The 72,089-nt window shown below is 42.9% G+C and overlaps 2 protein-coding genes across 2 annotated transcripts; one reads left to right on the top strand and one right to left on the bottom strand.

Moving 5' to 3' along the window:
* The first annotated feature begins 22,628 nt into the window (after positions 1–22,628).
* LOC115545700 (hyaluronan and proteoglycan link protein 1) lies at positions 22,629–32,279 on the top strand. Its single transcript, XM_030359103.1, has 4 exons — positions 22,629–22,939; positions 27,388–27,732; positions 29,729–30,031; positions 30,815–32,279. The coding sequence occupies exons 1-4, from the start codon at positions 22,858–22,860 to the stop codon at positions 31,105–31,107; spliced, it is 1,023 nt and encodes a 340-aa protein (XP_030214963.1). The 5' UTR covers positions 22,629–22,857; the 3' UTR covers positions 31,108–32,279.
* Positions 32,280–34,685: 2,406 nt separating this feature from the next.
* Positions 34,686–58,301, bottom strand: LOC115545724 (mucin-3A). Its single transcript, XM_030359140.1, has 8 exons — positions 43,948–58,301; positions 43,730–43,843; positions 43,506–43,619; positions 40,061–40,219; positions 39,594–39,676; positions 36,817–36,961; positions 36,486–36,668; positions 34,686–36,346 (listed from the first exon to the last, which is right to left on the bottom strand). Exons 1-8 carry the CDS (start codon positions 58,298–58,300, stop codon positions 36,183–36,185), a joined length of 15,315 nt encoding a protein of 5,104 aa, XP_030215000.1. The 5' UTR covers position 58,301; the 3' UTR covers positions 34,686–36,182.
* Positions 58,302–72,089: the final 13,788 nt, after the last annotated feature.

Raw genomic sequence — 72,089 nt, 5'->3', positions numbered from 1 at the left:
AGCGGTTTCATTCCAATGCTCAACATCAAACCTCGACGTTGGTTCCTGCTTGTAGCCTATGCTCCAAAAACCCAATTCACAAGACTCAAGCCTTTCAACCTCTTACCTTTCATAATCATTTGACCTGCGGGCCAGTTTGCCTGGTGGTTTTAAAGCACATACAAGCCCAAATACATAAATATTTGACATAAAAATTGTGTAACAAATCATCTTGGTATTATGATCTGTACATCTAATTCATCCAGGACCTTGGATCCAGTTACAAATGTCTGTCATTTTCTCAAGGATTGAATATTATTTATATCTGCAATGTCTAGCATCCTAGTACCAACACAGTGAATAGATGTCATATTGTGTTCTATGGATCATTTCCCCAGCGGTTAAACTGCACATTTATTGATATCATCTGTTCACCTCAGCACTGTGAATTTGATGTACAAAACAAAATGGTTGTGCTGTGTAAAATGAAATGCACTCTATCTCCAATCATTGTTGTGGATACCTTTATGATGTGGATGCATGGTATTGTCCGTGTCAATGTCGTGAAATGAAAAATAAAAAAGGCCATTGAGTCAAGGGTGAGGAGGCAAGCTCTTGTATACTAGCACATAGAGAACATAAAGCGCGGAGAAGGAATAGCCTGCTCAAATCCTCTTCCCTCCAAACTGTTCTCCTGCTGATGAAAATGTCTGTATAGATTTTTTTTCTTGCAGCGCATTAAAACAGTATACACATGGGGAGTGCAATGGCGCCATCTGCTGTTTAAAACCTTAAAGAGCTCCAGGAATTAACCAACTAACTTTGATTAATTCTAATAGCTGTTTTTGATTTAAAATGTAAAAAGCCTTTTTTCATTGTCCTTGCTAAATCATAACAAATACTTGTGCAGTGTACAATGAACAATCTCAGTTACATGTGAATTTAAGGGAGGTATTTTAAGGATTTTTATATGGAGATCTAGAGAAGGGCTCCAAAGAACATTTATTCTCATAGTTGATTGATTAATAAATTAATCATGTTGTCTATAAAATGTAATGCATAATAAAATAAAAGCCAGTAGCCACAGTCCAAAGGGACGTCTTGTTCTTGTTTTATCTGACAAGCCACCAAGGGAACTAAATCTGAAAGCATTACGCAAGAAATGCATCTTTTTCCGCCGATCAATAATGGATCCATGTAAAATAATCCAAAGCAGACAACGCATATGTTCCTTTGAGAAATGGAGGCTGACACTCAATCGAAAGGCGTCAGCCCCAATCTACTCTAACAGATAGAGTCGCACACACAGTGTGTGTTCTTTAACCTTCCCCTCCTACCGCTTCCCCTATCTATATGCTCTTTCCCACTCTTTATCGTGGTGACTTAGCGTGGGGGAGGTCCCCGGCCCATTACCATCCCCTTGTGGGATGGACAGTATCCCTTTGGTCACATCCATCAATGCACCGGGCCCGGAGACTCTAATAAGGCTAAAAAGAAATGGGCCACCTGGAGGTGGGCTGATGGATGATATGCCGAGGACGGTCTGAATGGCCAATCACAGCTCAATACTGCCCGGGCAGCGCATGGAGATATCAGGCCTAGGCACCGGGACTGGCGGTGGAGGAAAAAGTGTGTAAACGAGGAAGATCCCGCCGTTTAATTTACACAGCTGTATTTGGCCCCCATTTGACTCAGTCAGTAAACGGTGGTCATCAAAGTGCGGTATACAAAATGCCTGCCATAAAATGGAAATCTGCGTCGTTATCCTGCAAACACGTTGTGTATTTATTCAGTTTCAGAGGCCTTCGCAGGAATACCCTCATTCAAATAACGACACAATTAACGACACACACCTCTTAGATCTCGAGCAGACAAAGAATCACTCTCCAGATCCCCCAACCAGCCCATGCCCCATATTGGTGATTGTGGCTCCCTAAAACGTTTCAGGTTTGCGCAGCTGGATGGAGCGGATTTGACCCCTTCCTGAATTGTTTGTTCAGAAGTCGTCCCTGTAACCCATGTTCTATTAACCCCTCTTCTGTCATGTTGGGTGGTATACATTCAAACAAAGAAGATCAACGTGCCCCATTGGTTTGTCATACCACAAAGTTAACCCCTGACTCAATTCTTCACCCTATACTTCCCAACTGCAACAAAGCCAGAGGAATGCAGCTTCTCCAAGTGGAAGAAAAAACACTCCTTAACGGTCAATATTGACCATGTGTCCTACATTGTTCCCACTCCTGAATGATGATGACCTTTGACGTTGACCTCCGACTAGTCTCAGTTTTTGTGGCACCAGAACACGTTAACAAGGAGTGTCCACTTCGCAGTGGCTCTCCCACTGTAGACACCCATTTGAGTTTTTTGCTCACTAAAGCACAGCTGAAATTAACAAAGGAAAATTTAGTCTTGCAAACAGTGCCACACTCTAACAATTTTTGAGATGGGCCATCATCGTTAAGATCACTTATTGCCGTCATGCAGATAATTATGAATAATACAAGCTTCTTGCTCTGATGCTCGGAAGGAAGCTCGTACGTTTTTGTATTTGACCTTTGACCCTCAGCCAGCACTAGCAGAATGGGTGTATTCATTGAGCAGTTTTGAACCATATCCCTGGTGTTTCTCATCGACCCTGTTACCCAGCCTGATGGACAGATGCTAATGAAGCCCACATGTTAAAATACTTGAAATACATAAATTGTTATGATAGTTTCTGAAGCGTCAAGCATTTCCCTTTAGATTAGTTTGAGCTCTCTCTGAATATTTCCTACTGTTCAGGATAAGAAAACAGAAGTGGAAGTGTGGTCCACCTTAAGTAGAAATGTGTCTCTGGTGTAATGCAGGCTAACAAAGGATAATTACAATGTTTTTCTGATGTTACACTATGGCCAAGTCATCTGTAAATCCAATAATTAGCAGTAAATGCAAAATCAATTTGTTCATATTTAACCATAGTGTTACATTACAATTGTTTACATGCTCCCAGTCATTCTGATACAATGTTGTAGACAATGACAAAAAAAAATGTCTGATTGTTACTAATTAGGCTAATTAATTTAATTAATTAGTAATAAACAAAAGGATTCACACAGAACTTTTTTTTGGAGGCAAACCGCATGGTACTATTCTCTGAGATAATCTCCATATCACTACCCAGCTTCGGATGTGGTCTGCGTCGCAATTGCCTTAGAGACAACTACTTCCGCCACTTTCTCCACTGCGCACTGAGGAGAAGATATTTCCTTTGTTGTGTGTTTGACGTGTGTCCCCAGTCGTCTCACTAGTGGCTTTCCTTCACTTGCAAGTGACAACTATTAAAATGCTCAATCCAAGCACCCGCATGAGCCAACAAATGCCTCTAAAACCCAGGAATTGCCCACTGGAAATGTATGAAGGACGTCAGTCCTGGCCACTACACCACAAGGATTACCTACCTCTCCTGTTGCATGCATTTGAATTGTCAGGCTGTGGTTTGCATCCGTATTTATACTGTCAGTCACATTTCATAATATTTTGTCCCCTGTATAGAAGGATACCTACCTGTTTAACGCACGCACTGTGTGTACTGCTGACACTGTATTTATGATGTTTGACTGACTCCGACATAAAGCGAGATTCAAAGGTGATAAGAACTTAACATCCCAGGTGTGTTGACTTCTTGTCGAGGAGAGGCCCAGATGTGGAGGAAAGATGCAAACATTATACTCCAGATGTGGACGAAGATGTTCTATTTGTCCTGAGACCGAATATTCTCTCTGGGTCCCTTTGTGGTTGTTCTATTTATTAAATCAATCACATTCACCGTGGCCTCGTATCATGCTGTATATTTCTGCATTTCTTGCTGTCAGTCTTCACTGATAGAAATAGAGAAACATGAGAAACCAAATCTGGTGGCGCTTTTCAACACTGCACAATGTCCGGAATGGATTTAGCTTGTTATCTGCACAATGGCACTGGTTTCATGTAGTGGTGAAGATCTATGCACTGAATGAGCCCAGATGATGGCCTCTGTGGACCAGCCAACATGGGTCTGGCTTCCTGATGGCAACAGACCAGCGGATCTGGGATTGAAGCAGCACTGTCACAGAACAATTAAGTGCTCTCAAGCATTCCTGAACACTGTGTGGTACAAGGCCTAGGGGATGGGTTTCCTGTCTCCAGTACTGGCGTAGGGTAAGACATGATTTTTCATTAGATTACTGGGTTGCCTTTATATATGTCTTGGCTACAATAAATTCTGGATGGTCCCACACTGGACCAAACTGTGACTCTAAACGTTTATTATACTAACTTAAGAAGTCTGGCTAAGAGGAAATCTGTTAAAAATCCACCCATATAAACACATTCCACTTATTAAAATTTGTTTCTTTCTGAAATCTAATCATTCTAACATCTTAGATCTGCATTTATGGGACAACTATGGAGAATTATGTGCTGCCAGCAATCCTTGGCACTTGGGCTTCAGGAATATATGGACGAGCCACTCAAAAGTGTGAAATGAGCCCCCTGGGTGGGCAGGGAGAAGGCAGCCAACCAGAGGATTTCTCCTTTGAACAATGTCTTTTTTTCTTTTTTTTCTCCATGGCTGTTAACTGTTAAGGTTCCTTGTGTCTTTCTGTGTCAGGGTGATAAACAATTTTGTCAGCCCTTGGCCGTTGTCCAAGGCCCCTGTCCATGCGTTCATGGTAACTGCTGTTTAAGCAGACTCTATAAATGACAATTTCCTTAAAGTTTAAAATTGTTCGTCCATTTGTTCAAGTGCACTCTGACCTGTTCGCTTTCAGTTTACTATAGAATTTGAATCGATCCAGGCTAATGAGTTTTTCTCGTAAGTTCAGCTCACCTACTAACACATTGACATTTTTCCTGATCTGAGCCTCAGTTGTTGGCGAGTGAGGGAGAAGTCAAAGAACACCAAGTATCCGGGGAGACAGAGTCTGGTATCATTTTCACATGTGCCGGACAGAAAGTGGCTGAATCCACAGAGGAAGCCGGGGGTTGGTTTAATTTATTTTACTTTAGTTTGTTTTGAAGTTTTTCTGCAATTATCATTACCAAATCACCTCCAGGGGGCATTTCTTTTTTATGTGAACATGTCATAAACACACTTGCAAGGCTGGTGCTCATTTGTTCTGGATTTCACTTGACTCCATGTCAGGATCAAACACTACTGCTCTCTGTAGCAGTTAGAAGCTAAATTATAGTCTCCGCGGGGGAAAAAATACCAAGGTGGTTGAAAATATTGTTCAAAAGTCACTTTAACCTAGCACAGCAATACCCATAGTGACTACGGATAGGCAGTCCATATCATCTAGGAGAACATTGCGTAAAGGGAAAGTATAGTCCAGATGTTCTTCAAGTCCCTTCCAAAGTTCTTTAAAGCAGTTGGCTGACACAACCAGCCAGACAGCTGAAACTATAGGAGGCCATCCCAGTACACCCTGCGTACGTCACTGGAATATATTTTTTCATTGTGTGGAGTATGTGTGTGTGTGTGTGTGTGTGTGTCTGCCTGTGTGTGTGTGTGTGTGTGTGTGTGTGTGTGTGTGTGTGTGTGTGTGTGTGTGTGTGTGTGTGTGTGTGTGTGTGTGTGTGTGTGTGTGTGTGTGTGTGTGTGTGTGTGGGCCTGTGTTTGAGTGTGTGTGTCTGCGTGTGTCTTCGTGTGTGTGTGTCTGCGTGTGAGTGTGCGTGTGTGTTGGGTGGAGTCATATTTCGGGTGGAGTATCAGTGAAAACAGATTGTTCAGGGGACCGAGTATTATGGTTAATCTGCCTAAGTAGGACAGCATAATAATTTATTAGTTGGAGTCAGACTTGACAGGGTGTGTCCGAGATGGTGTGATAACATGCTTGTATGAGTCTCTTTGTCTCAGCGATTCTGCTTGCATTGCTGTGCATCTGTACATCCAGCATGTTTCACGATATACAGTATTTTCCGTTGGCCATCTGCAGATGATGTGCCTCAGCCTGACTGGAAATGCGCTAAAGAGATTGTATTGTATAATTTCAAATGGAACCCTATTTTCTTTGCTGAGAAGTAACCCAACATATTAAGGATATATGCCTATATTTCCTTATTCACAAATCCACTGTTTATTCTCAAACTTTTCATAGGGTTTTGAAATTCACAGCATATGAAAAATGAATACATAGTATTTGCCACATGGACCAGTGCGTGTGTTCAGAACTTTGCACCGACCTGCATATTTAAAATTGCCAAGCAGGCAGTTGGCATTCGTTTGCAGTGACATTTTGGAAAGGGAATTGGAAAACGGCTTAACAGAAATATGGAGGAACAGGGGATTCTGTGAGGTTTAATATCTTCCCCAACACCAGAAACTACTGTCCAGTTGTTCAGCAGCCAATGGGAATTCAGTGTTGTGGGGAATCCAACCTAGGAGAAAAAAGTTATTTTGACTTTGAAAAATACTTAGCAACAACAATATTAACACCAAGTAGGAATAGTTGTTTTGGCTGTTTTCATGACGGAACATACCATATTTTCCTTGGATGTCTATAAATTTCTCTCATGAACAATTAAACAGATAAAGAGGACGGTTGAATATGCATATTGCAGGGTTTAGATGCTCCCCTACAGCCGTTGATCCGTTAAGAGGTCTGCACGCATTGATAAGAGATTAAAGCGAGCTGGGCCTGCAGGTTCGTTATTTATTTTCTCTTTGGCCACATTGGGATTTCATATTTCATGTCAGTATATTCACATTGTATGCATTGTTTCATATAAAAAACATACAATGAATGAGGCAAATGGACTGCGTATGTTATGTGTTGTCACATTATGAAGCCCATTTGACATCTACGTTATTATATCTAACATATTCATTAGGTATGTAGTCTTATCAAGCAGGGATATGTATGCCGGTTCTCTCCTCAGTCTCTTCCCAGGGTTTCTCATTCGCTTGATTACGCTCGATGGCTTTTCTTTTCTTCCAATTTGAAAATTTTAATTGTAATGAAATTGTATTGTAAAATATTCAATTGTGCTGTAAATGTGTTCCTGACAAGCTTTTGAAAATATACCTGTGATAAAAGGAATGAGCTCGATCTGTAATGCAAAAGCAATTTAGCTTCAACATTTTCAGTCATCTTCTGGCAAAATGTATCTATTCTAGTCTTGTCAGTGTCATATGCCCCATTATAGACTAGCTTCCTTGGGTGCGCTGCGCATGTGTGAGCGATAATTTGTGTTTGGATGTGTGTACACTGTTTGAAAATATTGCCACAGATTTTACCTCTGTGATTTGCATAATTAGAACACAGTGAAACCAATCATTAGCAGACCTGCTGTGTTTGTAAGCAGGTGGTCTTTCAAGCACGCAGACTTTTGTTTACAATGAAGAGTGCTGCTGTAATATTTTAACGTACCATTTGAAGAAATACCTAAAGTTATACAGTGTCACAGCACTGTCATAGTGTTTCAATGCATGTGCTTTTCATTTGATTTGGTGCTCTTACTTAATGAGCATAAGGTGTGAGTTTTTTTTGTTTTGACCACAGTCATGAGAAATCAAAGGCAACAGTGCAACCCATGTCTTGGGGATAACATCTTGACGTCATCTTCACATCCATCCACATGGGAACTGTAGTTCAGGCCACCAATAAAAGTTATCAGTGTATTTTAACAGTATCGTTCAAATGCTGTCCATATTTATTGACCAAACAACAATGTTTGGAATTGGCAGCGAAGCCTTTGAAATATTTTTTTATATGAGTCCATTAAATGAATGACAGCTGTGACATTAATAAAAAATGGATCCCTGAATAGGAAAAATGGCAGACTCCTTTGTTACTGTTCAGTGGGAAATCTCTGAGGAAAAGCCGCATGAAAGCTGTTACTATATATCAAAGTCTAGCTGTTGTCCCTCAACAGTTGAAGGTCCTTGAGGAGGATTAGATTATAAACTGGAAAGGGTAGCATCATTTATGATACACCCTTGTGATAGTGTTAAGGAGTAAAAGAGAGATTATTAAATAGACAATAGAGCAATAGTGAAAATGGAATTGGCATCTAATCTATCCAGCAAAGAATAATGTGCAATTTTTGTAATTGTATTGGGTCAGTAAATGTGTATCAACTATAGACCAATCCATTTCCACATACAATGAACCAGACAAATGCTAACCCTTTATACAACTTGATAGGAGCCTTAACAGGGCATACAGAACAAGTATTGAATGCATAGAAAGGCCATTTCACATAAGTGGAACCAAATGTTTTGAACAATGGCACAGTGTTGTCTTGTTTGCGGGAGATCAGAATGCACTGCCATGGTCTAGGAAGTCTGAATGTACAGAACGGAACTGCAACTCCCCGAGGTCTTCTACAAGAACACATATCTTCAAGAAGACATACACAGACACACATGTACAAGCGATTACATACATATAAATGGGTCCTTTTACCCAACAAGATGCACAACTATGGTTAAATATTAGATGTGCATTAGTGGTCCTGACATGCACTCTGAAATGTGCTACAAATTTCACATTGAACGTTAAACATGTAGACTTTGAGCGGTAGGTTGATTATATCAACCTACAGCGGGTTGAGCAATACACCTTACCCTATGAGGGTCTTCAAGCAATCCATTTCCAGTGATATGTAGTGTCCAGATGTTTTTGGTTTCAGTCAAACCACATACGTTTAGTTAACTTATAGCAGGAGTGGTGCGGCAGTTAAAGTTCTGACGGTAGAGTAGGCAATACAGCTACTGGGTAACAAAGATGTGAAAGACTTCAGGCCCAGAGGCCGAAAATACATCATGGAGTATCAACTCAAACTGAAAACTGACCGCCAGAGTGTTTGCAACATTAAGAGACAGAGAAGACCATGCAACATTGAAGAGAGAGAAGGGATTTAAAATGATAGTGAGGAAACAGAAACCTGAGTCAAAATTGATAGCAATTACAGGGTTTTTCCCTAGTCAGAATTGGCATTTAGGGAGTGACTACGCTAGAATTGCATCGCCAGACAAATTGCAAACTGTAATTAGTCTCGAACTTCTCTGCTCATTGTCGATGACCAAATGGCAGCAGAACAAATGCCTCTGGACGCAATTAGATAGGCCTACAACCAAACATAGCAACAAAACCAGTGACGCAGCACTGGACGACGAAAAAACATATTTTTTCTCAACAAAAGCTTTGAGTACAGTCCTTTTAGCTAAAATATACTTTGATTAGTGTAGCGGTAGCATAATCAACATATAGTTCCACTTCAGCCATCTTTGTTATACTCCATTGCCCAGTCATCGTACTTATCCCTCCTCATATTAGATAAAAGGTTGTCTTTGGTCGGCCTATCTCGTACAGGGTATAAATCTTTTTGTGTTGGAGGCAGTGGCGGTTCTAGGGGTGGGGCCACAGGGGCCCTGGCCCCTGCTGAAATCTGATTGGCCCCTGACGTGCCCCTGTTCCGTCAATCAATTGACGAAGAATTCAACGATCACAGACCGTTGAATTCCCCCCCCCCCCCTCCCCCGGTCAAACACTAGGCCGGTACGGTGGGTAGTGTCCCCCGGACCGAACCTACTCTCTTTATTTGCACCATACTGAATAAATTCTTTTTGTGCTTGGATGTACCCTGTACTTGGCCCCTGAATGTACCATGCGGCCCCTTAATGGCCCCTGTTTCAGAAAAATCCTAGAACCGCCACCTGTTGGAGGTGAGCCAGACCTTATCTGCAGAGCAAATGAGACATGTTTTTAATACCCGGGTAGCCAGCCCATAACGTCCCTACGTGATGCGTGCTCATAAACTTTCCCTGGCTGAGTCCAATCTAGAGGGGTTAGGTGCGAGGTACTCACCGCGGGTCCACAGCCGCCGTAAACGAACAGCTCTCTCTCAGTGACACGCCGCGCACCGGCACCTCGTCTCCAGATGACCAGCCCGCGCTTTGAAACCCGTCATTCAGTTTCCTCCGCGTATTCATGACCAAAAGTTCTCTCATAGCAGTGTCTTGAACAAAACCGTGCGTCCTTTGTGGTACACTTCAGAGTCTCACCTGCAGAGAGCCACCTCCAGAGACTCTCAACTCAAGGGTCTCACTTCCTGAGGTTCATCTGTAGACCCAGCTGTTGCCATTTACAGCTGATGAACTCCTCAACATCGCCCCCTCTGTGTGATGTCAGTATTGACCCTAACCATAAGCATGCTAAGCTCTATACCTAATTCTAACACATGAGCTCACATGATTCGACTGGTTCCTCCCAGGCTATGACTACACATTATCAGTCCACATACAGTAAAAGCAAAGAGAACGAATACTATTATATAACTTATATAACAGAGACTAAACTTCTTTGGAACAGATTTTGATTCACTAGCCGGACACAGCTTATGACATCCAGTTTGACCATTTCTGACCTTCTGCAATCTACCTATTTCTACTCATTGCATAAGCTACTCTGGCTCTGCTATGTAACTTTGTTAATGCCATTTGGAATGGAAGCACAAGCAAATCTTTGCAGATTGAAAGAAACAACATTGCAGGAGCAGTTTCAGAAGAGAAATAATCAAATTTAAATTTTCTTTCGCAATGAAACTATTACAATCTCATTCCAGTCTGACTGTCAAAATAACCAAACAAGAAGCCTGATCTACACACGACCGACTGACAGTAATGGGCTTAGCTCTCCAGTGTCATAAGAAAATAGAGTCACATTACCATTTTCGTTGCAAACTTTTGTTGCAACTGTAATTCCAGTAGACATCCTTTTAAAATAAAGTGGTCTGGGATGTATATAGGCTCTGAGATATATAGCTTGCTGCAGAAAAAGATCCACTTATTTTCTCTATGCCACTCACGCAGTACAGGACAGACTGGTCCAATATTAGAACCGACTGGTCCTGTCAGTATTGAGTAATTCAATTGCTCAATATTAAGTATGTTCGTCTTCAATGCTAGCAAGCCGAAGACCGTTCTTATCCATGGGACAGACTTTACTCTTTCTTTAATTGGGTACTAGTGGGTTTACAACGTACCGCCATATGTTGACCAAAAGACCACATTGCACCCAAAATTGATCAATTCAGAAATTATAGTATTTTACACATTCTCTGTTTGGCTGCCAGGATTTTACCTTGGCACACAGTGAAATACTTTTGGTGACTGCCAAAGAATTTTCAATGTTGGAAAAGCCCTGAATTATGGTGAAATTAAGTCTTTTGCATAAGTATATCTAACCTGATGACTTTATATGCCGTACCAATCATTACATTTAGAGGCGGAAATGCCTCCAGTGCCATTACGGCAGTCTCAAATAATAAGAGTAAAAGTTGAGCCGATACAAAATACCATTTCTCCTCACTACTGAACTACTGAATTTAGTATTAATTCACCGTTTACTACTACTTTATTTATACCTCAAACTCGCTAACGTGACAAAGTCTTCGCAGACATTTAGTGTATATTTTTACTTCTGCATGAAACCTTCATTTTGTTGAATGAAGAAATCAAGCTGTTGAGTTTCAGTGTGTTAGATTTTTCTGACAGATTCCCTGTGAGAAACATGGAACCTTTTGTTCGCTTTCGATTTGCAGATTTTTTTGGCATGCTCCATGCACTGGGAATGAATTGACATGCCCTCTGATGGTTTGTAAGAACATTCAGCAGTCAACTTGACTCTTTGTGACAGCAGGAACAACAAAGTGAGGGTCAACACTGTTCGTCCCCTCCCTCTTGATTTCTTTGTTTCTCCAAACAACTAGCTCCCCCTCTCCACAGCTCATCGTTGTTTCCATCCAATGAATAGCTTCTGGTTGTAATAGCATTGAGCAGTTGAGGAAGTATACTCTACGTGCACAGTAGTTAATTATTTGATCAGATATGTCTGAGTCAAGGTTGATGCATGCTCTGAACACCTTTAAGGCCCAATTGATAATGATACCACTATGTCGATGTTTTATTCATTCTCCTTTCATAGTTGTGCTTTTTGTCAATTGACTGTGACTAGGTGCAACCTCTGCAGCAGCTGTGTCTGGTTTAACTGTACAAGGTAGTGAGCATGATCTTTCCATATTGACCATCCAGATTTGCTTACAGCTGGCCTCTCCCTCTCTCTCTCTCTCTCTCTCTCTCTCTCTCTCTCTCTCTCTCTCTCTCTCTCTCTCTCTCTCTCTCTCTCTCTCTCTCTCTCAAACTACATGTGGAACCATTTCTCTTGTAGCTGCAACCCCCGTGTTTGATGGGAACAGGGACGTTGCTTGCTATAGGCAAGCAAGCTGCACATCCCCATCTGCACAAAGGAACCAGATAGTCCAAGCTTATTTAAAGCAGACAGTGCTGGCAATACAATGGAACATTCTGTACACACATCTTCAATGACAAGATAGAGACAGAAATGGTTGTACTTTGGACTCTATGTACTGTTACAAAACATGGCTTTGAGATGTAGCCTATGTTCTCCAGATAATCTTGTGCTTGTCTTATATATATATATATATGTATATATATATATATATATATATATATATATATATATATATATATATATATATATATATATATATATATATATATATCATAGGAAACAGTACTTTTCTAACAGCATATTTGAATATGGATGAATATGGGGTATCTAAATATGCTCATAGGAATCAAGGGAGGGAGGAGGTAAACATTAACATGGGAAAAAAATTGAACTGTGAATTTTTCTTTTCTGGTTCTTTGCTAACTGTTTCCTAGTGATTTGACCTTTGTTGATTTATTTATGAATACAGGTCAAAACACAATTGTTCTCATGATGTCACATAAAAAGTAGTCCTGACCTTTCGGAGCATGCTATGGTTCTTCCACAACCTCAGACAACCAAAAGATCTAAGTGTTTCCTGTAAAAACAAGCAAAGTGTTTCTCCAGTTGCCAGGAGACTTGGGGACATCTGAGGAAAATGTTAATAGCTGTGTACTGTACCACAACACTGTCCCTTAACCCATTGTAAGTGTTAAGGATGGTCTCTACTGCACCTATGCTTGTGATTTAACGTTTTAGCAGGAAGGCTATTAAACCCTCAGCCAACCCTACTGTAAGTGATCATCTGGCCTAGGATATAATGAAGGAACTACCATGGAGCTTATGTTGACAGAGCTACAGCTCACAAATAAACCAAGATAAATAGACTTTGATTTATTCTGTTATATACGTACAAGAATACATTTTTAAGAAGAAAAAAAATCGAACAACCCTTTCTTTATTTTTATGTGACTTTAACTTGCTGTAAAGCTTGCCTTGTAAAAATTGAATTGTAAGTATTTTGTTCTACTAAACGTTTTGCTTCCAAATTGTATATCTCAATTTTATGGTTTGGCTTGGCCAAGCCATGCTGTAGCTCTATCATGTGTAGAGTATTGTAAACAAGAGATACCGTGGGACATCAACCCTACACCATTATGTTTGACCTTGGAGAGTGGAGTTGAATGCTATGGACCATATGTTCCCTGGACCTACCCTGCCTTGGAAGGGGTTCCTCTTCAATTGTCGGGAATGACTCCAGTGTTTCTATAAAACAAATAATGAGTGAAAGTGTGATTCAAAAAGCGAAGAGGGGCATGATGTTTTAATATGTACTAGTTTTGTCTGTGGGCTTTCTGATACTGTCATCCACAGTATATTATACAGTTTGTATTGTAGTATGCTGGTCTCAAATCTAGCTACAATTTCCATTACCATTTTGTTCAAAGAAGTTTGTATGTGTTTGATTGTGATGTCCTTTGTTAAAGAAAATGAAAAGGAAAATAGATGAAAATGAAAAGAGGGCTGTTTTTTGCTTCATGTTTGAAACAATCTATGCCTGATCCCCGGCCCTTAGGGTGTGCTTTATATCTCCAACCGGACCCCACATAGAAAGGCTCAGGAGGAGAAAGATTGACTGAATGATTCCCCTTCTTTTATCCAGCTTTTCCCCTTTTCCTTTACAGATCAAGGACTGTGAGAAGGTAGAAAGCGGATTTGAATGGGACCCACTGATCTACACCAGCTGATTTTACTTTATAAAATACAGCCAAATTCAGTGAATGATGTAATTTGCTAAACACATGGAGTCCAGTTAGTTTTTCAATATATGAAAAAGTGTCAAAAGCGGACTCCACCTCAGTTTGTAATAAGAGAAGTAACAGCCAAGTTGAAGGGGAACTCAGAGCATCTTGGATTTCCCAGCTAAAAGCAAATGCAGATGTAAGATTTGTGGTTGTGACCATATCAAGCTGGTATTGTTGTTTGCCTATTGTTCTTAAAGCCAAGAGCTAACCTAATCCATCTTGCCCTTGACTAAAAAGTTTGTTGTAGAGGCCATAAAGTAGAAGTACATAGTATAACTTCTTTATGACAGCTTAAATCAGCTCAAAATATTCAACACCTGTGGTGATAAAAAAATCTGCTTTGCCTTGAGTCCTAGGTAGATTATTCAAACTTTTGGGGTGCAACACAGTGATACTTTATTGTCCATGTCAAAAAGTTTTTTTAGCTGACTTTAACCATATCATGTACCCTGAACGAGTCAAACGCCAGATGATGCAAAATAATTACATGGTTTGTTCCCACTTTGTAATCCAAAACCTTCAGCAAAACCAGGAAAAGTGGTTAATATTGCTTTTTCCTCCACGACTAGCTGCCTCTATCTTTCTTCAAGGACCTCCAATGTGTCAAAGCAGCAGAATGTCAAAGAGAGCTTATGTTAGATGAAGCATCGCTCTTCGCCTGAATTAAACTGATTTGACTTGTACACTAAGAGCGATAATCTAAAACAGATCCAAAAGACTACCGACTGAGTGAGCTTGACAAATGTTTGTTTGACACTGCCAATGAGCAGTGCCAATAACTTGCTAATAAAGAAAGCTCTACACAAATTGTAACACACGGACACACACAGGCACACACACAGACGTCATCTTTATAAGTCGTGAAACTAGTTAATGCCCTGTGTTTTTGATCAGACCAACAATTCAAGTGCTTGATGATTGTTTTAATGTCAAGACGGCACTGCTGGCTTTTACAGCAACTGACCCGCCCCCTCCTCCTTTCCGGAAATGTGCCTGGTGCCTGGAAATGATGTGTATGTATGTGCCTGCATCCTTTCAGTCCCCTATATGACTCAAACATGACGTACATGTTAACAAGCATCATCAGCCCACACTAAATATGTGTGCTGTTAGCCTCTGAGTCACAATTTGAGTCACTGACCCATATATTGTACATAGAAACGGTTCCATACAATCCTCCCTTCTATGGTGATCTAGCTAATTTGATTGTATAATAGTCACAGTCAGAGCAAATGTGTGTACGAGAAAATGATATAGCAGAGACAGTGAAGGTTATTACAGTGAGTTCTGAGTTCTGGTCTTTTCCATGACAGGAAAACGGTTTATCAGCAATCTGGTACCTCATAGACTGGCGGTTGTCTGATGACAATGTATAGCGCGTTTCCATGGCGAACATAACTAATGCATTTATTGTTTGTTTGTATTATTTTCTCGCCAAATTTGTAATTATGACTGTTAAAGAAAAGTTGCCTCCCTCAGCCAAAAAGCCTAGCATGCCATAGTAAACAAGGGCTGTACGTGGGCTGTTATATTTTATCTTAACCATTGCAGCTCCAAGCTGGGCTGTTATACAACAGTAATGGCGGTGGGATGGTGGGAGAGTCCCATCGTCCCCTGCCAGAACCACAGCAGTGGTCAGAGTGGAGCAATGCACACATTCTGGTCCAATATCTCTCCAGAAGATATAGGAAACAGAGATCATGAGAGACATCGAGAGAGAGGGAGAGGTAAGTTTGATGTAAGATAAATGAAGTCATATGCTACAATACATGAGCATTACAACAATTCCCCAAATTCCCAAAACGTGTTCCCAAAACGGTTGCACTTGAGGTTGCACTTGTGTTCTTTATGTTGCTTCTTTCATCATCAGATCGATCAGATTTCAATCTGACAGACGCCATTAACTTCAATCATCTGGTGTGTGCCAACCTGAAACTGGCGCGATAGTGCTCCGCTTCTGCCACCTTGGACAATGGGCAGACACCGCACGCAGATGGCACATAAACACACACACACAGTCACACACATACACACACACACACACACACACACACACACACACACACACACACACACACACACACACACACACACACACACACACACACACACACACACACACACACACACACAACACACAAATAAGTTTCTCCTGCCAAGAGAACCCCCACCGAGCCAACTCCAATCAAAGACAGCATTTCCAGAATGAGTCGGAGAAACAATAGTGTCATTTTTATTTTTTGTTCATCCCTTGTTTAACCTGAAAAGTTTTTTGACTTTGAAGCAGCAGTTGTGTGTATCTATATATATATATGTATATGTATATATATATATATATATATATATATATATATATATATTAGAGCTGTCAGTTAAACGCGTTATTAACGCCGTTAACGCAAACCAAATTTAACGGCGTTAATTTTTTTATCGCGCGATTAACGCAATTATTTTATAAAAAAAATCTTTTTTTGTATCGTCCTGTTTTGATCAGTGTATATGCCAATGTTGTTATCAATAAAAAATCATTTGCACAAGGCAAGCCGATGCACTTCACCATGTTGATAAGAGATTTAAAATGAGAAGAATTATGGGACAAAAAAATCAAGGGATATTTAGCACAGAAAAAGAATTTGCGATTAATCGCGATTAATTAGAGTTAACTATGACATTAATGCGATTAATCACGATTAAATATTTTAATCGCTTGACAGCTCTAATATATATATATATATATATATATATATATATATATTAATATATATCAGCTGTGTGTGCTGCTAGACATGTTCCACTCATGTATTCATCAGCTCTTAATATCCGGTCCCTTTACTGTCCCTTAACCACTCCAGTCATGTTATAAGAGAAGAACGACACAATGTCTTCAGGTACTGGCAGTGACTTCCCACACTCCCAAATCACAGTAAGCATCAGCTTGAACGATTAAAAACACATGTTGGCCAGGGGCTTCAGGGAGTTTAAATGTAATAAAACATCCTTGTTCAGCATTCGTTCCTTTTTTCTTTTTTTATCCCCTTTAAGGACATTCACACAAAGAATTCCATAAGGACCAATCGGGATACTGTTTGACGTTAAGGTTTTATTCACAGAACCCCTTAATGGCGCTGGGACCCAGTCCAGTGAAGAGCGGTGGGTTATCGTGGACAGTCCCACACTGCCAGAACCGGAACCGGCCTACAGAGAGACAGCTGAACATGCGCTCATGTTACTCGTGTGACTTGACTCTAAATCAGCAGACTCATAAATGCTCTCCCTGTTCTGGGTGGAACCCGAAATCCTAATCCCTTAAGACCTCCAATATACAATATAAACTCTTTGGCTTTCTGCAAACACAGTCACACATGCATACATGCATGTACACACGCATCAATGCACACACAGACACCATATTTTGGTTTGAATAGGAAGCATTGGGAATACTGGTGTTGTATAGCTTTTGGAATCCCATGCATTTTTCATGTTCATTTGAGCAGAGCCATTTCACTAATCAATCATATTATAACCTTCAGTTACTTTAACAGTCCAAAAGTTGTGATAAAGTGTAAAGACCATACAAACATTGTAAAATATGAGGTTTTTTTAACAATTGGTCTGATGCGATACATGTTGTATTAATGAAACTGTTTCATTAATTAAACGACTGATTGTGGTTGACTTTGATTGGCTCAAGGTTGATTCAAGGGAAGATGGTAAAACATGCACTATAAACGTGCTTAAGCAGGGGGGAAAGTCATTATATCAAGATGAATTGAATTCCACCGAAAACTGTAAAAGTGAAAAAACATATTGTTATGATTGCCAATAATTGGTCTAGATTTTGTGTTTGTGTGTGTGTGTTTTACCTCTCTACTTGTGCCAAACTTTCACAAGCTGTTTTAAAAACCATTTTTATTTTCCACGTAAAAAAAATACTCTTCTCAACAGACCACCATTGTCTCTGTACCAATGAAATCTTTCACCACCTGCTGAAAGGACTAGCGACCTGTATTACTGACGGCATCATCATGAGTGCGTCAAACCCACATCTGCTCCAGCCTTCACAACCTCTTGGGAGGGCCTCTTCAATTTGCATCCCAGATCTGGGAATGGTCCCCATCGCCCTGAGAGTGCGCACAGCCTGACGGGCCGTCCCTGGTTTGTGAGAATGGTTAGCCTCACCTCCTCTGTACTGACCCTGCACCAGAGCCCCTCAGGGCTGCGTACTCAGTCCCCTCCTGTATTTCCTGTCAACGCCTGACTATGTCGTCACGACCAGTTCCAACCTCTGATCTTAAGTTCCCAGACAACACCACCATCCTCGGGCTCGTGTCCAAAAACCATGGGGCCGCCTGCAGAGGGGAGATCAGCGTCATGGCAACATCGGGCGAGGAAAAGCAACCATCATTCAACATATGCAATTCAAAAGGGATGATCGTCGACTTAAGGTAGGGGCCAGGACCATTGCCTGGTCCTGGCAATGGGACGCGGCAGTTTTAGCTGTCTAAATGTGCCTATTCTTTCTTCCTTTTGCATGTACGTCAAAACCCTCAATAACTTCTATAGGGGCGCCATCGTGGGCATCCGCTATGGATGCATCGCTGCCAGGTATGCTCTGCTGCGGATCAGCGGGCTCTCCAGAGGGTGGTGAAGAAAGCGGAACACACCATTGGCTGCCACCTCCCCTCCGTGCAAAGCACCTCCCACACGTGATGCCTTAGGAAAGCCCAGGAATCCACAAAAGACTACAGCCACCCAAGCTATGAATTGTTTAAGTTGCTGCCGTCTGGTAGATATTACCGGAGCATCCAGGCATGGTCAACCATGCACACAAACATGTTTTTTCCCCCAGGCAAACAGACTTCTTAGCCAGCCAGGTTAATGTCAGCGAACACATTGGTCTCCCCAATGTATGCACTGATTACTTCCTATAGACATTCAATTTACATCACCAAAATGTAGTTCATGTTCAAATTTACAGAAATCGTTCACTTTGTATTTATAATACTCGTATTCCAATGTCTATATTCACAGGGCCCATATGGTGGCACTGTATTTACTGGTGGCACTGGTGCAACTAGGGTTTTCATTTGATGACTCCCAAACAAATTAGTTTGCACCCTTTTATTTTGCCAATTTGTCACCGTATTGGAATGTCCTTTGTCCTGCACAATCCATCTGTGTGCATTCATTTGAAAAGATAAACTTACCAAAAAATAGTTTTGTAATAAGGTAATATAGTTATGGTATGATTTGTGTGTATTTTGTTTCCCTGATCTTAAATTAAAAGCACTAGTGCTGCAGTGCAATTCATTTGAAACTTTGCACAGTTTACAAACCACCTCTTTTAGCCTTGTGTCTTAACAGGAGATTAAGTGAGTCATGCTTTCAATCAGAGCACTCACACCAGCAACTCTACAACCAAAATTACCTCATTACCACCAATCATATTAAACACATAACAAGACATTCAATCTAATCTTCTGATGGGGTTCCTTCCTTTCTACTACGCACCACTGCCCAGCTGTGGCGCTTCAGGGCTCATCCGGTCTCCACCCTGCTTTGAATTAGAGCTTTGCTGTAACCAGGCCGGACTTGGACATGATGTGGATTCGAAAAGCCACCGACTTCCTCCACACAGCATTTACTCATGACATTGTCGTTTTTGGTTTTTGAAGGGTTCTTCCAGTAACACATGCGTTCTATCCAATTGAACCATTTCAGAATTTAAAGTGGGGGAAAAACAGATGACGTTGTCAACTAATGTCAGTGTGGTGTCAGCCCTGTTTTAAGATGTTGCATAGTTCCTCTGGGATGGAGCATGGTGGCACAGGGACACTGTTACATTGTTTAAGGAGAACCCTGAGATGTATTTGTATATTTCTGTTATTCCTACCATACACTTTTTTGAGCTATTTTGAGCTATCGATGTATCTTTTTAAGGAGTTTTTTTTTTAAAAGATTTTTTGTGTTCTCAATGGCATATGGTTGATCATTACATGGATATCATTTGTTAGCCGCATCCTTTTTTTTACAAAGAACCAAGGATACAAAAGATGATTAGAGCGGTGCTTATGTTCCTTGGGAATAACCCAATGTATCTGCAGCCTTTCTATCTTATATAATTGCCCAAATATTTACAGTTCTACCATATGGCTTTGAAGGATGAAATGTGAAAGCCACATTAAGGTCTGTGTATGTTGCATGCACTCAAATCTTTCATCCCCCATGCATCCTGTCTGGCTGAGGTTGCTGCTGCAACCCATTATTTTATCAACAAGTAACTGCGCAGGACTGAGTGGTCAAAACGCACACTATCCTTATTGTTCTTTACCCGGCAGGGCTGCCAGCCGTCTTCCACTCAATTGTAGGCATCTTAGACAACCATCTTGTTTCTTTCTTATGTAGGAAGGGAAATGCTAAGACATCGCAACTAATCATTTGACTAAGGAAAACCGTGATGCAGCCAGTGTTAAATCTGATATTCTGAACGGACATGACATCTGCTCCTAGAATTGTTCATCACAGATGTTTTGAGCTTATGTTAATCATCTGTACAACAAATATGTGTGCGTACATGTTTAGTTGTATCCACCTGGGTGTTGGGCCCACAACACCCAGGGTATTGCAACCAGTGCAGACATCCAGACTAGAGCAATGTAAATAGTGGGCTGGATATAATACGGTAAGGGAAGGATTGGATTTAAGATAAAACAAAATTGGAAGGCCCTCTGGGTTATTTCATGCAGACGGTTCTCTCTTGTACATAAGGAAAAAATCCTGACAGGACAAAAGGCGGAAAAGTGTGAAACAAGGAGAGGGAGAGAGAGAGAGAGAGAGAGAGAGAGAGAGAGAGAGAGAGAGAGAGAGAGAGAGAGAGAGAGAGAGAGAGAGAGAGAACATGCCAAAATGGGTTGTGGGAATGGTTGGAGAGTGTGTGTGTGGGGGGGGAGTGGTAAACCTCCAGCTGCAACAACTCTAAGCCCAGCAGAGCTTTCACAGTGTGTCTGAATCCACTTTCTCCCAGTCATCCCATTTTTCGTGGACAGTCAGTGCATCTGAGAAAACGTTTAGTTCAAAGAACCACCTACCAACCTCCACTAGTCCTGCTCCTCTTCCTAAATAAACCAGAAAATCAACAGAGGCCCGGGCATGATTATCTTTAGAGCACATGTGCTCAAGCTAATGGTAAATGTATTGGATAGACTATAAAGGCAAGACAAAAAAGTCACAAATTATTCAAATGTGTATGTGTGAGTTTGTGTGTGACTGTGTGTATGTGTGTGTGTGTGTGTGTGTGTGTGTGTGTGTGTGTGTGTGTGTGTGTGTGTGTGTGTGTGTGTGTGTGTGTGTGTGTGTGTGTGTGTGTGTGTGTGTGTGTGTGTGTTAGGGATGAGTCGGTCGCGACCGATTCATTCACAACGAACGAATCCCGAACGTGAACGACAAGAACTGGTTCCCAAAAACAAGAAGAACTGGTTCTTTGATTCTTTTTTTTAACATAAAACAAAAATATGGTCAAGAGCTTCATCTCCCCGCGACTTATATTGATTGAGTCTACAACGTTCTCAAAGATTCAGCCAATGAGAGGTCGCAATGGTGTTGCCATGGCACCTGGGTAAACAAATGACAAGGTGGTACCGTCAAATTTGCGCGCTTTCTCTGTCCGACGTACCTTGGGTCATACCATTCGACGTGGCGCCTCTCCTATATCCCCCTACAATTCCGAAAATAGACTTGACCTCCATCTGTTTATTGGATAAACGCATTTCTCAATCCCAGGAGTCTTTGCTCCATTCTACGTCAATTCAAGAACAATCAAAGAAATTAAACTGAAGTTCGTATTATTTATTTATGACCATGAAAGTTCTGTAATGCCTGAATAATGAAGAATTAAATGTAAAGTAAAATAAAATTATAAATATAAAACAATGAATGACATATAGAGAGTAAGCAAGTGGTATAAATATTGGTGGGACGTTTGGTTATACTATATAGTATATCTTGTCGATTTTCAAGGGGGGTAGAGCCTAGAATTCGCTTAAATTATGCTCAGGGCCGTCTCGCGGGGGGGGGAGCAGACACCTGTGAGATTCCCTGTCAAATGACGTAATCTGACGTAACGAACGAATCAAAACGAACGAATCAATCAAACGAATCGTTATAGTGAACTGAACTGAAAGAACTAGTTCCAGGAAAATAATCATATTGCCCATCCCTAGTGTGTGTGTGTGTGTGTGCGTGCGTGCGTGCGTGCGTGTGTGTGTGTGTGTGTGTGTGTGTGTGTGTGTGTGTGTGTGTGTGTGTGTGTGTGTGGGTGTGTGTGTGTGTGTGTGTGTTTGTGTGTGTGTTTGTATGTACATTTGTGTTGATAGATGCACAGGGGTAACCATGACAACCAATCAGCACATCTAACACACTGCCTCCCCATTAAACGGTCGGGGCTGTCTAAACATCAGTTCTATAGAGTGGCATTGTTGTCTGTTACTTTTCTAACGGGGAGCGGGTACTAGAGTGGGGGATGCAGGGTGATGGGCCAGGGGTAGGGGGAGTGGTCTAAATCAGGCTAGGCTTCAATAAAAGCCACTTTCTGGACCTCTGATGAGCCCTAAGTTTCCAGTAGCACTTGAGCCCGGCTGCTGCTCCAGACAGAGGGAAATCAGTCAGGAGAGAAGAAAAGAAGAAGAAGAAGAAGAAAAAAAGTTTAGAAATAGCACCAGCTAAACAATTTTGAAAAAAATCTGAATATTTACGTTCAGGTTATTTTGTGCTAAATTTATAATTAAGGGCCTCTTTGAGTTGAAAAAAAAAGAAAGAAAATGCTGAGTCTGCTTTCCACCACCTTACTGTCCTTGACCCTGGTATGTGGTGTGTACAGCGATGAACAGAACGCAACGCAAGGTAAGAAAAAAATATGTTGGTTTCAGTTACGTTGCATGTCCATACGCATGCATGTAGTTTCTGCATACACAAGCATGTGCAACAGGATATCCTTTTAATAGACCCAGACATTTATTCCTGCTATTTTTAGTTCAGCTATGTGTAAATGTAGATTGTCCCTGCACTGGTACCAAAAAGGAACAGAGAAAGAACTGTGTGTGTGTGTGTGTGTGTGTGTGTGTGTGTGTGTGTGTGTGTGTGTGTGTGTGTGTGTGTGTGTGTGTGTGTGTGTGTGTGTGTGTGTGTGTGTGTGTGTTTGTGTGATTGTGTGGGGGGGAGACTAAATACGGCCTTGTGTAACAAGGGAGTTATTGTACTGCAAAGGAACCCTCTCTAGGGTAACATACACGATGTGACTCACCACTGACTCATTGACTTTCTGCATACAGAGTACCACGAGAGTCTAGCTAACGAATAAATCACCCTGTCACTCAAGAAGGCTCACAGCACATAATACTGAATGTGATCCATACTAATGGCTGCACTCCCAATATAGGTCTAGCTGAAACTGGGCAACCAAGCTGATTTATTTAGTTCCCCTCCCCTTGAATTTTCAATGGATGGTTCAAAATGAATGCAGCGGCACAAGTAAATCACACGTTCATTTTCCAACTTCAATCCTTAGAAAGATAGGCTCTTCCAATCATTGTGGTTTAATTATTATTTCTGTTTGCATCAACACTTTTCATTTCAAATAAACTTTGGGAGTACATTGGCATATTGACAATCTTACACCCAGAACTTTAAAGTCACATTTAAATGCAGTCGCTGCTACGGTAAACTATTATAATTAGCCCACTGCTCCAGCTAGAAAAGGTACGGTAGTTTGCTGCACCAAAATGGAATCCTTATTGATATGTACTGAGTACTAATTCATGCCTTTTCAACACCGCCCCAATCTGAATGAGAAGAAATGTTTGGATGCCAACTCACACTGTGTTCTCCTAAGAAGGTGAAAATGTCTCAGTAGGGGGACGTCTGTATGGCAACGTTGCTTGCCTAAACATTAAGGTCCCTCCCATTGGCAAGATACGACCAGCAGTCTTTATGTGTGCCTGTGTGTTTGCGTTAATGTATGCATCAGTTTCTGACATGCAAATGAGTTTCAAAGACTGAAATGAATGGGGGAAGGCGTGTGTGTGTGTGTGTGTGTGTGTGTGTGTGTGTGTGTGTGTGTGTGTGTGTGTGTGTGTGTGTGTGTGTGTGTTGGTGTGTGCGCATGTGCGCGTGGGTGTGCAGGTATATCAGTCTGTATGTATGTGTTTCAAAAAGTTGAGGGACTTGTTGTGCATGTGTGTACATTTGCATGTGTCGGTTTCTGATGCTTTATGTCCGTTTTGCGCCATGCTAGGTCAGGGTTGTGGTTCCATGCAGTATAGATTTATATTGGCCAGCTGAGAAGGTTCTTAACCCATTTAGTACCTAGTATTCCCAGGGCGTAGCCGCTCCCGGCAGATTGAGTCACTCTTTGAAACCCGACACAGCACAGGCAGCTGACAGGAGCTGCGTCAAGATTTATTGCTCACTGTATGCATAGGGGCACCGTTCTGAAAACTGTCCAAATAACGCCATCTTTCCCCTGTGAGGTAATGGGCTGTTAATGCTATGGCCTGTTAACAGCCTGTTTTGTTTCTTAGTTACCCTGGCTCTGCTTTGTTGCTAAGACCCATAGAGCAGGGGGATTTTTTTCAAAGGGGGTTGGGCAGGCGGCTCTAGTAGAGGAGTATGGGACCAAGATGAACATGGATTTTTGCTGTAATTGATGCTCGCATTCAGAGGTTAATTAAGGAATTACTCATACACACCACCGCGCTCCGCCCAACCACCCACCCACCCACCCATCCGCCCACCCACACACCCACACACACACACACATACACACGCATTTCCCGTTTATGTTATGCGTGTGACATGCGCAAAGTTTATTGGAATGAGTATGTAGGAGGCTCCCTGCTGTGTGTACCCCAGCTGTGCTTGTTAATTCCCCCATATTTACACAGGCAGTCCAGGGCAAGAGCTAGGGCTGTAAGTTCATATAAAACAAGCTGTTTCAAGCTGTTTCAAGATGCTCTGCCTTTACACGCCATGGAAAACACATGAGGCAGGAGCTCTGAATCATAATGGTCACAGGGTTTACTTGTTCATTAGAGAAATTAACGCTTTTATGACTAAAATACAATGATACAACAATGCACATTATTCTTTGAAAGGTTTTATAGGCATAGTTGAGATTCCAGATATATAGTTGACACAGTTGACTATGACAACTTTATTGTATATTGCATTAATTAAACACCACAGGCTGCAAAGAAGCAGATGGTTTCAATCAGTGGCAAAAACCTTAGAAAGAGTTGGCGGTCATAAAATAGCCAGTACCAGTGGTCATAAAGTGTCCGTTGGTACTGGCTTCCGCATTTTTATTGCCATACACATGTGAAGTTACTTATTTTCTTTTCCAGCTTCTCTGTACATAGTATACACCGAATGACATGGTTGAGAATGAATTGACCGATGTGTGTATACAATTGCTCCAAAAGCCTGAACTTTGACCTCAGAGAAGACAGACAAAATAAACAATGAAAATGCAACACTTGGTGGATAAACTCAACAATCAAGCATAGCCGTCATGTTTGAAAGAAAGTTGCTTTGTTCGTTTTTTTTCAATGTCCCCTTGAGACACTTGTTTGATAAAATACAAATCTCTTCCAGTGGATAATTTTTCCTCAACCAGGATAATTTTTTTCATGCCTTGATGGACAAAGGGTCTTGTTGTTCCCTTAAAGCTCTTTGAAAAGGCCATGGAAACTCCCAGACATAATTTCTGGTCCTGGACCTGGTTTCATCTGGTAACCTGTCAGTGGTGACATCAGCTGTCGGCGCCCAGGGTTTTGATGAGCAGTTGAGTCATTCTGGATCCAGTCCAACTTTATATGACTGCTAACCAAACACTGAATTTACGAGGCAACATAAAGTGACGGAATACTTACTGACTGACTTACTGAGACAGGAGTAATGATTTTAATGCTTTTGGGAAGAATTTAGGATTTCCAGCACTGGAATTTTTTACAATGGTAAAAATAGAAGTGCGATAAAATCTGGAAAAGTAAAGGTACATAGGATAGCTTTGTCGGCAGCACCAATAACATCTTAATGCAGCAAAGCAGTACAAAATCCAGACCCATGTCTGTCGCGCACTTGGAGCGGAAGTGGGAGGGTAGAGGGGGCATGGGGGATGATGAGGGGCCTGTCTGGGTGGGTAATGGGGAGAACAAGGCTGGCAGGCCTTGGTGAGTTGACAAGGTGGGGGTTGCGTCCATGTGGGAAAGGTTTTAGCTTGTTAAAAAAAATCCTTCTTTCCAGTTGTGGCTCTGGCGAAGATTGCTGGAGGAAGTCAGTGAGAGGAGCTTCAAGGAGATGAAAAAAACAAAAAAAAATATGTTCACGTTTTGGGAAGGATTAACCGCATTGAATCTTCATCCAAAAGAAAATCAGAACACTGGTATCTTCAGCACAAAGCAAACATATACATATGAATAATATAAGCCCTCAGTTACAAAAATTCCAGATGTTTTACACTTAAAGTTAAGGTCCTGTTCTGCTCACTAAAGGGTTCTACCGAGCATGACCGTTATTAGTGGAGTGTTTGAGGAGAGGCCATAGGGTCAGTTGTCATGTATATCCTTCATTCCTCCAGGGGCCCAGTTTGGTAGGACCCTCTAAGCTAAATAAACCAGGAGGCCATGAGGTTTGCACAAACACTGTGGGATCCTTTTCTTCTGTCAGGCTAACCTCTTCATCACTAGGCCTGTTTTTCTAAAAAATCACATACCCAAAGAAAAAGGGTATATCTGCACAACTATAAAATGTAATCTTGGTACCAAAATAAGCATAGCACCTGTAAGATGGTTTTGAAGATAAAATAATCAGTTGGAATACTTCCATCAGTATTCCTGTTCTGGTTGTAACACATATTAGATAAGTACTTAACACTTGTTATTGGTGTGCAATATTGTCTTATTGTTAAATATTGCAAAACAACAAACAGCTGATACATGCAAAGATGATAGCAGGAAGTTTGGCAGGAAACAGATGCAAGGGTTTGGCTTCAGGCTCTGAAGACATATGGCATCCAACTGCAGCTTCTAATTATCAAGACAGAATCTAGGCTGCATAACAAATGTTGATTGGTAGCAGAGAAACGGTTTTGTGTTTGTATGTATGCATGCCTTTGCTGTACGTAAAACATGATAGAAAATTGAATTTAATAAGAAGGTTGAGACCACAGGTTTTCTACCATTGTTCTCCAAGTCACCCAATTCCCCTTCTGCTGGGATCCCATTACAAATAATGAATTCATCCTTCTTAATGTAACAAATTTCAGGGGATAACTTTATTTTATTTTCCCCCAGCTTTTGCCAGCGCTGGGGCCAACGTCACCCTGCCATGCCGTCTCAATGGCGACTCAGAGTTGACGCCATTCGCCAACATCGGTATTAGGGTCAAGTGGAGCCGGGTGCCTGAGGACGAGACTTTGGACGAAGAGGAGATCCTGGTGTCACTGGGTATCCACACTAAGAGCTTTGGGGAGTACAACGGCCGCGCCTTCCTGCAGGGCGCTGATGAGAAAGACGCCTCATTAACGATCATGGACGTCACCGCGAGCGACAGCGGTCGATTCCGATGCGAGGTGTTCAGGGGAATGGAAGAAGTCATCCACGATGTTACCCTGTTGGTGGAAGCTGACCCCATAAATGGTAAATATTTTTTATTTACCGTCACAGCTCAGAGAAAGATTTGTCTGATTTCATAGCATCTTGTTCCCTCGCACATGTTGGTCCGCAATAGTCTAGTTCGACATTCAATTATGAATTTTAATAATTATATTATGTTTTTGCCTTGATGTCTATTTTATCATAAAAATATCCATACACAGACCCTCCATTAAATCTTGCATTGACAATATCAGGGCAAATTGTCAATATATATTCTACACATGTGAATGAAGTAAATGACTTTATATAAACTCTCGGAAATATAGTTTCAACACAATTTCATTATATTAAGCCCTTGCAATAAAATAGTTGAAAGTACCTTGTTCAATGAATACACAGCAATTGTTAGCTAACTAACTTGAGCGATATGATCTATGTCCTGCAAGGACCGACAGCCATTTAATCAGGCAGTTGGAGTAGCTGGCCTCTGTGGAGACAATGACTCCTTTCACAGTCAAGATGGCAAAGGTAAAACCCAGGAGATTGTATGGCAGCAACACCAGTATCCCTTGAGACACTGCAGTATTAGGCCCAGAAACCACACAGCCTGCATTTCATCATTTGGCAGCAGATGAGAACTGTGAGTTGAACAGAAAACATATGAATTTAAAGGACCACAGTCCAGTGCTGATGATCAATTTAGGATTTAGCACATGATTCATTGTGTTGTTATGATTGGTTATTTATTGGGCTGGTTCAGACTACACGATTCTCAGATATTCCTCCACGATTTAACATATCACACTATAAAATCACAGAGCCAGGAAATCGGGCCTTGTCTCGTCGGAAGACTGGCCACACTACAAGATTCGAGGGTGCGATGCTCTCTACTTTGTATCATTCACGTTTGTAAGATATTTATCTAAGGTTCATAACTGACATAAATGTTTTTTAACATTTTTGTCATAAAGGTTCCAGTAGTTTTTATATCTGCTCAATGCAGCAACTCCTCACAGTAGTTGCGTTGCGCCTAGTCTGGCTGAACGGAAGTGGACAGCGTCTATCGCCTAGCGTCGGATTTCACCGCTACTCCTCCCCTTCCGGTTGCTGGCATTTCCCCCCCCGGCAATATTTTGCATGGACACCGCTGATGCTTCCCGGCCTTAGCCCCACCCTAGACGATTGTGATTGGTTTAAAGAAATAAAAACAGGCCCGCCCAGTTTCCCCAAGGATAGACGGCTCGAGGTAGCGTGGTTCCAGACCATTCTACTAGTTGTAGTTTGGTCTGGCTTTGCGAGACTATGTTGCGCCTGACATGAGCGATACAAAGTACCCGCAGCAACAACGTAGCCTAGCAACAGAGCGTCAACAATGGATTCCGATCACCTAGCACTAGGCATTATGCTGGCTGTTTGAGGTTTAGGATAGGTTATGATAGCTATTAGCACGTCAACAGTAGTTGACTCCAAACTTACCGGGTAGGTCAAGGGCGTCAGCTATTTCTCGCCAGGCTGTATCCCTTCACCCTATCCTGGAACTCCTTTGTGGACGCGTCGAAAATACAGGGACGTTGCTGCCACATTTCAACCAAAGTTGTCTCCATTATGTTGTTCCATTTTCTCTCGTTCTCTTTATTCGCATTCTTCTTTTGATCATATTCATTTTTGTAGCAGTTACCCCAGTGAAGTAATTTGGTAAACACTGCGCGTGAGCTCCAGCTGTTCGTGGGGTTCCATCACGCAACTGGTGGCGGGATTCCCTCATGTCAACAATGGATACCTACGTCATGCCATTCCCCAAAAAATTCTGACATGCCAAACTTTTCGTTGTGGGGTTTTCGAACGTCGCAGACGAAAACATCGCAGATCGCAAGCATGTCACATTACAAGACCTCGTCTCGTCGCCGACCTTTCAAAATCGTGTACGACTCGCAAATTTGTCTGCGACAAACGAATCGGGGCAAAATCGGGCTGAAATCGTGTAGTCTGAACCAGCCATAGAGAGTCCAACATTTGTTATGTCCTCTGTCCACAATAGGTGTAGTATTCCCATACTCCCCCCGCCTGGGCCGCTACAACCTGAACTTCCACGACGCAGAGCAGGCCTGCTTGAGCCAGCACTCGACGGTGGCCACCTTCGACCAGCTCTTCCAGGCGTGGAGGGGCGGCTTTGACTGGTGCAACGCCGGCTGGCTGAACGACGGCACCGTCCAGTACCCGGTCACCAAGCCCCGCGAGCCCTGTGGCGGATCCGGCAGCGATGCCGGCCTCCGGTCGTACGGCCAGCGCGACAAGTCCAAGAGCCGCTACGACGTTTTCTGCTTCAAACCTGTGCTTGAAGGTAAAATGTTTTGCAATTGCTGCATAGTCATTTGTTGTAGGGCTGTACCCAGCTCAGAATTTTCTGAGTTGACTCGATTCATCAGTTGAATCGATTATTCTAAATTGAAAAGAAGACAAATTTCCATTTGTACATGCACATTGGCACACATGCAAGCATGTGATTGAATGCACAAAATCCATAGACCAAATCCAACCGTAACATTAGTTGATGACAACAGAAATTCCAAAGATATTTGAATTCAGACAAATATTCATGCTCCATAACAAAACGACGAAAGCGAGTGCGAAGGGCACACTCAGTTGTCCAAATCACAGAAGGTATAGTGTGTTAAGTGCTGGAACCTGATCAGGCATCCCCTACCTTTTTGACTCACTTTTCAGTTGAGACCTCTACACAGAGCAGAACCCACTTTGGATCTTGCTTATAAAGGCTTTATTACAGAGCATGAATATCCATTATCTTTCTAACTTTAACTCAGGTTGATGAGATTGACGGATTAATCAACGAGTCTTGACCGTTACGTTCATTAACATCCTTGTGTTGCATACAATAACACAATAATTTGCATGCAAAACAAAAATGTGATTACAAAAAAAGGTTAACAAGCACGGCGTGTCAAGATTGATATATCTATCCATAATTCATAAGTAATGAAATTCCTCTATCTTAAGCCCTAGGGTACAGCCCTAACTTTGGGTGTGGCCGTTCTTTTTTAAATTCATTTTCAAACGATTTACTTGTCTGTAATCGTTTGTCCTTGTGTTCACCCCCCCTCCCCAGGGACCTTCTATTGGCTGGAGCAGCCCGAGAGGCTGACCTTTGATGAGGCTGTGCAGGCTTGCTTGGACGACAACGCAGAGATCGCCACGGTTGGCCACATGTACGCCGCATGGAAGCTCCACGGCTACGACCGGTGTGACGCTGGCTGGCTGGCCGACAGCAGCGTCCGCTACCCCATCTCCAGACCCCGCAAGAACTGCAGCGCAGGGGAGGCCGCCGTGCGCTTCTTGGGCTTCCCGGACAAGAAGCAGAAGCTCTACGGCGTGTACTGCTTCAAGCCACAGGAGCACTGAAGCCGCCGGGGGCCGTAGAAATTAAGGAAGTGTTAGCCACCAAAGAGGAATTACCACAATGAGTACAAAAATATCAGCATTAAAGCTGAATGTTAATTGTGGGATTTTAACAAGCATGAATTAGCATGAACTCATTTCCTTTTTCTGAAACTGTGATTATTTTTTTTTATCTGAATCTTTCAAAACTAATAAATATCGTCAGTTTTTATCCAGCAGTTATTACATTTACATTTTGTAGTTTTGCAAGTGTATTAATTTCTCAGACCTTTCAGCAATACAGTATACAAAGTAAACACAAAATATGGTTCAGAAACTCCTCAGAAAGATTTGTCCCTCGTAGAAAGATTGACTATGAACAAAGATATCTAGAGCAGATAAGATACAATGTAGATGTTCATTGTAAACATCTACATTGTAACTTATTTGCTCTAAATATCTAAATGTGTTGTTCATTGCTAAATGATGTAACAAAGTTCAACATGACTTCACAGTTTCAGTTATATATAACTTTTCTTACTGTTAACTGCATTACTTTAACTGTACTCACTCTCTCCCACTAATGTTGTTTCCTCTACTTTTGAAAATGCAAAAGTCCTTTTTTTTGTGATGTGATGAGAAAATGAATGTAAGTGAGTGGACTGGTACTTTTTGACTGCAGTCTCCGGTAATACCTGTTGATGTGTAAAAGCTATGGAAAACCTGTTTCAGTGGTTCAAATATATTGTGTTGTTCATTTGTGTACTGCATGTGGGAGGTTGGTTTTGTGTTCATCACAAATTGGTTTGAATGTGTTTCAGCTGTTAGCTTGTTCAGTTGGGTGTAGACCAAAAAATACGACAAAATGTCCTAATACTTATGGGTACATGTGCTGCTAACACATGCTAGTGCTCACATTTAGACTGCAATTTCTTTAACACAATTGTTAGTGACATAGCACTGATTTAAGGATGTACTCTTGTCTTACTTTCCAAAGCCAAGACCCAAAGATTAAGGAATTAGGCTAATGATAGGCTAAATTATAACAACATTAACTTCTAGCCTGGCAATTTCCTTCCTGCTGGTTCATGTTTAACTAAAGGAAACGGTTTTGTTAGGTTGTATTCACAATGTAAATTACCTTTCGATCTGCAACGGCTCTTGAAATTAAAAAAATAAAGTTTTTAAATAAGATATTTATGTTTTTGTTGTTGTTGTCCATGAATTTTTGTTATTGTAAAAAACATGACTTAAAAGTAAATGACGACCAATCCAAGTGCCACACTATTTAAAGTGAGGGACTCTCAAAAACTCTAAAGTAGTGATCTGAACGTTACTATAAATCAAATTTCTTGGCTCTGGAGAATAGCATATATTTATTTTCTTAGATAATAACAATTTGAGGTGTGTACCCTGGAAATGTCAAATATATTTTACAGCTCCAACTGCAAAGTCAACCCAACAGTAGCAAATGGTGTCATCTGCATACAGATGCAAACTGTATGACAAGAGAATTTCGTTAATGTAGTCAAAAGGATGAGCCCCATTTAGAGCTGTCCCAGACTAAGAATTTATTAAGTAGACTACAGCAATTCATCCTGAATAATAGACATTATCTATCAATATATTATCAATATCTTCATGATATCTATCAATCTTATTGGTTCATTGATCAATTTGCTGATGTCAGAAGCAAATCGATGTTCGATGCATAATCCTTGTAGTTGTCCCGCCCGATAGATGCAACCAATTACGTCTCACTTCGGACTACAAATGCTACAGCATCACGGACGCTAGACAAATAAGTTAATGTGATTTTCTCACAAGGTATTAACATTTCAGTAAACCACTCAAATCACTATTTGATAGTTTACACGTGCTGTATGACCAAACCAGGTTTACTACCTAGGTCTGGCATTTCTGCTGGGAAGACCGCTCTTGGACCGAAGTGTCCTGGATACTTTTTAAAGATGCAGTGATATGGTAGCAAAATATGGCAAATAAGTTTACAAAATTATTTGACAGCTTTGCGTTTTGTATTACTTACTTCATGGTTGTTTTTACTCTTCAAAAAAGTACATGTGTATGCTTCTCCGATGGCAGCTTGATCATAGGCTGGGCTCTTACAGCTAACCACTGTTCATAATGTTCAGGATACCGCAATGCATCATGGGATGCCAGCCACTTAGCAACTCGATATCCTGCAGAACTAAGCATGAGCAAAGAGATGGCATGAGGTTTTCCCATTGATGGAAAGACCCAAGGATATTGCAGAACCTTATTATATAGCCCAGTCCATGCTACCTCAACCATAACAGATTCAGATTCACATAAAAACAGATTCACAGTTACATTAAGTCAGATCAACCCCCATTTTCCATCTAGCAATTATGTGACTCGGCACATATTTCAACTTTCTTTGCGGGTATCCAGATTATTGCCAAAGATTAATGAACGCAGATTGTTAAAATAAACTCAAGAAACAGCACAGAAAGATCAGAAAAATTGAATAAAATAAAAATATTTTAAAAAGAAAGCCTCATTAATATATGTCTAATTTAGTAGGCTAGTAGGCTACATACACATTGCATTTGCACTGTTAATCAACCAAAGTATTTTTCCTCTAGGTTGCATAATGGAACATTAGTATTTAACTTTAATGACAAGACAAACTCGATGACAGAGCGGCTGATCAAAGAGAGGCAACTACAGAAGCCTGAGGCAAAACAAATGTTAATCTTCAATCAACGATGCCTTGCAGTTGCAACAGTGGCATAAAGAGGCTTGAACTTCAATGCTCTGAAATCTTTTCTGCTAAGCTATCTTGCTCAAGGCCTTTGGACCCTGGAAATTACACTTTGGGTCGGCTTGACTAAGTAGACAGAGAGGGTTGACCTGCAACCGGTAGCTAGTTTGATCCCCGGTGATCCTCCTGCTAGCTGAGTGTACCTGAGCAAGACATTTATTACTGCTCCCGATGGGGCTGTCGCCTTGCATGGTTGACACCGCTGTCGGTGTGTGAATGTGTGTACGGACCATTATAAGTCGCTTGACATAAAAGTGTCTGCTAAATGCCAAATAATGCTAAATGCCAAAAATGTAAAGTGATGGTCTAATGCAAATTGTTTGTTTACAGTTGTCTTTCCAACACCTTGAAAAGTATAGTGGGTTGTCGGATAGAGATTCCTGTTGTTTGAAAACATGGCAGTGGAATTCAAAGACTGCAGCAGAACAAAAGCTAAATAAACACTTGAGGAAGTGATTGCGGTGTCAATAGTTGATGTGCAATATTCAATCTGCTTCAGAGTCATTCTTCCATTATAGCCTATGCATTTTTACTGCGGCAGATAATATAAATAAATGTCTCTATACAGCGGAATAACATGCACCATTGGTCTGATAGCAATATAAAGGATAACTTATTAGATGGTAGTAGGGGAAATGCACCAAATTCAACTTGTATGGTCTCTCTTTGTCTATATTGGAAGTACACATCAATTACTTAATCGATGAAGCTGTTAAAAAAAGTAAAACTTTACCCTTAACAGCAATAAAAGGCATTATAGCACATCGCAATGAAAGGTATATTCATTTCCTTTTTTATTTCTTTAATGGTGGAAAACAGAAAAGAAAAGCTTACAATAAAACGAAAACAATTCAGAAACATCCCAGACATTCACATTTTAAAATACTTTTTTTTTATAGTATAAATATATAATGCTATTATGTGCACTTGAATGCTGAAAGAAACACACACATTCACACACACACACACACACACACACACACACACACACACACACACACACACACACACACACACACACACACACACACACACACACATACACTCAGACAGAAAATAAAAAATCTGAAATCCTTTTGTAACAAAACAACATCACCATTGCAACGTGAGAATACAAGTACAATGGATGGTGCCTACCCTTTCATCCACTGTTGTCTTTTTATGAAATTATGTATAGTTTAAATGTATTTATAAGTAAAGTATCATCTTCACAGGCATGTCATCTTCCATAAACACAAGCTCTTTTGCTTGCTGGTCAACATTTTCTGTATGCACAAAGAGAACTGCTGGCCCAGGTTACTGAATATTACATTATCTGTAAAGGCATACAGTTTTGAGCAGCTTGGAAATAAATTATAAGCATCTCTGGTTTAACAGGCATCAGGTTCAAGTCTTATTGATTCACAAAATACATTCTCTCAACTGTTGATAGACATTAGCACAAGGCAAGGAAAAGGTAACAGGAATTATGCATAGCTATGCCCCTAAAAGAAGAGTCTTTGGGTCATAATTATGTAGTTTTACAGATATTGTAAGTTGTAGAAAACACAGATATTTGCCATTTAAAAAATGCATGGCGTTTTTGTTTAACCACAAGCTTGGATAAGATGTATTAGTACAAATCGTTAAACAGTGAAAGACTGTTGCTGCAATAACTTACACAGTTTGACAAATAAACTGCAGATGTACCAAGGATTTTCCTGTGTATTGTCCTGTGTCGTTCAGCTGATTGCTCTACTGATCTGCTCTTGTAGACCACACAATTGATTTAAACAAAGAACACAGCTGGATAAGTGTACTTTGATGACCGTGTGTACACACAATCATTAAGCGGATTCAGGTCTCTGCTTGCATTACTCCCCACAATATGATCTTCACATTACATAAGCGCTACAATATAGAAAAAAAGCGGAATTCTGGTATCTGTGTAAGGAATACTTTGGTGATTTCAGAAAGACACTGTAAAAAAATAAAATATAAAGTAAGTACATTATTATTATTTGGTCATGAATGCATCAGCTTAAAGTTCTTAAAGTGGCAGCATTGGAGAATTAAAAATGAATGTTCTTTTCCAGTAGCCATCTGAAAGGATCCATCTTTGCATTTTCTCCTTTTTATAAGCGAATGACCTCCAAAAACAAGTCTTCTTAAGGCACTTAAAGGCTTGACTTGCCATCCAAAATTGCATCCACTGATCTTCACAGAGGAGATTTCTCTTGTCCTTTTCTTGTAGGAATTATTTCTTATTGACACACCATGTGCCATGTGCAGTTTAGTCCATGTTTAATGGCGGTCACTGTCTCCTCATCCTCAACTTGTAACCAGTCCTGTCTCTTTTCCCCCTGTGTCTTGGCTGGCGTTGATAGTTGATGGCCTCCTCTGGCCTTTTGAAGTTGTGGATACTGTACAGGCTAGTGTGTTGATGTCTTCTGGTGAAGGCCCTCTGATAACTTGAGGCTAGAGTAGGTAAGATTTGAGAAGAAAAAACATGAGCAAATTATTCCTCACCGCCATATAATGATGATTATTTTTTTTTTTAGATAGCCTAAAAATACTCAACATTTAAATTGTGAGTTGATGTTTGCGGTGTACTCACGATTCATGCAGGATACTTGGGGCGTATCCCACCGTCCATCCCCACGGCAACGGATGATTGGCACATGTCTCTGAACGAAGCCGGTCTGGCACTGGTACCTCACAAGGCTGTTGATTTCATAGCGTGGCTGCATCTTGCCGAAGGTACGTGCATTCTCCACAAGAGGGGGCTGATTACAGGCCACTGGGTAACCAAGCATAACACAAGTGAGCGAAAGGAGAGAATGATTATTAAATATCACAGTGATGGCAAGAGCGTAAAAGAAAAACATTTCATACAATTTTAGGTAAGATAGTCCACAATTTGGGGGTGCTTGGTGATTTCTTTGTACCTGTGCCCTTCTTGCAGGTGTAGGTGAGGTGGTAGTTACAAGGTACGTCGTTCCACTGTCCGTCCTCGTGCCAGATCATCACGACACAGTCCTCCCCGGCGGAGAAGAAGCTGTCCGGTTGATTTGGCCTCCAGTTCTCATATTGCTGAAAGGAGAAAAGTGCAACGGGTGAGTCTTCGTTGCAGGATGATTTGTTGAATTCATACATATGTTCCAACAGCTTTGTTTGTAGCTAGTAGGCCAGTCATTGCAAAAAGCACAACTGAAATTGGTCTAGGGGCATCACTATGACTAGATTTTAAATCTGTAGCAATTTTTCTTTTTTTTCATTGACGTTAATAATAGCGTTATAATAATAGTATTAATCAGATCATTGTGTATGCGGTGCTGGGTGTTATTTTGAAATATAAAAGGACCTTCCTTATCTTCCAAGAAAAACTGGAAGAGTCGATACGCTTATGATATCAAACTAGCACCACTCTAGTTTGACAGGGCAGAGGTTAACAAGTCAGAGGCTATAAAGTTAGACCTTATCTCTCGCTCTGGAAGTGGTCCCGGGAAAAGAGATATTGCACTGCTGCTCTTGGAAATAGGGTTTCCAATCTGTAGTTTACTGCTTTCTGTAGCTACTCCGAAAGGCCACAAGATGGAGCCACAGCATCTGCACACTGGAATCTATCAATCTTTTCTAATAAATCGCCATACCTCTCTTTAAAGAAGCACCCATGAAAGGGTGTCTTATTAAGAACAACGTGAATATAAAGAGGAAATAAATATAGTCGGCAGGTGCAATCAGGTGGAAATACTCTATATTACACATGCAGGAGGCAGAAAGGAGGTTTCCTTTATAAGGCTATTTATTATAGTATGTTATAATTGACATGTGTCATGTCAAGCGCTGTGTCATGACATCACAGATCCTACCATCCCAAAACATCCGCATTATATACGCACAATATTCCAAAAAATGTTGATTTGCACATTCCTGCAATAATGTACACACAGCTGCAGCCAGTGAGGCTAGCTCCCTCAACTTGGACAGCACCAGCGGGCTGTCAACGCCCTCTAGGTTCAAACAGTCCCTTCAAAGCTGCGACCCCCACCCCACACCTCCATCCATGCCTTGAGGTGCTGCAACCCTGTTATTATGCTGAGCAAAGCTACTGGCTTCCTGCCCCATTCACTCAAATTCAACACAATGGTTACCCCATCCCTACCCTCCCCCACCCCAGGCACACAGTAGACCCTTAATGACCAATCATCAAAATCAATAATCAGTCCTATGTCCGTACTTTGCTAAATCCTGATTCCCACACACTAATGTGTAAGTAGTACGCATATGCAAATAAATAAATAGAGGTATGACACACACTCACACACATACACACACGCACATACGCACACACGCACACACACACACACACACACGCACACACACACACACACACACACACACACACACACACTCTCACACATACACACACTCACACACACACTCACAAATACCAACACAGACACACACACTGCATGTGCAACAGATGGCTGTGTTGATACATTCATCCTCCACAGCTATAGTACTGACTCGCTGTACTCCAGATGCCAACTTTGTTCCAATTGTGGTAGTCTACTACAGGATCCTTTTTCTATTGAGAAACACGAGGTGGGGCGACCACCCACCTAGCCCCTACCCCGGCCCTCCCCCTGGGAGGTTTCTGCACAACTTCCTCTTTCTCCCTGTCTCTCCACAGCCAGGCACAGGTGCTGTCCATCTGTGTGTGTGTGTGTGTGTGTGTGTGTGTGTGTGTGTGTGTGTGTGTGTGTGTGTGTGTGTGTGTGTGTGTGTGTGTGTGTGTGTGTGTGTGTGTGTGTGTGTGTGTGTGCGTGTGTGTGGGTGGGTGGGTGGGTGGCTGGGCTTGGCTGGCTGCCTGCTGGGTTTCCGGACTGGTGTTGGGCTCGGACGAGCGATACCTGTCCACGCCAGTCATGCGCTCCCCCTAGACAGTGTCCCTCACACCCTCCCCACCCCCTCCCCACCACCACCCAACCTCCTCCTCCACTCAAGCTGGGGGGGAGGGGGGTGAGGGTCTCTCTCTCTCTCTCTCTCTCTCTCTCTCTCTCTCTCTCTCTCTCTCTCTCTCTCTCTCTTCCATACCCTTCCTCGGGCCATCTAGATGCCTCCCGCCTTATCTCAGGCGTTGTCGGGGGTGGGGGGGGGGTTCTTTGAAGTGAGGACATCACTCCGTACGACATGGATGCATAGCAATTAACCACTTTCCTGTCTAGTGTGTGAGAGGAGGGGGATTGAGGTTCCTCAGCCAGAAGCCAAAACAAACAAACGCACTCCCACTTAGGCACACCGCAGAGCGGTCAAAACCCCCAACTCCTGCCCCTGACTGTGGGGGGCTACCTGCCGCTTCATTCCCTCCTTTATGGCACCCTCTGGGGGAGAGACCAAATTTGAAATAACATGACCTGTCCTACTGCAGCCAGGGCTGCACAGAGTCGCAGTGACCAACTCGAAACAAACATCTGCACTTGTTCCTTGTTCTCTGTCACACACCCACACACGCACCCACACATGACAGGGGGAGAATCCGCCATGAAAAGGCCACCACTGTTCCCATCCCTACCACATTCGGTCACTTCCATGCGGAGGAGCAACTCCTACCCCGGATGGTGACGCCATTTTCTCATCAACATCACGTCCAAATATTTACAATGACTCTGTGCCATGTTTGTTGAGATAAAATAGTGTGAGAAAAGAGCCCGGTTCTTACCAGAGGGTTGCCGTCGGTCCAGCGGAAGTCGCTGTCGTACACCTTATCGTTCAGGCCGATCCACTGGTAGTCCTGGCCCAGACCTGCGATGCAGGGGCAGAGAGAGATAGAGAGCTTGGTTAGGAGCAGGTTGACGGCTCCCTCTGAGAATTTACCCTTATTAGGACTTTTTCGGTGAGAGGAAACATTGGTTCAAAAAAGAAAGTGTGTGTGGCATTACCAAAATAGAGACAGAAAGTGTGACGCCACATAGGCATTAGTTTCTTGTTCTATGGTTGTTAGTAATCTCAGCTCATTTGGATAAGACATTTTATAATTAAGTTAGAATACATTACGAAATGATTGATATCGAGAAGCCCAGTTAAGCAGTGCAGTCTCTTGCATGTGTCTTATCTAGTTTATAACGCACACAAACATACACAGCTTATCTATTTGTTTTCGTCTGTCCGTCAAAGTGATAGACTTACGGTTGACAAACTGCTGCTCCTCGTGGGAAACTATACTGGCGAGGTGAGCGCCCTGCATTCTGCACTCGCGCTCTGCGTTGTCCCAGTTCCTCCTATGGGGAGAGTACTTGTAGCAGTGGCCCTGGAATTTATGCCAGCCATAGCCACATGTTTCAGTGTCTGATGGGGAGAGGAGAGAAAGAGAGCGAGAGCGAGAGAGAGAGAGAGAGAGAGAGAGAGAGAGAGAGAGAGAGAAAGAGAGAGAGAGAGAGAGAGAGAGAGAGAGAGAGAGAGAGAGAGAGAGAGAGAGAGAGAGAGAGAGAGAGAGAGCATTGATTTAGTCATTTAGCAGGAGTCCTTTTTGTAACTTTTGGTAAGAAAACCAATCATCAGTGCCTTTCAACAGGGTCAAGATAATACAATGCATAGTTAAAGACTTCTGTTTTACTACTCCCAATCTGATCTTTCCAACACCTGAGTATTTTCAACCTAGAGTATTTTCGGGCCTCTGCTATCTCTGAGTGAGACTATGTGCCCAGACAAAAGATTGAGGGGGAAGAATGTTTGATGGAACTCTTTCTATGGCTCCTAACTGCAGCCATTCAAGGCCTTGAGGGCAGGAACAGAGGAAAGGCAAAAAAACATAATTATTATTACTCTTAAAATTACGTTAAGATTAAATCAGATTGGGACATTGAGTCTGATGGAGCCTCTTAATTACTTGTAAGGTCTCTGTGCATGTTTGTGGGTGTGTATATGTACGACTGTATAAAGATGAGGTGACATTTCTATTTAAGGTCTGTTTCACTTGATTTGTTTCAAAAACATATTTTTATCAAGACTCAACCCAGCTGTTGATACATGGACCGAACAGACATCTTGGTTCTGATCAGTTCTCCCCTCACTTTCGTACGCTTTATTTCTCTACTAGCAGGATGTTTTGGGGCAACAGCTGGGACTCAGCATACAATGGGGCTGTGGTGTGAATCACTGCTGATTGATCCCAATAACATCTTGGGCGGGGACACCAGTCGATCAGGCCAATATGGATGATGACTTGGGCTGAGCAATTAAAAGATCAAACTATGCTGCATTGGGGACTACATAAATCAAATGACAAGTCGGGGAATCACTCACATGTTCCTATGGCCCGTATCACAACAATTCATATATTCAAATGTATTTGTATAGCAGTTGTAACAGTTTTTATATTGTTTCTCATTCTATTAAACAGAAACTTCTTTGCATGCTGAAATAGCCAATGTGAAATATAACACATCCGTAGTTGGATGTTTAACATGTCTAAACACAACCAACAGAAAATGTATGAAGTGTGTAATGTATTGTGTGCTAGGTCTGTCTGCCTGACGCCATCAGTCAATGCTGCCCCAAGCTACCTGTTCAGTAACCTGGCGGCCTGCGGACAAGAATAGGAGACTACTAAAAGCAGCTGCCACGGTGAGATGGAGGTGCTGTTTGTGATTCAGTTGTGTCTTATTGGCGAGGGTTTATATTAGAAGAGAATGTTCTGCTGTTGGGGAAGTCTGAGAAGCTTCACAACCAGACTAAACCATAACTCATTTATGTAAGAGTTATCTCTAACATTGACTATGTTTATTCCTCAAGGGATTTAGGGGATTTAGTTATTTTGAGATGGATGAAGGGGTTGAATAAAATCAATATCTTTCACAAAGTAGTTGACCATATAAACAATTACTTTAATAAACAATAGAAATAGTAAGCAACTAATATTGGGGATGTGGTCATTGTATATATTTGAATGCGTTAACCACACAATGCTAATTGAGGAAAATATATACAGGTGCTGGTCATATTATTAGAATATCATGAAAAAGTTGATTTATTTCATTAATTCCATTTAGAAAGTCAAACCTGTAGAATGTATACATTCATTCCAAACAGACTGATACATTATAAGTGTTTTTTGCCAAAAAGAAGATGATTATAGCTGACAACCAATGAAAACCCTAAATTCAACATCTCAGAAAATTAGAATATGGTGAAAAGGTCAGATATTGAAGACACCTGGTGCCACACTCTTATTAGCTAACTAACTCAAAACACCTGGAAAAGCCTTTAAATGGTCTCTCGTTTTGATTCTGTATGACACACAATCATGGGGAAGACTGCTGACTTGACAACTGTCCAAAAGATGACCATTGATACTTTAAAGAAGGAGGGCAAGACACAAAAGGTCATTGCCAAAGAGGTTGGATGTTCCCAGAGCTCTGTGTCCAAGCACATTAATAGAGAGGCGAAGGGAAGAAAAAGATGTGGTAGAAAAGAGTGTACAAGCAAGAGGGATAAACGCGCCCTGGAGAGGATTGTCAAACAAAACCGATTCAAAAATGTGGGGGAGATCCACAAAGAGTGGACTGTAGCTGGAGTCAGTGCTTCAAGAAGCACCACACACCGACGTATGCAAGATATGGGCTTCAGCTGTCGCATTCCTCGTGTAAAGCCACTCTTGAATAAGAGACAACGTCAAAAGCGTCTCGCCTGGGCTCAAGACAAAAAGGACTGGACTGCTGCTGAGTGGTCCAAAGTTATGTTTTCAGATGAAAGTAAATTTTGTATCTCCTTTGGAAAACAAGGTCCCAGAGTCTGGAGGAAGACAGGAGAGGCACAGAATCCACGTTGCCTGAAGTCCAGTGTAAAATTTCCACAGTCAGTAATGGTCTGGGGTGCCATGTCATCTGCTGCTGTTGGTCCACTGTGTTTCCTGAGGTCCAGGGTCAATGCAGCAGTCTACCAGGAAGTTTTAGAACACTTTATGCTGCCTGCCGCGGACCAACTTTATGGAGGTGACGATTTCATTTTCCAACATGACTTGGCACCTGCACACAGTGCCAAATCTACCAGTACCTGGTTTAAGGACCATGGTATCCCTCTTCTTGATTGGCCTGCAAACTCACCTGACCTTAACCCCATAGAAAACCTATGGGGTATTGTGAAGCGGAAGATGCGAGATGCCAGACCCAACAATGCTGAAGAGCTGAAGGCCACTATTAAAGCAACCTGGGCTCTCATAACACCTGAGGAGTGCAACAGACTGGTCGACTCCATGCCACGCCGTATTGCTGCAGCAATTCAGGCAAAAGGAGCTGCAACTAAGTATTGATTGCCATACATGCTGAAACTTTCCATGTTCATACTTTTCAGTTGGCCCACATTTCTAAAAAATCATTTTTTGTACTAGTCGTAACTAATATTCTAATTTTCTGAGATACTGAATTTGGGATTTTCAGTAATTGTCAGTACTAATCATCCAAATTAAAAGAAATAAACATTTCAAATATATCATTCATGTGTAATGAATTGATATCATATGTAAGTTTCACGTTCTGAATATAATTACTGAAATAAATCAACTTTTTCATGATATTCTAATAATTTGACCAGCACCTGTAAATATTGCGTCATACAGTACTCAAACTAAACTCACCCTCTTCACAGTTACGGCCGGAGTAGCTGGGAAGGCACACACATGTATGGCAGCCAACCCCATCAACACATGTACCACCGTTACGGCAAGGGTTGGACTGGCATTCATCAATATCTAGAAATAACAGAAAAGGCAGAAATGAGTAGGCATATTTGGTGGTATCAAATGATCTTTAAGCGCCTGTTGTTTTGAGAAAGGGGATACAGAGAGAATATGTGATGTACCTGTTTCACAACGGACTCCACTGTAACCAGGGGGACAGCTGCATGAAATTGTACTGCCGGTCTTGAAGCACGAACCGCCATTCAAACAAATGTTGTTCACACATGAGTGAAAACCTGCGTGGAAATAAAACAAACCATCTAAATAAAAATACTCAGAGACATAAACTCAGATCCCTTGGAATTACAATTCAAAAAATCGGTAAATGATTTTTACATACCTGGAATTTCAACAGTCTCGCCGATGATGCTGTGGTTTATGTCCAGTCCAGTTTCAGCAGAGTTGCTGGGTTCTTCTCCACTGATCGGCAATCCTTCATTGAAGAGAGGTGAATAGGGTGTCCCATCCCGGTCCACTGTGTCATTTTCATTGGAGAATGAAGAAGGTGTTGTATGCAATGATGTGATTATGTCTTCCAGGCTTTGTGTCTCAGCCAGAGGCACGATTGCGGTCGTAGTGGCAGACACTTCTCTGTCCACACTCATGGAATCCTCTCTCATACCTGGCTCTCTGATCATCGGTAAACTCGTGGTAACATCTGCCTTGAATACAGTCTTGATCTCACCGGGAGCGGCTGAGGGCTTTTCTTTAGTGGATTCTTCACCGGCCTCAACAGTGGGCGCTTTGGTTATTATCATAGAGGGCGGGCTAGTGATGGCAGCCGATAGCTCAGTTTTGTCTTCAACCTTGTCACTCTCCAGATCCACTGCAGGCACAACAGAGGTACTCCCTGCTATTACGGAGGATTGAGAAGTGCTTCCCTCAGAGACACTTTCGCTGCCTGCTGAGATAACAGACTGGCTCTGAGTAGTTTGCGGCAGAGCGCTTGGAGGTGCTCCTGGGTAAATCGGGACCGATTCAACCTTGGAGAGGTCTGGTGCTTCATAATCTACTGGGATGCCATAATCTGGGTCTTTTTCATAAAACGGGGTAGAGGTTGACGATTCACTCTCTGTGCTACTTGAGCTGGCTTCTTTTAGAGGTTCAATTGTCCAATTGTCTTTTGAAGTTGACCCATCTACAGGGTTGGCTGTTGACTCTGAACTCTGGGTTGTCTTCTGAATTGGCAACAGGGGGCTGGTTGTGCTTAGTAGTGCATCCTCAGAGGAATGATCGGTGTAAGGCACATGGGTTAAGCTGTCGTCAGATCTGGCCTGTTCAAAGGATTCTACAGGGGTTGTCAGATGTTGTAAAGGAGAACTTGTTGTGACAAACTGAATATTGACATCAAGCTGTGATGTAGCAGCTGTCAAATGTATGCTATGTATACTATCCTCTATGGTCAGATTGGGAGCCAAGGCCAAGGTTGGGAATGGGGTAACTACTGTTTTCGTCTGAGATGTAAAACCTTCCTCTTCTGAGCTTGTAGAAGTTTCCTCGATGTGTGCCACATAAGGAGTTTGCCCTCCGCTTGTTACCGTTTCACTTTCTTCCATCAACATCGGAGGTGATAGTGTGGACATCTCTCTGATGAAGATAACAGGTGTCCCATCCCCTGAGGCTTCTGATTCAGAAATCCCTGAAATGGGGGCAGCTTTTGGGTTCTCTGTGTGGCCAAGTATTGATAAGTTATCCTGTGATGTAACCGGAATCAATGTTACTTCCTTGAAACTCAGTGTGGACTCTTCAGAATGTGTCTTACCGCTTTCAGTTATGGCTACAAGCACAGCAGGCCCTGTGCTGTTGTAATCCACAACTTTATCCACACTAGAGAAGGTGGTCATTGGGACTTTGGTCGATGCTTCAGTTTTATCAGATGTATTTTCAACACCATCCTGTTTTTCAGGGAGGCTTTCTGCGGAAGTTGAAACTTCTAGGGTAGCAGTTGACTGGCTGGATGAGTCATCGAACAAAGAGTTATCAGTTGTTGATGCAGTGACACCCTTTTCAGTAGGAGGGGAGGTGGTCCTCTCACTGGAGACCATAGTTGTGATTGTTGTAGCCGAAACTATTTCCGCTGCGCTGACAGCGACTGAGGAATGATGTATAAACGTAATCTCCGACCTGGCCTGCTGATAAGATTCTGCTGATGATGTTACTTCAGGTACCGGCACAAAAGTGGTGACAAATTGAACTTTGTCCACAGGTGTTGATGATGTTGCGATGGCAGAGGAAGGAACTGAGACCCATTGTTGAGACGATGCTGTATGAAGTTCCATTGATGAAACTGATTCTTCAGTTGATTCCTTAGTAGCTTCATCTCTTTCTGTTTCAGTCAGTGTTTTCTCTGTGCTGTGAGGACGTGAGGACGTGGAGGTGGATAAAGTATTTCCATCTATTATAATTTTCGGTGATAATTTGGAGATGTTGTTTTGGTTAGTGGTTGTATCCATTGCCTTGTCACCGGAGCTCTCACCATCAATGCCATTTGCCGCTGATGGCTGTTTAGTAACGTTAGTTGGAACGTTTGTGGAAGGCAGTTCATCAATCTTTACTGCATATGTGTACACTGTGGAAGTCTCTGAAAAGGTAGAGTACTCAGTAAAATCTGGACTCGATGTGATAACTGGTTTTTGGGTGCTATAAAGAGATGACACAGCTCCTACACTTGTAGTAGCTGAAATAGTGGGGATTGGCACTTGTTCCACCATCACTGTTTCATTGACCATTGTTCTAGGTGGGGTTTGTTCAGATGAGTCATCTTTGCTGGTCACATCTTTGCCAGAGGAAATGGTGGGTTCCTCCGTGGCGTGCAGGGAGGCAGTGGGTCTCAGTGCCTCTTCTGTGTTCATATCTTTTAGGGGTTTGGTTGTGCTGTACAAAGAAGGTTCTTCTGTAAACATAGCTGTGCTTGGCTGACCAGAGCTTTCCTCTGTTGTGATATCTGATATAGAGGAAAGGCTTCCTTGTTCTGCTTTTACTGTGGCAGTAGGCTCACCCGTAATATCTGATACAGAAACAATTGGGGTCTTAGTACGGAACAGTGAAGAAGCAGTAGTCTTTGCATTTGCTGTTGTATCTTGACCTTTAAGCACTGCTGTTGTCACAATTTCAGCTGATTCGTTTGAAGCTTGAGAAGGAGGCAAAGTGGATGAGATTTCTGTGGTAGACCCACTCTCCTTATCGTTAATGCTGTCACTCGTAGAATCAGCATCCATTCGTTGAGTGGTTTGGTCGGCACTTGCAGTGGGGAACGTGCTATATTGCACAGTCAATAATTTAGATTCCCCCGTGCTCTGTGGCGAAAATGTCACTGCCTCAGCACTGGATGACTCACTAGAACTACTAGAGCTGCCTTCTTCTTCTTCTGTTGGGACCATTTTGATCTCTGCAGAGCTGCTTGTTGATTCTGAACGATGAGAGGAATTTTCAGAGGATTCTGATGTTGAATCAAGGGTGGCTGGAGTGGATTTAGAAATTACCTCATCCCTTCCAGAACCTTTTATCTCTTCTGTCCCATCCAGCATGGGTGTCATCGTAACTGCTGTGAAACCTCCTTCTTCCTCAGTCTGAATGGTGGAAACCACAGAAAAAGTGTCTGCATCGATGATAGTATTATCTTTGGTAATAAGGCCAGGCTCTAGGCTTCCATGTTTCATGCCATCTGTCACTGTTGAGAAAATCGTATCCTCATCTGTGTCTTCCTCTGTGAATATGCGAGTGGTGCTTGCTGATGGTTTGGTCCCATGCAGAATCATTGTAGGGGTCTGTTCACTTAGTTCAGCATTGGTTTGGCTGGTTGTGGGACTAATAATCAGAATCTGTTGGTCTGTCACAGAATGGTAAACAATAGAGGGGAAAGCGGTTGAAATTGATGTGAATTCACTGCTTGAGCTTGACTTGGTGGTGTCACTTGAACTGTGATCACTGACTAACTTTAAGGTTGCATTGGGCATCATGGTTGGATGGGAGTAGTCTCTTGTTTGCTCAGCTAAAGTATTACTTTCGTCCATGCGGCTATGACTTGGAGTCTGTGTTGTTTCAGAACTCACAGTGCTTTCTGTAGCTCGGATAATCTCCCTTTCTTTTGAGGTAGCCATCTCATCAGAGCCTGGTGTTACTGAAACAAAATACTCTGTTTCACCTGTGGCTTCTGATGGAGTCGAAGTGAATACCCCAGGGGGATGGAAACTGGAACTTTTTTCTTCCATCAAAGTAATGGTTAGGGTGGATTTCGATGTATCAGTCAACAAAGGCCGTAATGAGACAGAATTGGATATCGTCATATTTGAAGGGTCCGTGGTTGATTCTTCAGAGCTGATGGGGAAAGAAGCTGCTGTTACATCAGATTTTGAAATGGAACCTGTTGTTGTTTCATGTGACGACGTTATTACTTTTGGTATCACTGTGCTGAACATTGATGACACATCTGTTAATAGGTCCCCTGAACCATCTGATTGTGTTTCAGGTTTTGCCGATGTTATAGAAACTGTCTCATCAGTACTTGTAATTGTTTCTGGGAAGGCTGAATCAATATGCTCATTTGTAGCCAAGACTTCTGTGGTTGACTCAGTTGTGTAGACAGATGAATCTGTTACATTGGAGGACTGAATAAAAAAATCCTGTGTGTGGTCAGCTGTGCTTCCACCTGGTGACACAGAGATAGTGACAGTTAAAGTCTCTGTGCTTGTAATGTATGGAGGTTGGGTTGATGATTCTGAATCCATGGTTGGCTTTGTGCTTAAATAAGTTGATGTTGCAAAGCTTGGCACTGCTGATGTGCTCTGCTCAACCATCTCAGTCTTAACTGGGGCAGGAGTGACTCCCACTTTTGATTTTATAAAGGTCTCCATCAGTAGTTCAGAACCTGATCCATCAGGAGTGCTCCCCAGATCATCATCCACAAATGAGTCCCCGGAACTCTCCATGTCGATGAATGTCGAAGTGACTCTTGTGGGATAACCACGGGTTTGCAGAGTTGTTGATGGAGACGATGAAGAAACGGTGTGGTCCATTGATGTTTCCTCCTTTGTAGCCTCTGAAGGTGTTTCTATTGGACCTTCTTCTGTTGACTGTATTGAAGATGCAGAGACACTGGTTACAGTGGACAAATATGTGGGCAACACAGTAGCTATACTGATGGATGTGTCATCACTTGACGATATATCTGTACTTGTCTGTTCTGGTTGCTCACTTGAGAAGGCGGTAGCTTTTTCAGTGGAAAAGGAGGGGGATGCAGAAGTGGTGGATATTGTAACAGAAGATGCTTGTTGTCCTGGCTCCTTTGTACTCTTTACAGAAGTTGATGTGATAGTAACAGTCTCTTGTGTGGACAAATTAGATGTTTCAACCCCTGAGCTCTCTTCAAGGGTTGAAGATGAAACTACACTATCTTCTGGTGTAACAGAGGCTGTCTTTGATTGGCTTGTGGGCGTGTCAGTGCTGTACAGAGAGGAGGCTGGATATGCTGTTGTCCCTGAACTGTCAATTGTTTCATGGGATTCTTTTGTCACTGATGGTTTCTTTGTGCTGAACGTTGATGTTGATGATTCTGTTTCAGTCTCTTTTGGAGACCCATCAGGTGTTAACCCACCAGAGCCCTCCTCTGTTGATGCAAAAATGGAACTAGCCTCTGCTGTGATAGAGGATTGATCTTTAGAGACACTTTCTTGAGGTTCTGTTGTGAATGCTGGTATCTCTGTACTATAGAGTGAGGACAAGGTTGATTTTATACCATCAATTGCTTTATCTGATGCTGTTGTCACTGCAGGTTTCTCTGTGGTGAACAAAGAAGAAATGGTGGTTGAGATAATTAACGATTCATCAGTAAATATCATAGAAGTCAGGTCCGCTGGAAATTCTGTGTCAGAAGGAGTAGTTAGTACTGCTGTGGCCGCCTCTGTGCTTGATCCATAGAAGGAAGGGGAAGATTCCAGCATGATAGGTTCTTCGCTAACACCATATTCCACGATCTCATCGCTAGAATCTGCGGATGCCTCAGGTGATGTTGAACTTTGAGAGCTGGTTATGGAACTGGTCTTTGTGACATCTGAGGCAACATATGTTGATGGCATCACTGTCTGATTTGAAATATCCACTACAGTTTCTGATGACACTGTGGATGGTCCCTCTGTGCTTGCCAGGGAAGATACAGTTGTGACAGCAGACATCTGAGAGAACACGTCAGGAGCTTCATCACCAGAACCAGCTTCATCACCAGAACCAGCTACATCTTTAGATGTTAGATCAGCACTGATCTCTGTCTTCTCTGTTGTTGGCGAGATTGACGACTTTCCTGAGGGTAACATGGTCGGTTTTTCAGTACTTAACAAAGACGATGATGTGCCAGCGGAGTTCTCACTGCCTGGAGACATATCTGTACTTGTCTGTTCTGGTTGCTCACTTGAGATGGCGGTAGCTGCTTCAGTGGAAAAGGAGGGAGAAGCAGAAGTAGTAGATATTTTAACAGCAGCTGCTTCTTTTTCTGGCTCCGTTGTACTCAACACAGAGGATGATGTGGTAGTAACAGTCTCTTGGTTGGACATGTCAATTGTTTGACCATCTGAGCTCTCTTCAAGGGTTGAAGATGAAACTACACTATCTTCTGGTGCAACAGAGGCTGTCTTTGATTGGCTTGTGGGCGTGTCAGTGCTGTACAGAGAGGAGGCTGGATATGCTGTTGTCCTTGAACTGTCAATTGTTTCATGAAATTCTGTTGTCACTGATGGTTTCTTTGTGCTGAACGTTTCTGATGACACTGTGGATGGTCCCTCTGTGCTTGCAAGGGAAGATACAGTTGTGACAGCAGACATCTGAGAGAACACTTCAGGAGCTTCATCACCGGAACCAGCTTCATCACCAGAACCAGCTACATCTTTAGATGTTAGATCAGCACTGATCTCTGTCTTCTCTGTTGTTGGCGAGATTGACGACTTTCCTGAGGGTAACATGGTCGGTTTTTCAGTACTTAACAAAGACGATGATGTGCCAGCGGAGTTCTCACTGCCTGGAGACATATCTGTACTTGTCTGTTCTGGTTGCTCACTTGAGATGGCGGTAGCTGTTTCAGTGGAAAAGGAGGGAGAAGCAGAAGTAGTAGATATTTTAACAGCAGCTGCTTCTTTTTCTGGCTCCGTTGTACTCAACACAGAGGATGATGTGGTAGTAACAGTCTCTTGGGTGGACATGTCAATTGTTTCACCATCTGAGCTCTCTTCAAGGGTTGAAGATGAAACTAAACTATCTTCTGGTGCAACAGAGGCTGTCTTTGATTGGCTTGTGGGCGTGTCAGTGCTGTACAGAGAGGAGGCTGGATATGCTGTTGTCCTTGAACTGTCAATTGTTTCATGAAATTCTGTTGTCACTGATGGTTTCTTTGTGCTGAACGTTTCTAATGACACTGTGGATGGTCCCTCTGTGCTTGCAAGGGAAGATACAGTTGTGACAGCAGACATCTGAGAGAACACGTCAGGAGCTTCATCACCAGAACCAGCTTCATCACCAGAACCAGCTACATCTTTAGATGTTAGATCAGCACTGATCTCAGTCTTCTCTGTGATTGGCGAGATTGACGACTTTCCTGAGGGTAACAGGGTCGGTTTTTCAGTACTTAACAAAGACGATGATGTGCCTGCGGAGGTCTCACTGCCTGGTGACATATCTGTACTTGTCTGTTCTGGTTGCTCACTTGAGATGGCGGTAGCTGTTTCAGTGGAAAAGGAGGGAGAAGCAGAAGTAGTAGATATTTTAACAGCAGCTGCTTCTTTTTCTGGCTCCGTTGTACTCAACACAGAGGACGATGTGGTAGTAACAGTCTCTTGGGTGGACATGTCAATTGTTTGACCATCTGAGCCCTCTTCAAGGGTTGAAGATGAAACTACACTATCTTCTGGTGCAACAGAGGCTGTCTTTGATTGGCTTGTGGGCGTGTCAGTGCTGTACAGAGAGGAGGCTGGATATGTTGTTGTCCTTGAACTATCAATTGTTTCATGAAATTCTGTTGTCACTGATGGTTTCTTTGTGCTGAACGTTTCTGATGACACTGTGGATGGTCCCTCTGTGCTTGCAAGGGAAGATACAGTTGTGACAGCAGACATCTGAGAGAACACGTCAGGAGCTTCATCACCAGAACCAGCTTCATCACCAGAACCAGCTACATCTTTAGATGTTAGATCAGCACTGATCTCTGTCTTCACTGTGATTGGCGAGATTGACGACTTTCCTGAGGGTAACAGGGTCGGTTTTTCAGTACTTAACAAAGACGATGATGTGCCTGCGGAGGTCTCACTGCCTGGTGACATATCTGTACTTGTCTGTTCTGGTTGCTCACTTGAGATGGCGGTAGCTGTTTCAGGGGAAAAGGAGGGAGAAGCAGAAGTAGTAGATATTTTAACAGCAGCTGCTTCTTTTTCTGGCTCCGTTGTACTCAACAAAGAGGATGATGTGGTAGTAACAGTCTCTTGGGTGGACATGTCAATTGTTTGACCATCTGAGCCCTCTTCAAGGGTTGAAGATGAAACTACACTATCTTCTGGTGTAACACAGACAGTCTTTGATTGGCTTGTGGGCGTGTCAGTGCTGTACAGAGAGGAGGCTGGATATGCTGTTGTACGTGAACTGTCAATTGTTTCATGGGATTCTGTTGTCACTGATGGTTTCTTTGTGCTGAACATTGATGTTGATGATTCCGTTTCAGTGTCTTTAGGAGACCCATCAGATGTTACTTCACCAGAGCCCTCCTCTGTTAATGCAAAAATGGAAATAGCCTCTGCTGTGATAGAGGATTGATCTGTAGAGACATTTTCTTGAGGTTTTGTTGTGAATGCTGGTTTCTCTGTACTATAGAGTGAGGAAGGTGGGGACAAGGTTGATTTTATACCATCAATTGCTATATCTGATGCTGCTGTCACTGCAGGTTTCTCTGTGGTGAACAATAAAGTAATGGTGGTTGAGATAATTAACGATTCATCAGTAAATATCGTAGAAGTCAGGTCTGCTGGAAATTCTGTGTCAGAAGGAGTAGTTACTACTGCTGTGGCCGCCTCTGTGCTTGATCCATAGAAGGAAGGTGAATATTCCAGCATGATAGGTTCTTTGCTAACACCATATTCCACGATCTCATCGCTAGAATCTGCGGATGCCTCAGGTGATGTTGAACTTTGAGAGCTGGTTATGGAACTGTTTTTTGTGACATCTGAGGCAACATATGTTGATGGCATCACTGTCTGATTTGAAATATCCACTCCAGTTTCTGATGACACTGTGGATGGTCCCTCTGTGCTTGCCAGGGAAGATACAGTTGTGACAGCAGACATCTGAGAGAACACAACAGGAGCTTCATCACCAGAACCAGCTTCATCACCAGAACCAGCTACATCTTTAGATGTTAGATCAGCACTGATCTCTGTCTTCTCTGTTGTTGGCGAGACTGACGACTTTCCTGAGGGTAACTTGCTTGGTTTCTCAGTACTTAACAAAGACGATGATGTGCCAGCGGAGGTCTCACTGCCTGGAGACATATCTGTACTTGTCTGTTCTGGTTGCTCACTTGAGATGGCGGTAGCTGTTTCAATGGAAAAGGCGGGAGAAGCAGAAGTAGTAGATATTTTAACAGCAGCTGCTTCTTTTTCTGGCTCTGTTGTACTCAACACAGAGGATGATGTGGTAGTAACAGTCTCTTGGGTGGACATGTCAATTGTTTGACCATCTGGGCCCTCTTCAAGGGTTGAAGATGAAACTACACTATCTTCTGGTGCAACAGAGGCTGTCTTTGATTGGCTTGTGGGCGTGTCAGTGCTGTACAGAGAGGAGGCAGGATATGCTGTTGTCCTTGAACTGTCAATTGTTTCATGGGATTCTGTTGTCACTGATGGTATCTTTGTGCTGAACGTTTCTGAAGACACTGTGGATGGTCCCTCTGTGCTTGCCAGGGAAGATACAGTTGTGACAGCAGACATCTGAGAGAACACAACAGGAGCTTCATCACCAGAACCAGCTTCATCACCAGAACCAGCTACATCTTTAGATGTTAGATCAGCACTGATCTCTGTCTTCTCTGTTGTTGGCGAGACTGACGACTTTCCTGAGGGTAACTTGCTTGGTTTCTCAGTACTTAACAAAGACGATGATGTGCCAGCGGAGGTCTCACTGCCTGGAGACATATCTGTACTTGTCTGTTCTGGTTGCTCACTTGAGATGGCGGTAGCTGTTTCAATGGAAAAGGCGGGAGAAGCAGAAGTAGTAGATATTTTAACAGCAGCTGCTTCTTTTTCTGGCTCCGTTGTACTCAACACAGAGGATGATGTGGTAGTAACAGTCTCTTGGGTGGACATGTCAATTGTTTGACCATCTGAGCTCTCTTCAAGGGTTGAAGATGAAACTACACTATCTTCTGGTGAAACAGAGGCTGTCTTTGATTGGCTTGTGGGCGTGTCAGTGCTGTACAGAGAGGAGGCTGGATATGCTGTTGTCCTTGAACTGTCAATTGTTTCATGGGATTCTGTTGTCACTGATGGTTTCTTTGTGCTGAACGTTTCTGATGACACTGTGGATGGTCCCTCTGTGCTTGCCAGGGAGAATACATTTGTGACAGCAGACATCTGAGAGAACACGTCAGGAGCTTCATCACCAGAACCAGCTTCATCACCAGAACCAGCTTCATCTTTAGATGTTAGATCAGCACTGATCTCTGTCTTCTCTGTGATTGGCGAGATTGACGACTTTCCTGAGGGTAACAGGGTCGGTTTTTCAGCAATTAACAAAGACGATGATGTGCCAGCGGAGGTCTCACTGCCTGGAGACATATCTGTACTTGTCTGTTCTGGTTGCTCACTTGAGATGGCGGTAGCTGTTTCAGTGGAAAAGGAGGGAGAAGCAGAAGAAGTAGATATTTTAACAGCAGCTGCTTCTTTTTCTGGCTCCGTTGTACTCAACACAGAGGATGATGTGGTAGTAACAGTCTCTTGGGTGGACATATCAATTGTTTGACCATCTGAGCCCTCTTCAAGGGTTGAAGATGAAACTACACTATCTTCTGGTGTAACAGAGGCTGTCTTTGATTGGCTAGTCGGCGTGTCTGTGCTGTACAGAGAGGAGGCTGGATATGCTGTTGTCCTTGAACTGTCAATTGTTTCATGGGATTCTGTTGACACTGATGGTTTCTTTGTGCTGAATGTTGAGGTTGATGATTTTGTTTCAGTCTCTTTAGGAGACCCTTCAGATGTTACTTCACCAGAGCCCTCCTCTGTTGATGCAAAAATGGAAATAGTCTCTGCTGTGATAGAGGATTGTTCTGTAGAGACATTTTCTTGAGGTTTTGTTGTTAATGCTGGTTTCTCTGTACTATAGAGTGAGGAAGGTGGGGACAAGGTTGATTTTATACCATCAATTGCTTTATCTGATGCTGTTGTCACTGCAGGTTTCTCTGTGGTGAACAAAGAAGAAATGGTGGCTGAGAAAATTAACGATTCATCAGTAAATATCATAGAAGTCAGGTCCGCTGGAAATTCTGTGTCAGAAGGAGTAGTTAGTACTGCTGTGGCCGACTCTGTGCTTGATCCATAGAAGGAAGGGGAAGATTCCAGCATGATAGGTTCTTCGCTAACACCATATTCCACGATCTCATCGCTAGAATCTGCCGATGCCTCAGGTGATGTTGAAGTTTGAGAGCTGGTTATGGAACTGGTCTTTGTGACATCTGAGGCAACATATGTTGATGGCATCACTGTCTGATTTGAAATATCCACTACAGTTTCTGATGACACTGTGGATGGTCCCTCTGTGCTTGCCTGGGAAAATACAGTTGTGACAGCAGACATCTGAGAGAACACGTCAGGAGCTTCATCACCAGAACCAGCTTCATCACCAGAACCAGCTACATCTTTAGATGTTAGATCAGCACTGATCTCTGTCTTCTCTGTTATTGGCGACACTGACGACTTTCCTGAGGGTAACTTGCTTGGTTTCTCAGTACTTAACAAAGACGATGATGTGCCAGCGGAGGTCTCACTGCCTGGAGACATATCTGTACTTGTCTGTTCTGGTTGCTCACTTGAGATGGCGGTAGCTTTTTCAGTGGAAAAGGAGGGAGAAGCAGAAGTAGTAGATATTTTAACAGCAGCTGCTTCTTTTTCTGGCTCCGTTGTACTCAACACAGAGGATGATGTGGTAGTAACAGTCTCTTGGGTGGACATGTCAATTGTTTGACCATCTGAGCTCTCTTCAAGGGTTGAAGATGAAACTACACTATCTTCTGGTGAAACAGAGGCTGTCTTTGATTGGCTTGTGGGCGTGTCAGTGCTGTACAGAGAGGAGGCTGGATATGCTGTTGTCCTTGAACTGTCAATTGTTTCATGGGATTCTGTTGTCACTGATGGTTTCTTTGTGCTGAACGTTTCTGATGACACTGTGGATGGTCCCTCTGTGCTTGCCAGGGAAGATACAGTTGTGACAGCAGACATCTGAGAGAACACGTCAGGAGCTTCATCACCAGAACCAGCTTCATCACCAGAACCAGCTTCATCTTTAGATGTTAGATCAGCACTGATCTCTGTCTTCTCTGTGATTGGCGAGATTGACGACTTTCCTGAGGGTAACAGGGTCGGTTTTTCAGTACTTAACAAAGACGATGATGTGCCAGCGGAGGTCTCACTGCCTGGAGACATATCTGTACTTGTCTGTTCTGGTTGCTCACTTGAGATGGCGGTAGCTGTTTCAGTGGAAAAGGAGGGAGAAGCAGAAGTAGTAGATATTTTAACAGCAGCTGCTTCTTTTTCTGGCTCCGTTGTACTCAACACAGAGGATGATGTGGTAGTAACAGTCTCTTGGGTGGACATATCAATTGTTTGACCATCTGAGCCCTCTTCAAGGGTTGAAGATGAAACTACACTATCTTCTGGTGTAACAGAGGCTTTCTTTGATTGGCTAGTTGGCGTGTCTGTGCTGTACAGAGAGGAGGCTGGAAATGCTGTTGTCCTTGAACTGTCAATTGTTTCATGGGATTCTGTTGACACTGATGGTTTCTTTGTGCTGAACGTTGATGTTGATGATTCTGTTTCAGTCTCTTTAGGAGACCCATCAGATGTTACTTCACCAGAGCCCTCCTCTGTTGATGCAAAAATGGAAATAGTCTCTGCTGTGATAGAGGATTGTTCTGTAGAGACATTTTCTTGAGGTTTTGTTGTTAATGCTGGTTTCTCTGTACTATAGAGTGAGGAAGGTGGGGACAAGGTTGATTTTATACCATCAATTGCTTTATCTGATGCTGTTGTCACTGCAGGTTTCTCTGCGGTGAAAAAAGAAGAAATGGTGGTTGAGATAATTAACGATTCATCAGTAAATATCGTAGAAGTCAGGTCCGCTGGAAATTCTGTGTCAGAAGGAGTAGTTAGTACTGCTGTGGCCGCCTCTGTGCTTGATCCATAGAAGGAAGGGGAAGATTCCAGCATGATAGGTTCTTCGCTAACACCATATTCCACGATCTCATCGCTAGAATCTGCGGATGCCTCAGGTGATGTTGAACTTTGAGAGCTGGTTATGGAACTGGTCTTTGTGACATCTGAGGCAACATATGTTGATGGCATCACTGTCTGATTTGAAATATCCACTACAGTTTCTGATGACACTGTGGATGGTCCCTCTGTGCTTGCCTGGGAAAATACAGTTGTGACAGCAGACATCTGAGAGAACACGTCAGGAGCTTCGTCACCAGAACCAGCTTCATCACCAGAACCAGCTACATCTTTAGATGTTAAATCAGCACTGATCTCTGTCTTCTCTGTTGTTGGCGAGACTGACGACTTTCCTGAGGGTAACTTGCTTGGTTTCTCAGTACTTAACAAAGACGATGATGTGCCAGCGGAGGTCTCACTGCCTGGAGACATATCTGTACTTGTCTGTTCTGGTTGCTCACTTGAGATGGCAGTAGCTGTTTCAGTGGAAAAGGAGGGAGAAGCAGAAGTAGTAGATATTTTAACAGCAGCTGCTTCTTTTTCTGGCTCCGTTGTACTCAACACAGAGGATGATGTGGTAGTAACAGTCTCTTGGGTGGACATGTCAATTGTTTGACCATCTGAGCCCTCTTCAAGGGTTGAAGATGAAACTACACTATCTTCTGGTGAAACAGAGGCTGTCTTTGATTGGCTTGTGGGCGTGTCAGTGCTGTACAGAGAGGAGGCTGGATATGCTGTTGTCCTTGAACTGTCAATTTTTTCATGGGATTCTGTTGTCACTGATGGTTTCTTTGTGCTGAACGTTTCTGATGACACTGTGGATGGTCCCTCTGTGCTTGCCAGGGAAGATACAGTTGTGACAGCAGACATCTGAGAGAACACGTAAGGAGCTTCATCACCAGAACCAGCTTCATCACCAGAACCAGCTTCATCTTTAGATGTTAGATCAGCACTGATCTCTGTCTTCTCTGTGATTGGCGAGATTGACGACTTTCCTGAGGGTAACAGGGTCGGTTTTTCAGTACTTAACAAAGACGATGATGTGCCAGCGGAGGTCTCACTGCCTGGAGACATATCTGTACTTGTCTGTTCTGGTTGCTCACTTGAGATGGCGGTAGCTGTTTCAGTGGCAAAGGAGGGAGAAGCAGAAGTAGTAGATATTTTAACAGCAGCTGCTTCTTTTTCTGGCTCCGTTGTACTCAACACAGAGGATGATGTGGTAGTAACAGTCTCTTGGGTGGACATATCAATTGTTAGTCCATCTGAGCCCTCTTCAAGGGTTGAAGATGAAACTACACTATCTTCTGGTGTAACAGAGGCTGTCTTTGATTGGCTAGTCGGCGTGTCTGTGCTGTACAGAGAGGAGGCTGGATATGCTGTTGTCCTTGAACTGTCAATTGTTTCATGGGATTCTGTTGACACTGATGGTTTCTTTGTGCTGAACGTTGATGTTGATGATTCTGTTTCAGTCTCTTTAGGAGACCCATCAGATGTTACTTCACCAGAGCCCTCCTCTGTTGATGCAAAAATGGAAATAGTCTCTGCTGTGATAGAGGATTGTTCTGTAGAGACATTTTCTTGAGGTTTTGTTGTTAATGCTGGTTTCTCTGTACTATAGAGTGAGGAAGGTGGGGACAAGGTTGATTTTATACCATCAATTGCTTTATCTGATGCTGTTGTCACTGCTGGTTTCTCTGCGGTGAAAAAAGAAGAAATGGTGGTTGAGATAATTAACGATTCATCAGTAAATATCGTAGAAGTCAGGTCCGCTGGAAATTCTGTGTCAGAAGGAGTAGTTAGTACTGCTGTGGCCGCCTCTGTGCTTGATCCATAGAAGGAAGGGGAAGATTCCAGCATGATAGGTTCTTCGCTAACACCATATTCCACGATCTCATCGCTAGAATCTGCGGATGCCTCAGGTGATGTTGAACTTTGAGAGCTGGTTATGGAACTGGTCTTTGTGACATCTGAGGCAACATATGTTGATGGCATCACTGTCTGATTTGAAATATCCACTACAGTTTCTGATGACACTGTGGATGGTCCCTCTGTGCTTGCCTGGGAAAATACAGTTGTGACAGCAGACATCTGAGAGAACACGTCAGGAGCTTCGTCACCAGAACCAGCTTCATCACCAGAACCAGCTACATCTTTAGATGTTAAATCAGCACTGATCTCTGTCTTCTCTGTTGTTGGCGAGACTGACGACTTTCCTGAGGGTAACTTGCTTGGTTTCTCAGTACTTAACAAAGACGATGATGTGCCAGCGGAGGTCTCACTGCCTGGAGACATATCTGTACTTGTCTGTTCTGGTTGCTCACTTGAGATGGCAGTAGCTGTTTCAGTGGAAAAGGAGGGAGAAGCAGAAGTAGTAGATATTTTAACAGCAGCTGCTTCTTTTTCTGGCTCCGTTGTACTCAACACAGAGGATGATGTGGTAGTAACAGTCTCTTGGGTGGACATGTCAATTGTTTGACCATCTGAGCCCTCTTCAAGGGTTGAAGATGAAACTACACTATCTTCTGGTGAAACAGAGGCTGTCTTTGATTGGCTTGTGGGCGTGTCAGTGCTGTACAGAGAGGAGGCTGGATATGCTGTTGTCCTTGAACTGTCAATTTTTTCATGGGATTCTGTTGTCACTGATGGTTTCTTTGTGCTGAACGTTTCTGATGACACTGTGGATGGTCCCTCTGTGCTTGCCAGGGAAGATACAGTTGTGACAGCAGACATCTGAGAGAACACGTAAGGAGCTTCATCACCAGAACCAGCTTCATCACCAGAACCAGCTTCATCTTTAGATGTTAGATCAGCACTGATCTCTGTCTTCTCTGTGATTTGCGAGATTGACGACTTTCCTGAGGGTAACAGGGTCGGTTTTTCAGTACTTAACAAAGACGATGATGTGCCAGCGGAGGTCTCACTGCCTGGAGACATATCTGTACTTGTCTGTTCTGGTTGCTCACTTGAGATGGCGGTAGCTGTTTCAGTGGAAAAGGAGGGAGAAGCAGAAGTAGTAGATATTTTAACAGCAGCTGCTTCTTTTTCTGGCTCCGTTGTACTCAACACAGAGGATGATGTGGTAGTAACAGTCTCTTGGGTGGACATATCAATTGTTAGACCATCTGAGCCCTCTTCAAGGGTTGAAGATGAAACTACACTATCTTCTGGTGTAACAGAGGCTGTCTTTGATTGGCTAGTCGGCGTGTCTGTGCTGTACAGAGAGGAGGCTGGATATGCTGTTGTCCTTGAACTGTCAATTGTTTGATGGGATTCTGTTGACACTGATGGTTTCTTTGTGCTGAACGTTGATGTTGATGATTCTGTTTCAGTCTCTTTAGGAGACCCATCAGATGTTACTTCACCAGAGCCCTCCTCTGTTGATGCAAAAATGGAAATAGTCTCTGCTGTGATAGAGGATTGTTCTGTAGAGACATTTTCTTGAGGTTTTGTTGTTAATGCTGGTTTCTCTGTACTATAGAGTGAGGAAGGTGGGGACAAGGTTGATTTTATACCATCAATTGCTTTATCTGATGCTGTTGTCACTGCTGGTTTCTCTGCGGTGAAAAAAGAAGAAATGGTGGTTGAGATAATTAACGATTCATCAGTAAATATCGTAGAAGTCAGGTCCGCTGGAAATTCTGTGTCAGAAGGAGTAGTTAGTACTGCTGTGGCCGCCTCTGTGCTTGATCCATAGAAGGAAGGGGAAGATTCCAGCATGATAGGTTCTTCGCTAACACCATATTCCACGATCTCATCGCTAGAATCTGCGGATGCCTCAGGTGATGTTGAACTTTGAGAGCTGGTTATGGAACTGGTCTTTGTGACATCTGAGGCAACATATGTTGATGGCATCACTGTCTGATTTGAAATATCCACTACAGTTTCTGATGACACTGTGGATGGTCCCTCTGTGCTTGCCTGGGAAAATACAGTTGTGACAGCAGACATCTGAGAGAACACGTCAGGAGCTTCGTCACCAGAACCAGCTTCATCACCAGAACCAGCTACATCTTTAGATGTTAAATCAGCACTGATCTCTGTCTTCTCTGTTGTTGGCGAGACTGACGACTTTCCTGAGGGTAACTTGCTTGGTTTCTCAGTACTTAACAAAGACGATGATGTGCCAGCGGAGGTCTCACTGCCTGGAGACATATCTGTACTTGTCTGTTCTGGTTGCTCACTTGAGATGGCAGTAGCTGTTTCAGTGGAAAAGGAGGGAGAAGCAGAAGTAGTAGATATTTTAACAGCAGCTGCTTCTTTTTCTGGCTCCGTTGTACTCAACACAGAGGATGATGTGGTAGTAACAGTCTCTTGGGTGGACATGTCAATTGTTTGACCATCTGAGCCCTCTTCAAGGGTTGAAGATGAAACTACACTATCTTCTGGTGAAACAGAGGCTGTCTTTGATTGGCTTGTGGGCGTGTCAGTGCTGTACAGAGAGGAGGCTGGATATGCTGTTGTCCTTGAACTGTCAATTTTTTCATGGGATTCTGTTGTCACTGATGGTTTCTTTGTGCTGAACGTTTCTGATGACACTGTGGATGGTCCCTCTGTGCTTGCCAGGGAAGATACAGTTGTGACAGCAGACATCTGAGAGAACACGTAAGGAGCTTCATCACCAGAACCAGCTTCATCACCAGAACCAGCTTCATCTTTAGATGTTAGATCAGCACTGATCTCTGTCTTCTCTGTGATTGGCGAGATTGACGACTTTCCTGAGGGTAACAGGGTCGGTTTTTCAGTACTTAACAAAGACGATGATGTGCCAGCGGAGGTCTCACTGCCTGGAGACATATCTGTACTTGTCTGTTCTGGTTGCTCACTTGAGATGGCGGTAGCTGTTTCAGTGGAAAAGGAGGGAGAAGCAGAAGTAGTAGATATTTTAACAGCAGCTGCTTCTTTTTCTGGCTCCGTTGTACTCAACACAGAGGATGATGTGGTAGTAACAGTCTCTTGGGTGGACATATCAATTGTTAGACCATCTGAGCCCTCTTCAAGGGTTGAAGATGAAACTACACTATCTTCTGGTGTAACAGAGGCTGTCTTTGATTGGCTAGTCGGCGTGTCTGTGCTGTACAGAGAGGAGGCTGGATATGCTGTTGTCCTTGAACTGTCAATTGTTTCATGGGATTCTGTTGACACTGATGGTTTCTTTGTGCTGAACGTTGATGTTGATGATTCTGTTTCAGTCTCTTTAGGAGACCCATCAGATGTTACTTCACCAGAGCCCTCCTCTGTTGATGCAAAAATGGAAATAGTCTCTGCTGTGATAGAGGATTGTTCTGTAGAGACATTTTCTTGAGGTTTTGTTGTTAATGCTGGTTTCTCTGTACTATAGAGTGAGGAAGGTGGGGACAAGGTTGATTTTATACCATCAATTGCTTTATCTGATGCTGTTGTCACTGCAGGTTTCTCTGCGGTGAAAAAAGAAGAAATGGTGGTTGAGATAATTAACGATTCATCAGTAAATATCGTAGAAGTCAGGTCCGCTGGAAATTCTGTGTCAGAAGGAGTAGTTAGTACTGTGGCCGCCTCTGTGCTTGATCCATAGAAGGAAGGGGAAGATTCCAGCATGATAGGTTCTTCGCTAACACCATATTCCACGATCTCATCGCTAGAATCTGCGGATGCCTCAGGTGATGTTGAACTTTGAGAGCTGGTTATGGAACTGGTCTTTGTGACATCTGAGGCAACATATGTTGATGGCATCACTGTCTGATTTGAAATAATCACTACAGTTTCTGATGACACTGTGGATGGTCCTTCTGTGCTTGCCTGGGAAAATACAGTTGTGACAGCAGTCATCTGAGAGAACACGTCAGGAGCTTCGTCACCAGAACCAGCTTCATCACCAGAACCAGCTACATCTTTAGATGTTAAATCAGCACTGATCTCTGTCTTCTCTGTTGTTGGCGAGACTGACGACTTTCCTGAGGGTAACTTGCTTGGTTTCTCAGTACTTAACAAAGACGATGATGTGCCAGCGGAGGTCTCACTGCCTGGAGACATATCTGTACTTGTCTGTTCTGGTTGCTCACTTGAGATGGCAGTAGCTGTTTCAGTGGATAAGGAGGGAGAAGCAGAAGTAGTAGATATTTTAACAGCAGCTGCTTCTTTTTCTGGCTCCGTTGTACTCAACACAGAGGATGATGTGGTAGTAACAGTCTCTTGGGTGAACATGTCAATTGTTTGACCATCTGAGCCCTCTTCAAGGGTTGAAGATGAAACTACACTATCTTCTGGTGAAACAGAGGCTGTCTTTGATTGGCTTGTGGGCGTGTCAGTGCTGTACAGAGAGGAGGCTGGATATGCTGTTGTCCTTGAACTGTCAATTTTTTCATGGGATTCTGTTGTCACTGATGGTTTCTTTGTGCTGAACGTTTCTGATGACACTGTGGATGGTCCCTCTGTGCTTGCCAGGGAAGATACAGTTGTGACAGCAGACATCTGAGAGAACACGTAAGGAGCTTCATCACCAGAACCAGCTTCATCACCAGAACCAGCTTCATCTTTAGATGTTAGATCAGCACTGATCTCTGTCTTCTCTGTGATTGGCGAGATTGACGACTTTCCTGAGGGTAACAGGGTCGGTTTTTCAGTACTTAACAAAGACGATGATGTGCCAGCGGAGGTCTCACTGCCTGGAGACATATCTGTACTTGTCTGTTCTGGTTGCTCACTTGAGATGGCGGTAGCTGTTTCAGTGGAAAAGGAGGGAGAAGCAGAAGTAGTAGATATTTTAACAGCAGCTGCTTCTTTTTCTGGCTCCGTTGTACTCAACACAGAGGATGATGTGGTAATAACAGTCTCTTGGGTGGACATATCAATTGTTTGACCATCTGAGCCCTCTTCAAGGGTTGAAGATGAAACTACACTATCTTCTGGTGTAACAGAGGCTGTCTTTGATTGGCTAGTCGGCGTGTCTGTGCTGTACAGAGAGGAGGCTGGATATGCTGTTGTCCTTGAACTGTCAATTGTTTCATGGGATTCTGTTGACACTGATGGTTTCTTTGTGCTGAACGTTGATGTTGATGATTCTGTTTCAGTCTCTTTAGGAGACCCATCAGATGTTACTTCACCAGAGCCCTCCTCTGTTGATGCAAAAATGGAAATAGTCTCTGCTGTGATAGAGGATTGTTCTGTAGAGACATTTTCTTGAGGTTTTGTTGTTAATGCTGGTTTCTCTGTACTATAGAGTGAGGAAGGTGGGGACAAGGTTGATTTTATACCATCAATTGCTTTATCTGATGCTGTTGTCACTGCAGGTTTCTCTGCGGTGAAAAAAGAAGAAATGGTGGTTGAGATAATTAACGATTCATCAGTAAATATCGTAGAAGTCAGGTCCGCTGGAAATTCTGTGTCAGAAGGAGTAGTTAGTACTGCTGTGGCCGCCTCTGTGCTTGATCCATAGAAGGAAGGGGAAGATTCCAGCATGATAGGTTCTTCGCTAACACCATATTCCACGATCTCATCGCTAGAATCTGCGGATGCCTCAGGTGATGTTGTACTTTGAGAGCTGGTTATGGAACTGGTCTTTGTGACATCTGAGGCAACATATGTTGATGGCATCACTGTCTGATTTGAAATATCCACTACAGTTTCTGATGACACTGTGGATGGTCCCTCTGTGCTTGCCTGGGAAAATACAGTTGTGACAGCAGACATCTGAGAGAACACGTCAGGAGCTTCGTCACCAGAACCAGCTTCATCACCAGAACCAGCTACATCTTTAGATGTTAAATCAGCACTGATCTCTGTCTTCTCTGTTGTTGGCGAGACTGACGACTTTCCTGAGGGTAACTTGCTTGGTTTCTCAGTACTTAACAAAGACGATGATGTGCCAGCGGAGGTCTCACTGCCTGGAGACATATCTGTACTTGTCTGTTCTGGTTGCTCACTTGAGATGGCAGTAGCTGTTTCAGTGGAAAAGGAGGGAGAAGCAGAAGTAGTAGATATTTTAACAGCAGCTGCTTCTTTTTCTGGCTCCGTTGTACTCAACACAGAGGATGATGTGGTAGTAACAGTCTCTTGGGTGGACATGTCAATTGTTTGACCATCTGAGCCCTCTTCAAGGGTTGAAGATGAAACTACACTATCTTCTGGTGAAACAGAGGCTGTCTTTGATTGGCTTGTGGGCGTGTCAGTGCTGTACAGAGAGGAGGCTGGATATGCTGTTGTCCTTGAACTGTCAATTTTTTCATGGGATTCTGTTGTCACTGATGGTTTCTTTGTGCTGAACGTTTCTGATGACACTGTGGATGGTCCCTCTGTGCTTGCCAGGGAAGATACAGTTGTGACAGCAGACATCTGAGAGAACACGTAAGGAGCTTCATCACCAGAACCAGCTTCATCACCAGAACCAGCTTCATCTTTAGATGTTAGATCAGCACTGATCTCTGTCTTCTCTGTGATTGGCGAGATTGACGACTTTCCTGAGGGTAACAGGGTCGGTTTTTCAGTACTTAACAAAGACGAAGATGTGCCAGCGGAGGTCTCACTGCCTGGAGACATATCTGTACTTGTCTGTTCTGGTTGCTCACTTGAGATGGCGGTAGCTGTTTCAGTGGAAAAGGAGGGAGAAGCAGAAGTAGTAGATATTTTAACAGCAGCTGCTTCTTTTTCTGGCTCCGTTGTACTCAACACAGAGGATGATGTGGTAGTAACAGTCTCTTGGGTGGACATATCAATTGTTAGACCATCTGAGCCCTCTTCAAGGGTTGAAGATGAAACTACACTACCTTCTGGTGTAACAGAGGCTGTCTTTGATTGGCTAGTCGGCGTGTCTGTGCTGTACAGAGAGGAGGCTGGATATGCTGTTGTCCTTGAACTGTCAATTGTTTCATGGGATTCTGTTGACACTGATGGTTTCTTTGTGCTGAACGTTGATGTTGATGATTCTGTTTCAGTCTCTTTAGGAGACCCATCAGATGGTACTTCACCAGAGCCCTCCTCTGTTGATGCAAAAATGGAAATAGTCTCTGCTGTGATAGAGGATTGTTCTGTAGAGACATTTTCTTGAGGTTTTGTTGTTAATGCTGGTTTCTCTGTACTATAGAGTGAGGAAGGTGGGGACAAGGTTGATTTTATACCATCAATTGCTTTATCTGATGCTGTTGTCACTGCAGGTTTCTCTGCGGTGAAAAAAGAGGAAATGGTGGTTGAGATAATTAACGATTCATCAGTAAATATCGTAGAAGTCAGGTCCGCTGGAAATTCTGTGTCAGAAGGAGTAGTTAGTACTGCTGTGGCCGCCTCTGTGCTTGATCCATAGAAGGAAGGGGAAGATTCCAGCATGATAGGTTCTTCGCTAACACCATATTCCACGATCTCATCGCTAGAATCTGCGGATGCCTCAGGTGATATTGAACTTTGAGAGCTGGTTATGGAACTGGTCTTTGTGACATCTGAGGCAACATATGTTGATGGCATCACTGTCTGATTTGAAATATCCACTACAGTTTCTGATGACACTGTGGATGGTCCCTCTGTGCTTGCCTGGGAAAATACAGTTGTGACAGCAGACATCTGAGAGAACACGTCAGGAGCTTCATCACCAGAACCAGCTTCATCACCAGAACCAGCTACATCTTTAGATGTTAAATCAGCACTGATCTCTGTCTTCTCTGTTGTTGGCGAGACTGACGACTTTCCTGAGGGTAACTTGCTTGGTTTCTCAGTACTTAACAAAGACGATGATGTGCCAGCGGAGGTCTCACTGCCTGGAGACATATCTGTACTTGTCTGTTCTGGTTGCTCACTTGAGATGGCAGTAGCTGTTTCAGTGGAAAAGGAGGGAGAAGCAGAAGTAGTAGATATTTTAACAGCAGCTGCTTCTTTTTCTGGCTCCGTTGTACTCAACACAGAGGATGATGTGGTAGTAACAGTCTCTTGGGTGGACATGTCAATTGTTTGACCATCTGAGCCCTCTTCAAGGGTTGAAGATGAAACTACACTATCTTCTGGTGAAACAGAGGCTGTCTTTGATTGGCTTGTGGGCGTGTCAGTGCTGTACAGAGAGGAGGCTGGATATGCTGTTGTCCTTGAACTGTCAATTTTTTCATGGGATTCTGTTGTCACTGATGGTTTCTTTGTGCTGAACGTTTCTGATGACACTGTGGATGGTCCCTCTGTGCTTGCCAGGGAAGATACAGTTGTGACAGCAGACATCTGAGAGAACACGTAAGGAGCTTCATCACCAGAACCAGCTTCATCACCAGAACCAGCTTCATCTTTAGATGTTAGATCAGCACTGATCTCTGTCTTCTCTGTGATTGGCGAGATTGACGACTTTCCTGAGGGTAACAGGGTCGGTTTTTCAGTACTTAACAAAGACGAAGATGTGCCAGCGGAGGTCTCACTGCCTGGAGACATATCTGTACTTGTCTGTTCTGGTTGCTCACTTGAGATGGCGGTAGCTGTTTCAGTGGAAAAGGAGGGAGAAGCAGAAGTAGTAGATATTTTAACAGCAGCTGCTTCTTTTTCTGGCTCCGTTGTACTCAACACAGAGGATGATGTGGTAGTAACAGTCTCTTGGGTGGACATATCAATTGTTAGACCATCTGAGCCCTCTTCAAGGGTTGAAGATGAAACTACACTACCTTCTGGTGTAACAGAGGCTGTCTTTGATTGGCTAGTCGGCGTGTCTGTGCTGTACAGAGAGGAGGCTGGATATGCTGTTGTCCTTGAACTGTCAATTGTTTCATGGGATTCTGTTGACACTGATGGTTTCTTTGTGCTGAACGTTGATGTTGATGATTCTGTTTCAGTCTCTTTAGGAGACCCATCAGATGGTACTTCACCAGAGCCCTCCTCTGTTGATGCAAAAATGGAAATAGTCTCTGCTGTGATAGAGGATTGTTCTGTAGAGACATTTTCTTGAGGTTTTGTTGTTAATGCTGGTTTCTCTGTACTATAGAGTGAGGAAGGTGGGGACAAGGTTGATTTTATACCATCAATTGCTTTATCTGATGCTGTTGTCACTGCAGGTTTCTCTGCGGTGAAAAAAGAGGAAATGGTGGTTGAGATAATTAACGATTCATCAGTAAATATCGTAGAAGTCAGGTCCGCTGGAAATTCTGTGTCAGAAGGAGTAGTTAGTACTGCTGTGGCCGCCTCTGTGCTTGATCCATAGAAGGAAGGGGAAGATTCCAGCATGATAGGTTCTTCGCTAACACCATATTCCACGATCTCATCGCTAGAATCTGCGGATGCCTCAGGTGATATTGAACTTTGAGAGCTGGTTATGGAACTGGTCTTTGTGACATCTGAGGCAACATATGTTGATGGCATCACTGTCTGATTTGAAATATCCACTACAGTTTCTGATGACACTGTGGATGGTCCCTCTGTGCTTGCCTGGGAAAATACAGTTGTGACAGCAGACATCTGAGAGAACACGTCAGGAGCTTCATCACCAGAACCAGCTTCATCACCAGAACCAGCTACATCTTTAGATGTTAAATCAGCACTGATCTCTGTCTTCTCTGTTGTTGGCGAGACTGACGACTTTCCTGAGGGTAACTTGCTTGGTTTCTCAGTACTTAACAAAGACGATGATGTGCCAGCGGAGGTCTCACTGCCTGGAGACATATCTGTACTTGTCTGTTCTGGTTGCTCACTTGAGATGGCAGTAGCTGTTTCAGTGGAAAAGGAGGGAGAAGCAGAAGTAGTAGATATTTTAACAGCAGCTGCTTCTTTTTCTGGCTCCGTTGTACTCAACACAGAGGATGATGTGGTAGTAACAGTCTCTTGGGTGGACATGTCAATTGTTTGACCATCTGAGCCCTCTTCAAGGGTTGAAGATGAAACTACACTATCTTCTGGTGAAACAGAGGCTGTCTTTGATTGGCTTGTGGGCGTGTCAGTGCTGTACAGAGAGGAGGCTGGATATGCTGTTGTCCTTGAACTGTCAATTTTTTCATGGGATTCTGTTGTCACTGATGGTTTCTTTGTGCTGAACGTTTCTGATGACACTGTGGATGGTCCCTCTGTGCTTGCCAGGGAAGATACAGTTGTGACAGCAGACATCTGAGAGAACACGTAAGGAGCTTCATCACCAGAACCAGCTTCATCACCAGAACCAGCTTCATCTTTAGATGTTAGATCAGCACTGATCTCTCTCTTCTCTGTGATTGGCGAGATTGACGACTTTCCTGAGGGTAACAGGGTCGGTTTTTCAGTACTTAACAAAGACGATGATGTGCCAGCGGAGGTCTCACTGCCTGGAGACATATCTGTACTTGTCTGTTCTGGTTGCTCACTTGAGATGGCGGTAGCTGTTTCAGTGGAAAAGGAGGGAGAAGCAGAAGTAGTAGATATTTTAACAGCAGCTGCTTCTTTTTCTGGCTCCGTTGTACTCAACACAGAGGATGATGTGGTAGTAACAGTCTCTTGGGTGGACATATCAATTGTTTGACCATCTGAGCCCTCTTCAAGGGTTGAAGATGAAACTACACTATCTTCTGGTGTAACAGAGGCTGTCTTTGATTGGCTAGTCGGCGTGTCTGTGCTGTACAGAGAGGAGGCTGGATATGCTGTTGTCCTTGAACTGTCAATTGTTTCATGGGATTCTGTTGACACTGATGGTTTCTTTGTGCTGAACGTTGATCTTGATGATTCTGTTTCAGTCTCTTTAGGAGACCCATCAAATGTTACTTCACCAGAGCCCTCCTCTGTTGATGCAAAAATGGAAATAGTCTCTGCTGTGATAGAGGATTGTTCTGTAGAGACATTTTCTTGAGGTTTTGTTGTTAATGCTGGTTTCTCTGTACTATAGAGTGAGGAAGGTGGGGACAAGGTTGATTTTATACCATCAATTGCTTTATCTGATGCTGTTGTCACTGCAGGTTTCTCTGCGGTGAAAAAAGAAGAAATGGTGGTTGAGATAATTAACGATTCATCAGTAAATATCGTAGAAGTCAGGTCCGCTGGAAATTCTGTGTCAGAAGGAGTAGTTAGTACTGCTGTGGCCGCCTCTGTGCTTGATCCATAGAAGGAAGGGGAAGATTCCAGCATGATAGGTTCTTCGCTAACACCATATTCCACGATCTCATCGCTAGAATCTGCGGATGCCTCAGGTGATGTTGAAGTTTGAGAGCTGGTTATGGAACTGGTCTTTGTGACATCTGAGGCAACATATGTTGATGGCATCACTGTCTGATTTGAAATATCCACTCCAGTTTCTGATGACACTGTGGATGGTCCCTCTGTGCTTGCCTGGGAAAATACAGTTGTGACAGCAGACATCTGAGAGAACACGTCAGGAGCTTCATCACCAGAACCAGCTTCATCACCAGAACCAGCTACATCTTTAGATGTTAAATCAGCACTGATCTCTGTCTTCTCTGTTGTTGGCGAGACTGACGACTTTCCTGAGGGTAACTTGCTTGGTTTCTCAGTACTTAACAAAGACGATGATGTGCCAGCGGAGGTCTCACTGCCTGGAGACATATCTGTACTTGTCTGTTCTGGTTGCTCACTTGAGATGGCAGTAGCTGTTTCAGTGGAAAAGGAGGGAGAAGCAGAAGTAGTAGATATTTTAACAGCAGCTGCTTCTTTTTCTGGCTCCGTTGTACTCAACACAGAGGATGATGTGGTAGTAACAGTCTCTTGGGTGGACATGTCAATTGTTTGACCATCTGAGCCCTCTTCAAGGGTTGAAGATGAAACTACACTATCTTCTGGTGAAACAGAGGCTGTCTTTGATTGGCTTGTGGGCGTGTCAGTGCTGTACAGAGAGGAGGCTGGATATGCTGTTGTCCTTGAACTGTCAATTTTTTCATGGGATTCTGTTGTCACTGATGGTTTCTTTGTGCTGAACGTTTCTGATGACACTGTGGATGGTCCCTCTGTGCTTGCCAGGGAAGATACAGTTGTGACAGCAGACATCTGAGAGAACACGTAAGGAGCTTCATCACCAGAACCAGCTTCATCACCAGAACCAGCTTCATCTTTAGATGTTAGATCAGCACTGATCTCTGTCTTCTCTGTGATTGGCGAGATTGACGACTTTCCTGAGGGTAACAGGGTCGGTTTTTCAGTACTTAACAAAGACGATGATGTGCCAGCGGAGGTCTCACTGCCTGGAGACATATCTGTACTTGTCTGTTCTGGTTGCTCACTTGAGATGGCGGTAGCTGTTTCAGTGGAAAAGGAGGGAGAAGCAGAAGTAGTAGATATTTTAACAGCAGCTGCTTCTTTTTCTGGCTCCGTTGTACTCAACACAGAGGATGATGTGGTAGTAACAGTCTCTTGGGTGGACATATCAATTGTTTGACCATCTGAGCCCTCTTCAAGGGTTGAAGATGAAACTACACTATCTTCTGGTGTAACAGAGGCTGTCTTTGATTGGCTAGTCGGCGTGTCTGTGCTGTACAGAGAGGAGGCTGGATATGCTGTTGTCCTTGAACTGTCAATTGTTTCATGGGATTCTGTTGACACTGATGGTTTCTTTGTGCTGAACGTTGATCTTGATGATACTGTTTCAGTCTCTTTAGGAGACCCATCAAATGTTACTTCACCAGAGCCCTCCTCTGTTGATGCAAAAATGGAAATAGTCTCTGCTGTGATAGAGGATTGTTCTGTAGAGACATTTTCTTGAGGTTTTGTTGTTAATGCTGGTTTCTCTGTACTATAGAGTGAGGAAGGTGGGGACAAGGTTGATTTTATACCATCAATTGCTTTATCTGATGCTGTTGTCACTGCAGGTTTCTCTGCGGTGAAAAAAGAAGAAATGGTGGTTGAGATAATTAACGATTCATCAGTAAATATCGTAGAAGTCAGGTCCGCTGGAAATTCTGTGTCAGAAGGAGTAGTTAGTACTGCTGTGGCCGCCTCTGTGCTTGATCCATAGAAGGAAGGGGAAGATTCCAGCATGATAGGTTCTTCGCTAACACCATATTCCACGATCTCATCGCTAGAATCTGCGGATGCCTCAGGTGATGTTGAAGTTTGAGAGCTGGTTATGGAACTGGTCTTTGTGACATCTGAGGCAACATATGTTGATGGCATCACTGTCTGATTTGAAATATCCACT

This window comes from Gadus morhua, chromosome 6, assembly GCF_902167405.1.
Source record: "Gadus morhua chromosome 6, gadMor3.0, whole genome shotgun sequence".
NCBI classification, from domain to species: domain Eukaryota; kingdom Metazoa; phylum Chordata; class Actinopteri; order Gadiformes; family Gadidae; genus Gadus; species Gadus morhua.
This window is presented reverse-complemented; position numbering and strand designations above follow the sequence as displayed.

What these genes read in the sequence shown, in the direction of transcription:
- LOC115545700 (XM_030359103.1), top strand. Translation starts at nt 22,858, where the DNA reads ATGCTGAGTCTGCTTTCCACCACCTTACTGTCCTTGACCCTGGTATGT. An exon ending in TGAACAGAACGCAACGCAAG is followed by an intron (nt 22,940 to 27,387) that starts GTAAGAAAAAAA and finishes ATTTTCCCCCAG; the next exon opens with CTTTTGCCAGCGCTGGGGCC. An exon ending in GGAAGCTGACCCCATAAATG is followed by an intron (nt 27,733 to 29,728) that starts GTAAATATTTTT and finishes TGTCCACAATAG; the next exon opens with GTGTAGTATTCCCATACTCC.
- LOC115545724 (XM_030359140.1), bottom strand. Translation starts at nt 58,300, where the DNA reads ATGTCCACCCAAGAGACTGTTACTACCACATCATCCTCTGTGTTGAGT. An exon ending in CGAGACTGTTGAAATTCCAG is followed by an intron (nt 43,844 to 43,947) that starts GTATGTAAAAAT and finishes ATTTCCACGCAG; the next exon opens with GTTTTCACTCATGTGTGAAC. An exon ending in CGGCCGTAACTGTGAAGAGG is followed by an intron (nt 40,220 to 43,505) that starts GTGAGTTTAGTT and finishes TCTCCCCATCAG; the next exon opens with ACACTGAAACATGTGGCTAT.